Genomic DNA, 63,637 nt, shown 5'->3' with positions numbered 1-63,637 from the left:
AGGGTACAATATGTCCTTTGGACAGTTGTTCTGAGACTAAGTTTTGAAGTGCACGAAGTTTTTCCAAAGGAAGGGGCCATTGATCCACCCAAATAGGAACATCAGTTTTCCAGGTTATTTTCAGGGTGTCACGCACTTCAATGGCCCCATCTAAAAATGTGTACGGATGGACATTCCCCATTGTGACAATACATCACGTCCCCACAAAACCATAGGGACAGGTAGCACAAAAGGTTTAACAGAAGCCACATGTCCCTCTGGTCCTTGAATTCGAATTAGTTCCAAACTCTGACGACTGTTACCGGTCCCCCCTATCCCAGCCAGTGTCTGAGAGACATTAGTCAGTGGCCATTGCGGAGGCCATTTGGCTTGAGAAATTACTGTGACATCAGCTCCAGTGTCAATGATCCCATTTAGTGCTATTTGTTGGTCATTGTAAATAAGGGTACACTGATACATAGGTCGCTGTGGAGAAATAGATTGTACCCACAAAATGTGAGGCAACCCTGTAGAACCAAAACCTCCTCTCCTCTGCAGAGGGTGATCAGTGGTAAGAGAGCTTACCCCTGCCGGGATCAGAATCAATTGCGCTATTCTACTACCTTGAGGTATCGTACAGGGTGGAAATGGAGTCCATGCCATGATTTTGATTTCGTCCACACTGTCAGAGTCAATAACACCTGGTAAAACAAATAGACCAGACAATGTTGTGGAAGATCTACCAATTAACAGAGCTTGTGTATCAGGGGGTAATGATCCTTTGACATTTGTTGATAATAAATGAACCGAGGAATCGAGCAACGTTACTGTGTGTGAGGTTGCCAGGTCCAATCCAGCGCTGCCTGAGGTTGCTGGACAGAGACTTGAGGTGTCGGTGCTTCTCTCCGAGCTTGTTGAAATGTCAGCTGTGGCACTTGTGTCTGCGCGCGTCGCTGCCCCGCGCTCCGCGGTCGGTTTCCCTGTATCGGTTGTCCCTGGAAATCATACTTAGATCGACATCGATTAGCATAATCACGCCCTTTCTGACATGTCGGACAAACTCCAGGACCAGGAGGTTGTTGTTTATTCCCCGCAGCCCGAGCAAGACAATTTCTCTTTAGATGACCAGGCTTACCACAACCATAGCAATTCCCCACACCACACATCGCTGCAAAAGCAGCAGCCATAGCTTCAAACTTGTGGTCAACCGTACCGATTCGGTTACATGCTTCCACCATTTCCACCAGAGTGGGGTTTGGGTTGGGAAGAGACTTCAGTAGCCTTTTACAATCAGCATTAGCATTTTCAACAGCTAGTTTTGTTAGCAATATATCCCGAGCTTCCGCATTATCTACTTGACGTTCCAAAGCCTGTTTTAGTCTATCAATAAACTGCATATAAGGTTCTCGAGACTCCTGAGTGATGTTAGTAAAGGCTTTTTGTGGCTTTTGTACGTCAGGAACCTGGAAAAAAGCCTTTTTCGCCTCTTCTCTAATTGCCTCGAGAGTCGCACGGGGGCAGTGTTGAGCCCGTGTTACCGGATCAACATGTGCACCGGTGCCCGTAAGATGTTCTATTGTCAGTGCAGCTAATACAGGATCATTATGATTAACATACGTGAGCAGGAGTGCTTGCAATCCTCCTTTCCAATGCGACTCCCACAACGTATACTGAGTCGGGGTTAATAGCAATCGTGCTAAAGATTTCAAATCATGAGGAGTCATGATATAAGTATCAAACACAGAAGATAACAGACTTATAAAATAGGGAGAAGAAATACCATGTTCTGTGACTGTGCGGCGCAGTTTTTTAACAACCGAAAAAGAAAGAGGCTCCCATCGTGCTCCCCCTGCCCGACCCTGAGAATACAAGACCGGAGCAACTATAGTTTTAGCCATTTCTAAATCCCCCTCCTTTAAGGCTTGTTTCTTTATTTTTGTCCACACATCACGTAGATCAGGAGGGTATAAATCAGGTTCTTTTTCACAGTCTATCGGTCCTGCGTCAAAAGGATCTTCTTCTGGCGGATACCCCACTGCATTGACACCCAGGGGTCTAGAGCACTGTGACTTAGAGGCTGATAAGGAAAGAGCTATAGGAGCTTGAGATTCCTCCTCCTCTCCTTCCTCTGCTTTCATAGTCTCAAAAATAACTCTCCATGAAGAAAGCAGACGGTGGGACTCAATATTGCCTTTTGTCGCAGAATCCCATAATTTCACCCCTGTGTCGTCCCAAAGTTCCCGCGTAAAAATTGTAGATGCAGTCACTGCGGGCATATTTACTTGCACCCACTTGAGCATTGCTTTAAGGTCTTGCCCAGAGATATTTTTCTTATGTTTATTAAGAAGACCTTTCATAAGCTCGTAAACGTCTCCTTCTGGGGACGAAGCCTGATTCCCCGTTACGGATTTCCCACAGCTCACCTCTCAGCTCCGGAGGGATTTCTGGCCGGCTCCTGCTTCCTTTCAGCAGATCATTCAAAGTTCTGTGGGATTCGCTGCATGTCGCTCAGATAGGCGATTCGAGAGCCCTTCACTATAGATCCTTAAACGGATCACGTCGGGGTCACCAATTTGCGGCGAATGAAGAGACGGGACGCAGCTTGATGCAAGCAAATGTCAGTTTATTGTACAGAAACACGAGTTTATAAACACTTTCAAAAGCTGCGCATTTCAAACTAATTGGTTCTTGAAGCTAAGCACTGCATACCAGGCAATCCCTGATTGGTGGTTAACTACCAGCAATCAACAGCAAGGTGTTACCTTTCCTTGGCGCCATCCTTGGCGCCATCCGTCTCCCACCCCCCTGTGCTCTGCAAACATGCCTCATCATGTTAAATTGTTGTCTAGACAAGCTCGAGCAAATTCCCCTCAGCTAACTGATTGCCGCGCATGGTCCCAGTTTGCAGACCGCTCCTGCAACTGTTGTTCTGGTGTCTTGCAGGCACAGAAGAATAAGGCAGGATGGGTGTCTATGACCCTCAGATGCTGAAGGTTGTGCTCTTTGGAGGTTTGATGCTGGTATCGGCCATTGGGATCTTCCTGGTGTTCACCTTCGTGGAGAAGGTCCTCCGTCCTTCTGAGGAAGCCTTGGCCAAGCAAGGCAAAGGGCTTAAGAAGACTCAGCAGAAGGAAAAAGAGAAAAAGAAGAAAGAGGAAGCTGTTGAGAAAAAAGGAGAAGGAAAGAAAAATCAAGAGAAACCTAATGGACAGGTCCCAGAGGCGCACCAAAGTGCTCCAGTGGTCAGCTCTGTCACCATAAAGAAAAGCAATGTTCTTCCAGCCCATGAGGAGCAGAAGCATAATGGACCTGTCAAGAAGGTGGCTGCATCCAAGAAGAAGAGCGAGCCAGGTAAGGCCAAGTTCCTCTGCATATATCCCCGTCGGGTAAGCCGGCAGAGGGATCGGAGAAGGGCTGGAGTCATCTCGTTCCCTTAGCAAAGAGCTGGAACGAACCTACCTGGTGAAAGGCAGGAGATGACCTTGCTGCTCTGCATCACTGGCACCGCTGCATGGAGCGACAGTCCCCCAGCGAGGCTGTGTCACGATGGAGTCCAGCTTCTGATGCCCACCATGTCTCTGCTCCCTGGCATTAGCAAAGCGTGCCCAGCTCCGTCTGGAATCGCTCAGTGTGATGGAGGGCGGTGGCAGGGCGGCAGGAGCAGTAGCAGAGCCAGGCAGAGGTGGCAGCTGGCTCAGGGAACACTTGTCTGTGGTGGGTGCCGTCCCCAGCACTCGTCACGTTGCTTTCAGTTAGAGAGGTATCAAACTTGGCTGTGGAAATCTGGGCGGTTGCTGGCGTGAAATGGCAGTTATGGGGTTGAAGTCAACTGAGGTGATGCTACTCAGCCCTGCCGTTGGCTCAAGCGCTCCCAACCCCTCCTCTCTCCTCCCCAGCACCTGCGGACTCGGATGGGCCCCTCTACCTGCCCTACAAGACGCTTGTGTCCACAGTCAGCAGCATGGTGTTCAGTGAGGGGGAGGCCCAGCAGCTCATCGAGATCCTGACGGAGAAAGCGGGCATCGTCCAGGACACCTGGCACGCGGTAGGGCTGCCAGCAGCGTCGTGTCCACCAGGGCTGGGCCAAGCCTCCGGGGGTGCGGAGGGGCGAAGGCAGCCCGTTTTCGGGCAGGCTGTCCCCCGAGGGTCAGCCTTAGAGACGGGAGCTGAATTTTCCCCTGGAGCAGAGGGCAGGACCCTGTGCGTGTGGGGTGGAGGGGTTGGATGCGGAGGTGGTGGTCCCCGCTGATGTGCCACCCTGTGCCGGCAGGCCAAGCAGAAGGGTGACCCTGTCACTGTCCTGAAACGCCAGCTGGAGGAGAAGGAGAAGCAGCTCGCCACTAAGCAGGAGGCTGCAGCCGCTGCCAGAAACAAGGTGGAGGAGCTGAGTCAGGTAAGTGCCGCGCAGCCCTCCCGGCACCCCTGGCACAGGCTCTGCGCCTCACGGCTCGCCGTGTGCCTCCCTCTCCCCGCGTCTTACCCGCCCTTGGAGGTGAAGCCCAGGGGTTCTCTGGGCCCTTCATCCATTTGCTGTTTTCTCCCCAAAAAGGGGAGGAGATGCCCACCTGAGCTCCTCTCCTGGGCCTGATCCAGCCCGGGGAGGCACGTGCCCTGTTGGCAGCCGCAGCAGGAGCGGGCTAAAGCCGTGCCCGTAAGAGACTGCAGCTTTCTGCTGCTCTATGGAGGACAGTAAAGCCCTTCTCATCTCTTGCCAGAGCCCCTGAGCTGAGAAGGTGTTGAACAGTCGCTTTTTAAGGAGCCTGATCCTATTTACAGCCGCCTTGCCTGACTCAGCCCCTTGCCTCCACCTCTCGTTGGGTGTTGAAGTTAGAAGGGACCCCCGGCGCGTCGTGCTCAGCACCTCCTGCCCCGCAGCCGCCAGGACCCTGCTGCAGCAGGTCCATCTGCCTGCAGGCAGGAGAGGAGAGGGCGAAGCCACCCTGTGCACTGAGTGCTGCGCTAAACCCCGGCCTGTGCAGGCAGCCCAGGGCAGCGGCACGGCATCACCCAGCCGGCCAAGAGAGCATCCCTGCCTTGGCAGGGGGCGGAGGGGGAGTCTGTGTTTCATTTGTGGGGGTGTTTTCTTTTTTTAGTTTTCCTGCTTTGCCGCAAACTTGATGTGATGATGTTGATCCTGGGGCCGGGGAGGGGAATAAAATTCCAGGCCCTCACTCCTGTCTCTTAGCTGGCCCAATGTGGAACAACAGTGGCATCCAGTGGCCACTGAGCCCAAAGCTTAATGCAGGAGGAAATGTAAGTGCGGACGGTGTAGCTGGGCCTGGGGGCAGCGCCGAAAGGGTTACACTTCTTAAAGTCTTCTGAGCTAGGAGGCCACTTGGTTCGAGTCCCCTTAAAGCAGGGAAGTTCCTACGCTGAAACTGACCGGGTGGCTTCTCTCCTCGAAGGAGCTGGCGGCCGAGCGGGCCAAGGCGACAACCCTGGAGGGCAAGCTGAAGGAGCAGCTGCTGGCCCGCGAGCAGGAGATGGCAGCGGTGCAGGCACGCATGCAGGCCAGCTACCAGGACCATGTCAGCGAAACGCAGCAGCTGCAGGGCAAGGTGAGCCCCACGCGGTGCTCTGCAGCGTCCTCCGCTGGCTGCCGGCTGGCCCTCGGTGGCAGCTGCCTGGTCTTTTGGAGAAGACCGAGGTGGACGAGGGGACCAGAGCCTCGGGGAGGGGCGAGAGCCCCGCAGTGCTCCTGAGCCGTGGTGCTCACGCTAGAAGAGGGATGTGGGAGCATCCTCACGGGATGCAGCAGCCGCAGGGGCTGTCAGCATCAGCAGACACCTCGCTGTGGCTTCCTTGCCAGTCCCTCTTGCCCATGGAGTGGGCTCCTCAGGGGAGAGCTGAGGGGCTGGCAGCGGCGGCATTAACCCCTGTTGGTCTCTCCCTAGATCCGCACCCTGCAGGAGCAGCTGGAGAATGGCCCTGACACGCAGCTGGCTCGCCTGCAGCAGGAGAACTCCATCCTGAGCGATGCCTTCTGCCAGATCAGAAGTCAGATGGAGAGCAAGTAAGACTAGGGGTGGGGGTGGGGGGCAGAGCCTGGGGCCGCCCTCTGGCAAGCCCTGGGGGTGGCTGTCCATCATGATTGGCCACCCCCTTTCTTGAGGGTGCTTCTACAGACGCCCCAGCTAGCTGGAGGTAAAGGAGGGAGTGAGGAAGAGATTGCCAAATGGCTTTTGTGGGCCTGGCAGGGGAAACAAGGATGCTTTTCCCAAGTGGAAGGGCAGGGGAAGCCCTCTCTGCTTTGGAGTCACCTGTGCTGATGCTAGCGGAGGGGGCAGAGGGGACCAGAAGGCGCTGCAGCATTTCTCCACACTTCGGAGAGCTTGTGCTCACCAACTTCAGAAGAAATGTCGCTGGCTCTTTGATGGGAGCGGTGCTGCAGAGAACCGAGACCTGCCTGGTGCATACAGAGCAACCAGGAGCTAGGGGGAAGAATTTGGCACTCTGTTTTTGTAGAAAGTCTGAAATGGCTGGTGATTAACAGTGGTCAATTAATTACAGAGCAGACTCCAGCTGCTTAGAGTGCTTCCTCCTGTGTCTGGGAACACAGATCCTTGCGTCTTCTATTTCATGAGAAAGGAATGTCTCCTGTGATGGAAACGGAGCTTTTGAAATTGATGTGTCAGCTCCTTCCACCCCATCCCTGAAGGACCAGGCGTGTCCGAGAAGCAGGCCAACACAACCGTTGAGATGTTTCAAGCCCTGTTATCAGGCCCACAGGAGGATGTGTTCCCCCTGGGTAACGCCAGGGATGCTTGACTGGCCTGCGGGCTGCAATAACGCTGCTTCTGTTGGTGCAGGCAAAACGCTGAGGTGGCCAGGTTACAGGAGTGGTGCGGCAAGCTGATGAACGAGCTCTCTGAGAAGTCAGAGGTGCTGCAGCATGAGAAGCAGCTGAGGAAGAGCTGGAAGATGAAAGTGGCAGCCTTGGAGAGGCAGATGGAGCAGCTGCAGGTCAGGCAAGCGCCTGCAAACCTGCTCCCCCCGGGTGTGAGGGTGGGGGGGGAAGCCTAGGTGGTGCACCGTGCTGGGTGGTAGCCTCAGGTGAGAGAGGAAACCCAGTGGCCCCTGCCAGCGGGTGCTCACGAGGACGTGGGTGCTCCCTCTTGACTCTGAAGCCCTTGGTGCAGGAGGTAGAGCTTGTGGCTTTGTTGTTGTCACCGGGGTGTGGCTGGATTTGGGTTTTTTAGGGGTGTTTAAAGGACACCTCCCAGGTAGAGCCTCTGAGCACACCGCTGGAGCAGTGGTGCATCGCTGGCTTGTGGCTACCGAGGCAGCTCAGTGGAGACCTGAGGTGACCCGAGATGTTTTGGAGGGGGGAGTGTCACCAGACGGCCAAGGGAGACTCAGGCAGATGCCTTCTTTTGACTCCCATGTAGGAAAAACTAGGAAAAAAAAAAGAGAAAGAACCGGGGCCAGGCAGCAAGCGAACTACAGGAGCGACTGAAGGTTACCCAGGACCAACTGGCCAAAGGGAGAATGAAGAAGTGTAAAGAACAGCTTCAGGAAACAGTACTGGTGGTAGCCACAGCCATCCCTCCCCTTGGTGCTGGTGGAGGGCAGGGGGAAGCGCCTGTCAGGCAGCGGTTGAAAACCGGAGACAAGGTGGCACTTGCTGCCAGAAACCATCTGGGTGGCTTTTGGGAAGCTCTGGGAGCACAGGAAATGGTGGTCATGGTTCTCCCTTCTCAAAAGGCAGGACCTGGCCCATCTGTGAAACGCTTTGATGCTTGTGTTACCGAAATCTCGGAATGAAGAACTTATCGACACCAATGTGATGTAGATAAGCAGACACTTCTTTATTGACGAGTCCTCTCACGATCAACGCACACCAGGTCCCACACTCAGATTCCATATATAGAACTTATTCATACATATTCATACATATACATATTCATTAAATATTCATGCATAATCATAACATTTCCCATAAATCATTTACATACTCTCCTCCTATATCCGATTCTGCGCAGTAAAGCTTAGAAAGGTCTAGAAATGGGTCTGGGGTACGATTTGGGTAGGTGGTATATGAGTCGGTGGTCGCGATCTCCCCCTGCCGGAATTACCTTTTACTAAAGTTCACAGTTTCTTGGCAGGCACCTACAAGCTGTTCCAGTCGACTCTCCCCAGTTCCCATTAATCTCATCCTCTGACATTTCAATGCACCTCTACGTAAAGAAGACTGGTTAAGTACAAAGGAACCTTTCAACCCTAAAGTTATTACCTAAGTTTTTCCACAATAGTTCCAGGCCCTTCTTCTAGCCTTGGTACAGGACGTACAAAAGATGTCATAACTACTTCTACTATATAGCTGTAAATTTTCCATAAAAATTTTCTTATTCCTCTATATTTTAATTCTATTAAATGATTTTATAAAATCAATCAATCAATCTAATATAATCAATCAATCTTAACTTATTAACAAATCGATAACATTTCCCCCCTTTGAAAGTGTTGAAAATCATCATTTCAATACTTTCACATTATTCATATATCTTTTGTTTCAACATATTTTGGTGATGGATCATATCTTGGTGAAATGGTTGGTACTTCTCTCATAATCATACGATTCACTGCAATTCTATTAGTAAACTGTTTCTTCAGACATGCTTATACTAGCATGCTCATCAAAAAGACAACTAGCAACAGAAACAAAGTTTTAATTATAGATTGTATCCAAGAGCTCAAATTCCATCCCAGTTTGTTAAAAATTTTTCCAAACCAATCTTCTGACATATCCTTTTGAATTGTTTCAGTTTCTTTTTCATTTTTTTTTTCCCAATAGGTCTAGATCATGTTCCACATCCTGAGTGACATTTGGAATGTGGACACAACAGTGGTCCAGTTTATCTTTGAGATATCCACACACTCCATGTTCTTTAAGCAGGAGCCTATCTAGTGCCATTCTATTTGTAAAGTCATTCTGGAGGTCGCCTGTAATTATATATTCAATTCCTTAAACCCCTTTTTGTTAACGTTTGCTAATTTTTCCACTTGACCAGCTAACTGATAGAGCCATGCTCTGTTTCTATATGAAGCTGTAGGATTTAAAAGTGATTCAAGTGCCCAACCAGTTTTCACTCCTATAAATGGTTCATTCCAAATATCATCATTTATCTCAGATCTCTTTATTCGTTTAGATTCTAAATTCTCTAAGGATCCTTTAAATGGTGATTTCTTCCAGATTGGACACAATGTTGGCATGCCTAACGTGATTTGTTTCACCTTACCATCTAATGGTAGGTGTGTTGTCCAGGTTCCATCACTTAATGCCCAAACTAAATGTCCTGGACTTCGAATAGTAGATTTTCTACAACTAAACAAAGTTCCTCTTCTGACTGTAAAAGCGCTGGTTAAATTTAGAGTATTCTTAAGACCTCGACAAAAACAACCAAATTTTAAAACAGTGGCCTACAGAGGAATTCTTTGGATTACTAAGTCTGCATTACTGCAATCATACACTTTTTCACATTTCCACCATGGCACTATTTTATTTTCTTTCTCTCCCAATGTAGTTGACCTATCATCTACCCAGGGTAATACTGAAAAAACTTTTCCATCCCATGTAAAACACCAAGGAGTTCTTGATATATATTGAAAATGGGAAAATATGGACATAGACCATATAGAGTCCCACTGGTCTACTAATTGGGTGCTTTGGCCAGTTTCGTTACACTTCCATTCCATAACACTTTTGCTCACATTGGTTTTAAATTGTTCATCATAAGAACACCATCCTACATTCTTAAATCTCCCTATTTTGGTAAAAACATGATTTAACAATTTTTCACAATCTGCCAGACTACCTGGAGTTTTCCATTGTTTTCTAGTGACTTTCACTTGTTCATACCATTGAGTCACTGGCCTCTGTTCACAATAATTGGTCTCATTTTTATGTTCCAGGTTAGTCAAATTCATGGTTAAAATTCCCCATGGAATAGATTCACCTACTGCTCTTGGTATAGGTAAACAAGCAGTGATCTGCGTGATGTTTTGTAAATTGGCAAATTCTTTAATTAATCCTACCATCAAATTTTCCTCAGCCATTTGTTTGGGAATGTCAATCACTTGTTCTGTTTCTATTTGTCTTTTGTTCCTATTCACCAAGTCATCCCATGATCCCACCAACACTATCAACCAAAAGAAAATCCAAAAACCAATCATAACTTGATCTGCAAAATTAGACATGTTCCAAAGTCAATTTTTAAGTCTCTGGGTCACGTTCCACAGTCCTCCACGGAGTAGATGCCTTCTTTATGGTGCTTTCTTCACTCGAGTATAATGTATCCAAGCATCCGATTCTGCAATTTTGATAGCTGTAAAAGTGGTTAGCAGTATCTGGAAAGGTCCTCTCCAGTGCTCCTGCAAAGGTTCAGAGGTCCAAGTGTTCACATAGACATAGTCTCCTGGTTGGAAATCATGCACTGAATTTTCCAGGGATAAAGGTCTATTCCAAATTACTGCACTTCAAATCACAGCCAAAGTTTTCCTTGGAAAAAACAAATAGTTATACACATCTTGTTTTCCTTTTACATATATGTTTGGATTTGGTTCTGGAGACTCATATGGTTTTCCATATAATAATTCATAAGGACTGACTGAGGTTCCACTCTTTGGTTGTACTCTGATTCGTAATAATGCCAATGGAAGTGCCTGAGGCCACTTTAAACTAGTTTCTTGACAAATTTTACTTATTTGTCGTTTTAACGTTTGATTCATCCTTTCCACTTTCCCACTAGATTGTGGCCTCCAAGATGAATGTAAATCCCAATTAATACCCAATGCTTTGCTAACACTTTGGACTACTTCAGCCACAAAGTGTGGACCTCTGTCAGAGGAAATTCCAATAGGAACTCCAAATCTTGGAATTATTTCTTGTAATAACCACTTCACAGCCTCTTTTTGCTTTTGTGGTGCGACAGGGAAGGGCTTCTGGCCATCCTGTAAAAGTATCAACCCTTACCAGGATGTACCGGTACCCATTTTGTCTAGGTAACTCTGAAAAATCTACTTGCCAATAATCTCCAGGTTCTGTACCAGATTTCAGTCTACCCATTTGAACCTTTTTCTTAATCACTGGATTATTTTTCAAACATACTTCACACTTTGCAGTTACCATTTTAGCTATTCCCAACATCTTAACTGATATTATTTGCTTTCGTAAAGATGTTACTAAGGCTTCTGCTCCCCAGTGACATTCTTGATGTCTTGTTTGAATTATCTCTCTCATCCCAAGAGGTGGAATTACTACTTGTCCATTAGGAGTTATCCACCATCCAGCTAAGTTTTTCTTAGCACTTAATAACTGACCCAATTTGTCATCTTCCTCTGAATATCTCGGTTTTTCCCTAGGAAGGGTTACTGTTTTAGAAGGAATTATTGCCATTTGCAATGCTTGTTTCTTTGCTACCTTTTTTTTGCTGTTTTATCAGCTAAATTATTTCCAATTATTATTTTTATATTTCCAATCTGATGTGCCTTACAGTGCATGATTGCTACTTGATCTGGCTTTTGAACTGCTTGTAATAATCGTAATATTTCTGTTTGATGCTTAATGTTTGATCCTTGAGAGGACAATAGCCCCCTCTCTTTCCACAAAGCTCCATGGACGTGCACTACCCCAAAGGCATATTTTGAATCAGTCCAGATATTTACTCTCTTGTCTTTGCTTAATTCTAAGGCTCGAATTAAAGTAATGAGTTCTGCCTTTTGGGCTGATGTGGTACTCGCCAATGCTCCTGCTTCTATAACTGTAGTCTCTGTTGTTACCGCATATCCGGCGTATCGGACTCCTTGTTCCATAAAGCTGCTTCCATCATACAATTCCCAGTCTGGTCGCTCCAATGTCACATCCTTCAGATCTTCACGACTGGAATAAACATACTCGATGGTAGCCAAGCAGTCATGTTCCAGTCGTCCTTCTTCCAATATGGAACTTAAAAACACTGCAAGATTTACCAGGTTAGTTGTCTTTAGAATCACATCATCCTGTTCAGTCAATACCACCTGGTACTTCATCATTCGGCTGGGGGACAGCCAGTGTCCCCCCTTCTGTTCTAGGACAGTTATCACCATGTGTGGAACATAGACTGTTATTGTTCTTCCCAAAGTCAATTTCCGAGCTTCTTGTATGAGCATCACTGTTGCGGCCACTGCTCGAAGGCAGTTTGGCCACCCTTTACTCACTGTGTCCAGTTGTTTAGAGAAATATCTGACTGGTCGTTTCCAGCTTCCTATCCTCTGGGTTAACACGCCCAGTGCAAGGTGTTGTCTTTCATGTACGAACAACTGGAAATCTTTGGTTAGATCCGGCAGTCCCAAGGCAGGTGCAGACATTAAGGCACGTTTCAATTCTACAAAAGCCTTTTGCTGTTGTGGGCCCCAGACAAAGGGAGAGTTCTTTTGGGCCTCGTACAGCGGTTTAGCTATTAGCCCATAGTTCATGATCCAAGGCGACACCACCCAGTCATTCCCAAAAATGCTCTGAGTTCATGAATATTTCTCGGCTCAGGTATACCACAAATAGCTTCTTTGTGATTTTTTTCCTAATTGTCGTTGTCCTTTTAAAATCTCAAAGCCGAGATATATCACAGTCTGGCAGGCTATTTGGGCTTTCTTCCTGGATACCTTATACCCATTTAGTCCCAGGAAATTCAAAAGGTCAATAGTCACCTGTATACAAATAAATCTTTCTTTTGTAACAATCAATATATCATCCACATATTGTAAAAATAAATGTCCAGGTCTTGGTTTGTCCTGTTTCCAGATTTCAAATTCCTTAGCTAAATGATTTCCAAAAATAGTTGGACTGTTTTTAAATCCTTGGGGTAATCTAGTCCATGTCAGCTGCATCTTTTGGTTTGAGGATTTTCCCATTCAAAAGCAAACAGTTTTCTGGTTTCCTTTTCCAAAGGTACACAAAAGAAAGCATCTTTTAAATCAAGCACTGTGAACCACTGATAAGTCTCCCTTAACGCTGTTAACAGTGTATAAGGGTTTGCTACTACAGGATAAATATCCTTAACTATTTGATATACTGCTCTCAAGTCTTTCACCAGCCTATATTCACCCGAGGGTTTGGTTTTTGGTTTTTTTTTTTGGTTTTTTTTGTTTGTTTGTTTTTGGTGGGGTTTTTTTGTTTTTTTTGGGGGGGGCTGGTAAAATAGGAGTATTATACTCAGATTCACATTCTTCCAAAATTGTATACTCCAAAAATTTATCAATCAATTTCTTCAATTCCTGTCTCACTTCTGATTTGATTAGATATTGTTTAATTCTCGCTGTTCCTGTGCCTTCCTTCAAATCTATTTTAACAGGTTCTGCTAGTTTCGATTTACCAGTAATATTTGTTTCCCATACAGTAGGGATCACTGCCAAATCCACCTCCGGTGGAATTTCTTGTTCCTTTACCTTTTTTTGTATCATCAAGATTTCTCCCGTTTTTGACTCAGGTATTTTCAAGAGAAGTTCTCCTTCATCAAAAACAATCTGTGCATTTAATTTGGATAACAAATCTCTTCCTAAGAAGGGTATCGGACATTCTGATACATACAAAAATTCATGTGTAATTATTTTATTTCCAAATTTCAAATCTATGGGTTGTAGGAATGGCCTGTTTTCTTCTTTCCCTGTTGCTCCTTTTATATTGGCTGTCTTTGTTCCAATTTTTCCTTTACAAGTATCTAATACTGAAAGTGTCGCCCCTGTATCTACTAAAAATTTAACTTCTTTATCTCCCAGCTTAATTTTAACCAGAGGTTCAGCTGGGCTCCCCTCCGGTCCCCTTCAGTCATCTAAAACCATTATTTTGGCAAGGTCGTGAAAAGCACTCCTGTTTCTGGGGCAGTCCTTTTTCCAGTGTCCTTCCTCTTTACACAAGGCACACTGATTTATTCCTAAGAGGGTATTAAATTTCCGATCACCACAATTCATATACCCTCCATGCCACTTCCAACATTGCATTTAAACTTCTTGAATTCTCTCCCTCCAGTTTCTGGAGGTTTTTTTTTTGTTTTGTTTTTGTTTTTTTTCTTATATCTGGTGCCGATTGCCCCATAAAAATCAAAGCCAATTGTATCTGTGCTGCCTCTGTTTCCACTCTCAAATCAGTGTATTTTCTAGCAGCTTCCTTTAATCTTTCCAAAAATGCTGAGGGAGATTCATTTTTATCTTGTCTTACTTCATATAATTTAGACCAATTCAAAGATTTAGGCATGGCATGTCTAATCCCATACAAAACCCACTTTTGATACCGCTTCAATCTTTCTCTATGTGCCACATTATTTGGATCCCACTGCGGATCCCCAGATGGAAAATTCTGTTCTATTGTTCCACCTGTTATTCCACTCATCACATCCAACTCTGCCTGTGTTTTGCCAGCTTTTAATACCATTTGTTTCTCTGTATCATCTAACAAATTATCCAAAATCACCTGTAAATCACTCCAGTCTGGATTCTGTGTTCTAATTATATAATCTACCACCTTGCCCACTTTTTCAGGATCTTCTCTATAGTTTCCTGCTGCCTGTTTCCAAGTCATCAAATCCGTAGCTGTAAAAGGTATTTTCACATAGACTGGTCCGTCGCTGCCAATTCCCTGTCGCAGGGGAGCTATTGTATGGGTCTGTTGCCGAGTTCTCCGTGAAACAGGAGTATGAATTACAATCTCCGATAATCTCTCTCCCACATCTCCTGTTCCACTGCTATCTGGTTCAGTCACCGGTTCTTGTATCCTTAATTCTCGACCCTGATTCATTTCTCTCCTAGGAGGGGATATATCTAACTCTGGTCCATCGTCATTCTCAATAACAGTGCTTTTCTTCAAACAACCTTTCCCAATCTCACAAGTTGTACAACACTTTTTCACTTTCTTATTATCAGCGGTTACAGCCATTACTAAATTATCTCCAGTAGTTAACTTACATTCCTCCTGCCAATCCTTTCTTTGTCTCAAGTAAAAGAACAAATCCACATATGGCATTTCACTCCATTTCCCTTCTCTTTTACAATACAACATTAACTGCAAAATAGTGTTATAATTCAGTGTCCCGTTCATGGGCCACTTTTCCTGATCTTCTAGTATATATAGTGGCCACCAATTATTACAATACTCAATCATCTGGCTTTTTGGCAAATCCTCATATAAATCTCCCCAATGCGCTAACAAACATCCCAATGGAGAATTTTTCGGGATTTTATCAGTTAACACAAGATTACCCAAGCTTCTACTTTTAAACGACCGAGTTAACTTAGTTGCCATGGTGTAATTACCCACAGTACAATACATAATTATTCAACTCTGTCACTCCGATCCGCAGATCCACACTCCACACTCGCTTTCGTTTTCAATTATACGTCTCACCCTTACAACCACACTCACACTTTCCCACAGTTGCTTTAAACAAGCATATAACACAATTTTATACCTCTTAATTTTCTTCTTAATACACAGACTCACAAAACAACAGAAAGACAAAAATATAACACAATATTATACCTCTTAATTTTCTTCTTAATACACAGACTCACAAAACAACAAAAAAAAGCACTAAAACTTCTAACTTCTTGTTAGAGGCACTACCTTAGAGAACACTATAGCATATAGTTTCTCTTGTCTACACTTTTGTCCAACCCTGCAATAGCTTTCGTTATGTCTTACGGGCAGACGCCTAGGCTTCCACTTCCACAAGGATCCTTTTAGTCCAACCCTGCAATAGCTTTCGCTTATGTCTTACGGGCAGACTCCTAGTCCTACCCTGCGCAGGTCTTTCACTGCGTCTGACAGGTAGACTTACTCAGTGGGACTCCAACCCACTGGTGGGACTCCATCCCACTCTTTCCCATACACTTATTATAGTGGGACTCCTGCCCACTTCCTCTAGTGCACTTACTTACTACAATTAAAAGAAGAAGTGTCTTACCAAAAAAAATCCAGGGAACGTCGCGAAGAGCCTTACGGATCGGGGATCGATGGGTATCCCCGAGAAATCCTCGGTGCCGGCTGGAACCGATCAGGTCCCCGACTCCTCCGGTCTCCTTCAGCGAGGTCCCATCTGGGTCGCCAAAACTGTTACCGAAATCTCGGAATGAAGAACTTATCGACACCAATGTGGTGTAGATAAGCAGACACTTCTTTATTGACGGCCGGGTGCGTGAGCGAGTCCTCTCACGATCAACGCACACCAGGTCCCAAAAACAGATTCCATATATAGAACTTATTCATACATATTCATTAAATATTCATGCATAATCATAACATTTCCCATAAATCATTTACATACTCTCCTCCTATATCCGATTCTGCGCAGTAAAGCTTAGAAAGGTCTAGAAATGGGTCTGGGGTACGATTTGGGTAGGTGGTATATGAGTCGGTGGTCGCGATCTCCCCCTTCCAGAATTACCTTTTACTAAAGTTCACAGTTTCTTGGCAGGCACCTACAAGCTGTTCCAGTCGACTCTCCCCAGTTCCCATTAATCTCATCCTCTGACATTTCAATGCACCTCTACGTAAAGAAGACTGGTTAAGTACAAAGGAACCTTTCAACCCTAAAGTTATTACCTAAGTTTTTCCACAATAGTTCCAGGCCCTTCTTCTAGCCTTGGTACAGGACGTACAAAAGATGTCATAACTACTTCTACTATATAGCTGTAAATTTTCCATAAAAATTTTCTTATTCCTCTATATTTTAATTCTATTAAATGATTTTATAAAATCAATCAATCAATCTAATATAATCAATCAATCTTAACTTATTAACAAATCGATAACACTTGAGCTGCCATGAGAATAAGGTTGAGACCCAGTTGAGTAACCCACCTCTCTTTTCCTTCTCCAGGGGGAAGAGGACAGTTTGAAGGAAGGGACTTCAGCTTGATGAGTCTGTGACCTAGACCTTACTGTCAGCTTACCAAAATGCCTTACACATTCCTAAAACTAAAACTAAAAATATATGCCTGATTTACTGTAGAAAAAAGTTGCAAGCCATTTGTGACCTAAAACCTAGTTTTGAAACTTAAAAAAAACCCCAAACACAAAAACCCAACCAGTAAACACTGGAGGCATATGTTTGTAAGAAAATCTTCATACTGTTTTGTACAACTACCGTTTGTTCCCAAGGGCACCGCACCGACCACATCGGGGCAGGCAGAACCCACAGATCTGTGAAAAGGGAAGACTCTGTTTGTACATCAACTGGTGAAATTATTTTTTTTCTTTCTTTTTTACTTTTTTTGGTTTGTTTTGGGTTTTTTTGTTTGTTGGAGTGCAAGAAGTGTGAAAGTGAGACCCAGCATGGAAGGAAGCCTCTCTTTGATGGGTGGCTCTTGGCACGTATCTTTTTGTGTATTTCTGGGTGTCGATGCATTTACAATGATGTAGTGAAAAGAGCTTATCCTTGCTTCATTTTCCCGTTATTATTTACTAAATTTTATTAAGTTTGCAAGCCAGCCAGGTGTTTGGGGTCACTGAAGAAGGACCCTGCTGTGGCCGGGAGCAGATCCTTTATTCCCCGCCTTGCTTGCTGTGCTGCAAACAGCCATCCCCTCTGTTTTTTCTCCAAGATACGCAAAGGAGAGAAGCCTTCCCTTCCAGCCACGAGTGTCCTCACACTGGCTGCACCCCGAGGTCCCCTGCCATGGGGTCAGGCTGAGCGTGGGGACAGGGCACAGCAGCACAGCCTCGCCAGCCCAGCGCAGGCTGCTCCTGCTCTCTTAAGCCTCAGCGCACCCCTGAAATTCTGTCCCTGCGGGTGCTGTGTGGTGGAGGTCCTTGGGCACTGCCTTCTCTCTCCCCTTCTTGTGGCTTTCCTTTTGAAACTCCACACAAAACCACCCTTTTTTCCCCAGGTTTTCTTCTTTTTAAATAATTTTTCTTTTTTTTTTTTTTTTTATTTCAAGTTGGTTTATTGGGAAATGGCAGAGACCACGTCACAGCTTGGTGCCTGCCTCCTCACAATAAAGCTGCTGAGCCTGGCGCTGACATCAGTGGGATTTGAGGAGCTGGTGGGGGGAAAAGGCCCCCAGAGTACTTGGTACCTCTGGGGTGTGTGAAGAACCAAGGCCAGGAAGGGGGATGAAGGCCAGACCCGCCTCCATTTTGTTCCCAGAGAAGTCTGCGTGTGCTCAGCCTCTATATTAGACACACCAGAGATTCCACGCAGGCAGGACTGGGTAGACACGTGTCCTGTCCCCCCAGCACTGCAGCTTTGGGGGTCATGATGGAGAAGGGACGTGCAAATCACACTTGGGCTGTGCGGTATGTGCATGACCTGTCTCTGGTCAGGCAAGAAAAAGGGGTCCTGCTGAATTCTGGCTGAGGGAATGGCAAGCTGAGAGCCCACCACCCACCACCACCCCTACTGCCTGGTGATTAACAGTGGTCAATTAATTACGGAGCAGACTCCAGCTGCTTAGAGTGCTTTCTCCTGTGTCTGGGAACACAGATCCTTGCGTCTTCTATTTCATGAGAAAGGAATGTCTCCTGTGATGGAGGAGCTTTTGAAATTGATGTGTCAGCTCCTTCCACCCCATCCCTGAAGGACCAGGCGTGTCCGAGAAGCAGGCCAACACAACCGTTGAGATGTTTCAAGCCCTGTTATCAGGCCCACAGGAGGATGTGTTCCCCCTGGGTAACGCCAGGGATGCTTGACTGGCCTGCGGGCTGCAATAACGCTGCTTCTGTTGGTGCAGGCAAAACGCTGAGGTGGCCAGGTTACAGGAGTGGTGCGGCAAGCTGATGAACGAGCTCTCTGAGAAGTCAGAGGTGCTGCAGCATGAGAAGCAGCTGAGGAAGAGCTGGAAGATGAAAGTGGCAGCCTTGGAGAGGCAGATGGAGCAGCTGCAGGTCAGGCAAGCGCCTGCAAACCTGCTCCCCTCAGGGAGATGGGGCGGGTGGCTGAATTGTGTGGGATCCGTGGGGCTGGCCATGGGGAGAGCTCGGGGGGAGATGAGCGTCCGCATTTGGATAGCGAGCTGCCTGGCGGACCTCTTCATTGCCTCCTGCCCCCTGTCAGTTTGTCACATGCAATGAACTCTATTGCACATCCCCGGCAAAGCCCAGGGGGCACGCTGCCCTGGTGGGAGTGGTTCTCGCTCACCTGTGAAGCTCCCCAGCCGGCTGTGAGGGTGGGGGGGGAAGCCTAGATGGTGCACCGTGCTGGGTGGTAGCCTCAGGTGAGAGAGGAAACCCAGTGGCCCCTGCCAGCGGGTGCTCACGAGGACGTGGGTGCTCCCTCTCGACTCTGAAGCCCTTGGTGCAGGAGGTAGAGCTTGTGGCTTTGTTGTTGTCACCGGGGTGTGGCTGGATTTGGGTTTTTTAGGGGTGTTTAAAGGACACCTCCCAGGTAGAGCCTCTGAGCACGCCGCTGGAGCAGTGGCGCATCGCTGGCTTGTGGCCACCGAGGCTGGTAAGATGCATGGAGACGTCAGGTGAGCAGCGTAGTCCCCAGGAGGAAAAGGTACCTTGGGAAGGGGGTTTGCTGACCAAGGGGTGGTCGCTAGTGATCTTGAGGGCAGATTGAGCAAACCAAGGTTACTGCCAAATCCTATTAAAAGCCCGGAGGCCTCGCGATGGAAAGCGGGGGTCAGGACGGAATAAGGCAGAATCTCACAGTAATAAGTTAAAAAAAGGGGGACCTCATAGCAGAAAGTAAGGGAAACTTTGCGTCGGGAAAAAGGAAAACAGGGGAGTAACAAAATCTTAAATAATTCATTACCAATAATCGTTTTTATTATCTGTTACATATTCTGCACAAGGCACTCCAGAAGCAGCCATGGCCCTCACGGAGCCTCCTGGCCAAAAGGCTTCAGTGTTGAGGGCAAAGGCTGAAGAGTGCATGAAAGTGAGAGAGACACAGGGGCAAGCACTTGTCCCACCTTGTAACATCACTTGTCGGCATCTTCTCATCTGACCCCAGGCTGCAAAGGGTTGCAGCTCCGCTTGTAAATGACTGGGTACCATTACAGCGGTATTATCAATCAAGGAACAACGTTAGAGTAGCAAAAAGACACGGCTTTGCCCTCGGCTGGGGAGGCACACTGGGACAGCCTCCAGCGCCAGACCATTTTTAGCAAAACAATCACAAATACAATTAACTTCTTAGCTGACTTGTCTACAAAGAGGGAAAGGCTCCATACGATAAGCAGCACTCACTATTACTCTGCTGCAGAATTTAGTTCTTCCAGAGGTAATACACTCTGTTTTGCCAGCATCTAACAGCAAACCATGTAACACGAAGATGCAGAGTTAAGGTACCTGTAAATGCACTGGTTTTGTTTCCTGGCTTTTGTGCTTCCCAGGGCTGTCCTGTGTTGTGCAGCTCTGATATTTTCCAATGTTTTTATATTTGGATATAGTAATTGCTAACACAGAGCCTAAGGCTAGCAATCATAACATCTATTTACAACATGCACACTGGCTGTGTGCACCTGTTCCACCAGCCTCCCATTTGCTTCAAACATGTCAGTCTCCCTGAGGACACGTTCAATGAGAAACCACCCCCCTACCCTGCAGAGCCCTGCTTTACTTGCTGCCAAGCCTCCTGCATCCCCCTGGGCAGATTACTTTTGGAAGGCTGGCCAGGGAATATTTACCAGCTATTGAATCAACAGAGTTCAGCCACATGCCAACATTTCATGCTGTTACCTAAACGGTGTCGGAACTCTTAGAACTCCATCAAAACAGAAGTGGTTTGCACTTTGGTATTAAAAGTTATGTCCAGGCCTGAACACCTCGTTGGGAGCTGGGCCACACAGCAGGCTCCTCTGGGCAAAGATTTCTTTTCTAAGCAGCCGTTATGCAAGTACCAATCTGTGAAAAAATTTTGAAACTCAAAGAGAGAGAACCTTGATTTGACATAGTGCTCTTGCTGCACGTTCCGTAGAAGGGAAGTCACCCACATCTCTAGATCTAACGGAAAGTAGGAAAGAGGCACCAAGTGCCAGGTTCTGCGTGTGGGCTGGGGCAATACCAAGCACAGGCACAGGCTGGGCAGAGAATGGATGGAGAGCAGCCCTGAGGAGAAGGACTGTGGGGTGTTGGTGGATGAGAAGCTCAACTTGGCCCAGCAACGTGTGCTTGCAGCACAGAAAGCCAACCATGCCGTGGGCTACATCCCCAGCAGGGCGAGGGAGGGGATTCTCCCCCTCTGCTCTGCTCTGCTCTGCTCTCGTGAGACCCTCCCCGTGCAGTGCTGTGTCTTCTCTGAGGCCCTCAACATAAGAAAGACATGAAGCTGTTGGAGCAAGTCCAGAGGAGACCGTGGAGATGCTCAGAGGGCTGGAGCCCCTCTGCTGTGCAGACAGGCTGAGGGAGTTGGGGTTGTTCAGCCTGGAGAAGAAATGGCTCCAGGGAGACCTTAGAGCAGCTCCCAGTACCTGAAGGGACTGACAGGAAAGCTGGAGGGGTGTAGAGGGATTTTTAAAGGACCGAGGACATATGTTACCGTTGTCCAGGTTGGACAACCAAGGCCTGTTAGTTGAAGCTGCAGAGCAACTTTAAATTGTCCTTGGAACAAGCAGTGTGAGAAATAAAACAAGCTATGCACGAACAAGAAGCCAGGTGCAGAGCAAGTCCTGGGAACCGCAGAATCGACACACTCATTGGCACACTCTGATCAGGTGCCTGCAGCATGTGACACGGGTGCCCGCATGGCCAGAGTCTTTTATCCAATCACCTGTGTGCAAAGTCGGGTGGACGGCCGGTTTAAGTTATAAATACGACCTGTTTGTTTAATAAAGTGAGCACGGCACGTAGCCATATTGGTGTGATTGTCGTGAATTGGCTGACTCTCCACGGGGGACCTTCTTCGCCTGGTGTCACCCGTCTGGAGATGCACCAGGATCCCTGGAGCTCCTGACCCCCCCCAACCCTCCCATCTGTTGCCCTCATCCCCACTCCCAAGCAGTGCAAGTATGTCTCAAAAGGCGTTGCCTCCAGTTAATGGCGAGAGGAGAAAAGAGACCGCTATAAACTTGTAGGATGTGTCAGGGCAGCGACTGTTACAGGCAGGTTTAAAGAAACACGCATGGAGGGGCCCTTGGTACTCTGGAGGCAGAGGGGACTGCACATGCAGGTGGGGAGGCCGGGGGAAAATGCTAATGAGTGAGAGGTGGTTAGCAGCAGTCAGAAGCTGCTGATTATCCCACGCTCCAGCTTGTTCTCAGGAGAGCTGGGAAACTCTCTCTTTGATCCTCCTGCATTTCAGCTGATAATTGGATGGGGGTTCCAGATGTTATTGCTGAGCATTTCAGAGAGCTGATGGAAAGACATATCTTGAATCAAGGGGCCTTGGACAATCCCAGAGGTATTTTCAGTGCTTTGCTAAAGGAGTGGGACACCATTCACCTTCTTGTCCCTGTTGAGTTATTGCTAGGGTTCATTTGTATTGTCCCCTGAATGGCCTTTTCTTTACCATATACATCCATAAGCTTCCACCCTTTTTTACTCAAGTTTCACAGAGAACAGAGCTGAATCTTTATTTCCTTCTGCTTAGAAGAGCTTTGAATTGGATTGAGTTTGTGTGTCATTGCTGCAGCTCTGTATGACTATTTCAATAAATGGATTTACTGATTTAGTGGCATTTAGTGGTAGCGACTGCAGCAGCAAGTCTGAAGATGCCTCCAAGAACATCAATGGAAAGGGAATTTTGAATTTGTCATTGCAAATATGCATGTTGAAAGCCTGATTCTGGCACCTAGATCTTTTCATGAACAGTACATCCAACCAAAGCAAAACACCTTGAAATACAAAGATGTAGGTTTTGTAATAAGTTGCTCATTGATGGGCCACAGATCAAGGTTTTAGCAGAAATCAGCTGGGGAAGATTTTTCCTGTCTATTCCAGGAGGAGACAAATCCAATCCCAAAACGCCTGGTCTCACAGAAGCTCAGATTACAGACTGTCATTGCAGGTTTCTTTGGATTTCCAGAATTTCTCCTGTGGCACAGTACTGGATGAATGGAGAATGACAGAGACTGAGAAAGGTCTGTTGGCTTGAAAAAAAGTTACAACAGTTATCAGCGTAGTTAAAGTACTGTAGGTGTAACAGCATGATCTCTATTATTATTCCAAAGAATAATGCCTTTCCCCAGTTGAGTAACACAAATAAGATCAGAAAAGTGCCTCTTTTGGAAAAGCATCCCGAGTGGGAGTTATGCAGTATGAAATGGCTGTATAATTTTAATGGTAAATTTCTTAGTGCAGACAAGCCCCGCTCTTGTAACAGTCCCGGGGCATGTCACAAAAGAGGGCATTAGTGTTACTAAAGGGCCAACAGTCTTCTAGGGAAATGTTTTCCATAATCAGCTATAATGTGAAATTATACAGTGCCTAGATACCATAGTGACATAGATAGATAGATAGATGGGATGTGTCAGCTACTCCCTGTAACAACGTCTTGAAGATCTCTTTATGGATGAAAACACCCAGTCACACACTTATCGTCAAGGCTTGTAGCTCCAGATGGAAGAAAAAGCTGCATTCACCCAGGCATGCCCATTCTTGTCTGTTTTACTTGGCGGTTGACCACGGGCACTGCATGGAGCCGTGTCCACTTCCAGGACTGCTGATAAGCAGGAGACTGGGACCCATCATCCCTGTGTTCTCATGAGGCAGAACAAGAGCACAGAGGGGAGAGAGTGTCTCTGTCCTCTGTAAAATGTTGTGTTTGCCTCCTGAGATAAAGGTTAAAATGCACAGAAGAATCCTCAGCAAGGGGTACCAAAGGTAACATCTCTGGTGGTGCTGAGACACCCAGGGAACAGGGGTGGGAACCTCTCAGCCCTGAGCCACTCTGGAGTTACAGTTGAGGAGGCAAGTGGTGGAATCTAAAACTGGGTCACACTGCAGAGTCTGTGAACGCACTATGGGTACCACAGTCCTTGACTTCTTGAATACGAGCTCTGCTCTGCAAAGAATGTGACAGGAAGCAAATACTGAGGAATTTTCAGTATGGATGGCTGGAAGTTAAACAGACTTCTGTGCTGATCTCCATAATCAAGGGCAGGCTGTCTTGCTCCTGCAGCTGAGATTTGGGGCTGGTTTTATGCATTTTTTTGGGAATCTTTTTTTCTTAGATGATGTGAATCTTCATGTCTGGGCACTGGAGCACAAGCTGTTTCTAGTAGGTCATGCAGATCTCTTTCCCTGCTTTGTCTTGATACAGGTGTTCCAGCTGCTGAAGCCATTTTGGGGCTTTCATGCAGCAGGGGCTGCCATCAGCTCAAAGTGAAGATAAAACTGCACTGCTGAACGGGTCTAAAATGTGCAAAAAGGTGTGGGGCATGCACAAAACTGTATCTTAGTTTGAACGATGTGCTTGCTTGCTTATTTTCCTGCCACCACAATAAGCAGGATGGGGCCTATGCCTGTGCTTGATGAGACTCCTCCAAAGAAACCCCCTTGGTGATTCATTTAGTTTAAACCCCTTTTTCTCTCAGTAGAATTAAGGATCTGGACAGATGTCAGCCGTTTTGGAAAGGACTCCTGAGTTGCTGTCCCAGAGTTGGCCTTACGACTTCTAGTATCTAGAACCTCCTCCTAGTGTACCACACCAGACATCCTGACAGCAACAGCATAGGGTTTTTCTCTTTTTCTCCTGCTGTGAACAAAATAGTTATTTCTAAGTATTTAACAAAGAGTTTAGATGAACAATTTTAGGCATCAGGCATCAGGGTGTTTCTTCTGTGAGGATGGAAGCAAACGGTAGGGGCATATGCAGACTATGAGCATTAGCCATGGGGACCAGGAAACTAAGGGAGTGAAGGGAGGAGAAAGAATGGAGGCTCAGCCCAGAATAAAGTGGATATAACATCCCTAACCAAGCCCATTTACCTGGATTTGCACTGTGTCCTGGACTTCTCAAGGTTGACGCTAATAGGGTCACATTCATGTTACAGAGAGAAATGAGTGGCCTGGTTTGCATTACTGTATTTCATGAAGCAAACTACAAATCTGATCAGAATGAGGTATAAAATTGCAGATGTATATAGCCTCTGTGTGTGTGTGTGTTTATGTGCACGTGTGTACAAACACACAGATTACTTCCAAGAAGCACAATGTATTTGTGGTAGTCTGAAGGTTAATCCAGACTGGGACTTGATTTCCATATTCATTCACTGAGAACCCATACAATCTTTGTAGTAAACAACAAAACCCCCAAATATATTGGAACAATGAGCATTCCTGCAGTCAAATACAGCAAATTCCCTGATGAGTTATGCTAGGTCTACTCTCTCAGGTATTAGCAGGAGAGAGAGGGAGAATCTTGCACTCAAAAACTTAAAGATCCATAAAGATGTTCTTTTTTTTAGCAAGTAATAATTCTTTGGAAATTAAGGCTAATTAAAAGCAATACCATCCCAATAAATGCATTCAGTTACTTTGTCAAGACAATTTTATATTTGTTTCCTATGATGTTGCCATGTGCATCCTAATCAGTGTTTTGCTGTAATTGTAATTAGAGACCATACCTCAGAGGCAGACTCCTTAAAAACTGAATGAAAGTAACAAGCAGTGGGTGGTAACAGAACTGAGTGTCTTCTGCATATTTACAATGGATTAGGCTTTTTTATTTGAGGGTCAGTGCAGCCTTAACCTATATGCAGTGGTTTATGGCTAATGCCAGCATTGCTTCTGGGTGCAAAGCATGTGTGAGAAATTTCTGCATGCTTGATGTACTTAAAAGGGAAGACAGGAACTTAAGAAGATCTCTTTCCTGCCCTACTCATTTTCCATAATTGGCCCCAACTTCCTCCTAAGTCTTTTCCAGGTAGTGAAAAATGAAATGTGTGTTGGAATCCAGCTTTTTGCTCCTTCAGCTGTTGGCACATCTGTTCATCTGCTGAGGATGAGATGCACGTTACCATATGGCTGAAATGTTAGCGACTGAATTTCTGATGACTGCTTCCATAAAGCCAAACTAATGTTTCAGCAGCATGTCTCTTACCAATTGATATGCACAGAACCTCAGGTTTGATATTTTAGCTCTTCCTCTCTTTTTCAGGGCACAAAAAAAGAGAAAAATTAGCCTTCTTGTTTACCCAGAATCTATTGTCTGAGTGCACATGCCCGTGCGTCTCTGTGTGTCTGTGTCTAACACGGGATGGCCCTTGGTGCCAGGCTGTCACTACTACTGCGTGTGTCAAGTGCTACAGGACTGTAGCTGTTCCCCTCATTTTATCCGCAGCTATGGCTAACTCTGTGCTACAGACAACAGACGAAAGGAATAGTTTTTGCAAACAGCACAATGTTCAAAATGCCTTTTTATCCTTTTCTTTTGGTGCAAAACTTTAAAGTTTTTGACTATGTACAGAGTAGTTTTCTAAGTGTGTGCTGACAACGTATTTATTTGCATGTGTGCCTGTTGAGTGTGAAGAGTGAGTGAAAATGCTTTGTGCCATGTCTGGATGCAGATTAGTTTTGGCTAAGAAAAGGAAGATGTATGACAAACAAAATCTTTGTCTCCTGCTGTGAACAAAATAGTTATTTCTAAGTATTTTCCAAAGAGTTTAGATGAACAATTTTAGGCATCAGGCATGAAAATTATGCGCAAACTGCATGCTCTGACATTTCTGCATTTGCTGCTTGTGGTGCATTGTGGCTCATAATTACTTGGTTTTGCTCAGTGACTGAGCTATTGAACTTGAGAGAAACAGAGCTATAGAAATCTATAGTATGAGATGGAGATGAATGAAGAGTGTGAGCACCTGAAGAGCAGTACTTCCGCGCTCTGCTTTACAGAGATGTTTTCTCTCTGTTTCATGAGTGAAGAACCTGAGTCTGGAGTCACTAGGTGAATTGCTGCCGTCACACAGTGATGCAAAATAGGCAGAAATAGAAATGGGAATGCCTGACTCCACATGTAGAAAAGTTCAGGTTTGGAAGTCTGACAAACAAATAAAAGTTGGTGCTAACTAGTTGCAGCAGGCAGCTTCTCTTGTCCACAAGCATGCTGCATTTGCTATGAAGCAATGCAAAGGAAGGAGCAGGAAAGTTGCTCATCTTCCAAGGAACTCAAATCCCCATGAGAAGATTCAAACGTGTAAATGCCTGCTTACATATTTTTTTTGAAATTCCCTTTACTTAGTTTTTGTTATTCTTTTCTTAATCTCATCTAAGTTTTTGTTTGATTTAAGCACTCTGTTGCAGTGTAGTCACAGCAACAAGTTTACTTCATTGAGTCTCTTTTTTAGGAATGTAAGATTTAAAAGAAAAGAAAAACAAATTCAGACAAGATAAGCCTTCATGTGGTCCTGACCCAGCATTTATTCATAGTCATGGAGGAGGTGTGAGTGAGGAGTGAGCGCAAAGTTGTTCATGTGCATTTGTCTCCTTGAGTTCACTGGAGGCTCTGCTTGTGCCTGTGACTGTTTGTAGGTATGCCTTTGAGTATGTTGTGTCCAAATACGATGTACATGGTAGAAGAGACCATGTAAGAGTTCTGGTCACAGTGACGCTGAAGTTACAGTTGCCTGCCTGTACCGGCGTTGATCTAGGTAGTCCATGAAACAATCACAGAGAAAGCACAGCAGCACAAACTTCAGTGAGAATTCCCTACACAAACGTAGGTCCGCGTTGATGGAGCTCCTATGTGATGTCTTCTCAGAGTACCAGTGTTAATTTAGGAACATTGAACTATGGCAGACGGGCACTTGCAGTCATATCTGAAACTGCAGTATAGACACAGCTCTGACTAGGGCCTATCTGTACACAGTTTCACATTGCTGTAACAGTAATTGTTCAGAAACATTCCTAGCGGCATTTGCACAGCTCTCTCCTGGGGTGCAGTTTTACTAGTGAAGAGGTGATGCATGCTCATCCCACCATTAGTAGGGCAGTGACTACACTACATCAGTTTCTAGAAGAGAATAAGAACAATACAAAACCTGTCTGCAGAGATGCCCAGTGAACGATTTAAAGACTTTTGAACGTGTCAGCTCTAATTAATGTGTTTGACAGCTGTAAGCCAGCTCAGGTGGTGTGTACTTTAGCACCCCCTAAATTGGTCAAGGCATGTTCCACCTAGTGTTTAATTTGATCTTTCTAGCATGTATTAAAAGCACTCACACCTTGATTGCACTAGACTCTTCTGAAACACTACTTCCAAAGGAGTAGCTAACAAGGTTCACCTGCCTATCCTAAAAAAAGTGCTGTTTGTCCACATTTGTATATGCATGTGAATTCATCTTTCCAACAGTCACAATTTTTTAATTGTTTTAACCCAGCAACAGATTCCAACCATACCCAGATTCTTGGATAACCAGTTTTTCAGTGTATCTTTTTGTTACTGTGATTGTAGGAGGGAAGGCAGGCGGGAAGTTAGGGAAGTGGAGTAGCACAGAGTATATACACAAGTGTTGGGACACAGCCAAGCTTTAGATTAATACGTGACTGTCGTTTCACCATCTTTTGATACACGGAGTTTTTCTGAGCAGTGGTGCAGAGTGGAGTAGCACAAACAAAGGCTTTAAGGGAAAGAGAGAATCTGATGGAGGCTTTCTTCTGCATTACATCTCTGGTATCTCAAGTCTTTCACAACAGTTATGAATTAGCAATAAATAACCTCTGAGGACAGAGGAATAGAGAAGGATGCATTTTTAATTGCAGGATGCACAAAGAAGTATAGTAAATAAGTACAGGGAAGCTGTCCAGCAACTGGGACTCCAAAGGTGGCAGCTCTTGCCTTACAATGGTCAGAGAGAACAGTTACTATAACAGCAGCTTTGATACTTAAAGCCTTATTCCATTAGTGATTTCTGTAAATGTGTTTTTTACATCATAGAGACATCACTTGAGTGTAGCTAAACTTGTTGTTTCCCAAAACCTTTGCAGAGAAGGGCAATCTCTTGCTCTGTTGTGGAGGACTAGAACACTGGAGTGTCACGTCAGTAAAAACTTGCTGTTGGTTTTAAGAGAAATCGGATTGTGCCCTTTAAACTTCTTGTACAGATCTCAAGGTTGATTCTGATCTACATAACCCCAAGACAGCTGAACTTCAACCAGTAAGGAAGAGCGGTGCATCAGTCCTCCTACCATCTCATAGGTTTTCCAGTGCCATGTCCTTTGACAGCACATCACAAAGCAAAATGGTCACTTGGTGCACAGCCAGCCTCCCAGGGCAGTTGCAGGGTGATTCTTGCTGTGCAGTATGTGCAGCAGCGTACAAAGGTCTCTGAGCTGTGGGCCAGGTGACTGTTTACAGTGTAACCAGTATACCAAGTCAGAGAGAGAACAGAAAACGCGTTCCCTGCATGTGAAGTTATTCATGATTTAGAAGAATGGAGCAGCTAGTTTAGAGTTAGTCCTTGTCTCCCAGATAAAACTTCCTTCACTTCTCCCCGACATTTAATTCCTCTAGGGTTAGAGTACTGATCTACTGAGACTGGTCACACAGCTATACAGGGCACTTGTAGGGAAGGTGGTTTGGAGAAGACATTTTGTGAAAATAGTTTGATGAGGAGAGAGTTCCTTAAAGCACCATTGACCACCCCCAACCCTGACCACGCCCAACGTCTGACCCTAAACCCGACCCCGACGTCTAACCCTAACCGGCGCCTAACCCTAACCAAGCGCTCCAAGCGCGCGGCTGCAGTACCCAATTCCTGGCCGCCAAGTGGCAGCAGCGCCCCACCAGCTCCGTGCTGAGCAGGGGCCGCGCGAGCACTGGGCGGGGTCTCAGCCCAGTTTACGCCACCGGAGCCCGGGAGTGCCCGCTGCGGCTGCGGGGTGCCCTGCGCTCTGCCCTTCGCCCGCTCGCAGCCCAGCCGCTATTACCCCTTGCCTCCGTACTAAAAAGCACCCGCGTGGTTCGAGTGGCTAAATCCTTTGCATCTGACAGCTTTACAGTTGGGTGGCTCTTTCTGCCCGTGCCCCCGGCCCACCAGGAGGGAGCAGCAGCAGCATGGGGAACCCCTGGCACAAGGTGCAGGGGGGGCGGTGCATGGTGGGGTCCTACGGATAAGCCCCGGCGATTGCTGTTGTTCCAGGAGAAATTTAAACAGATGCGGGTACCACTGGGCTTGCTTTAGTCACAACTCAGAGCCGGGCTGCCACCCCAGCAAGTGGCAGGAGCAAAGGGATACAGCACGGCTTAGATATGCTTCTCAAACCGTTGGGATACAGCACGGCTTAGATATGCTTCTCAAACCGTTGGGATACAGCACGGCTTAGATATGCTTCTCAAACCATTGGTCAACGTCTGAAGTTTTTAGGAGTTTCCTTTGGTCCTGTCAGTTCTGCAAATCCATCACCTGACTGTCCCAGGTGATTCATCTCCTCAGTTCCAGGCTGCTCCTCAGATCTTGATCTTCTTTCTGCCTGCTTTAACTCACACACTCCTTCGAGTACACTTAAGTCTTTGAACAAGCAATTACTATTCCAGTAGACAAATTTTTCCAAAAACACCTGAATTTGAGAACACCTGTGTACACAACTTGATCATCTGTTGTTTCTCTGCTCTCCCACTGATTAACTGGACTGGGCTTTAAACCAGCCTTGGATTAGGGCTACACTAGGGACAAGGCGTGGTTCTGCCACTTAGCTGCTTCAGCACTTCACATTTCCTAATTCAAAATACTTTTTCTCTAACAGACAACACAGAACAAAATGCTAAGACTCCAGGTGTTACAACAAACAAAAAAGCCCCAAACCCTAAACAGTGCCTCTGAACTGTTTCCCTTTCCATCCAACGAGTGGAAACTTCCTCAGTAAATGACAAGTGTCCATGACCACCCAAGTGACCTGTGCTTACTGAGCAGGAAAGCAAACAATACCTTTTCAGCTGGCACATGTATCCAAATATATACCCAAAGAAACTCCGTCAGCGTAACTTGCAAAGAGCCCTGCGATCTTACAGCCTTACCTGTAGTGAGTGCCCCTCTAGGGAACTGCAGAGCTGTGGACTCTCAGACGTACTGGAGCACATCTCTTGCCTGCCTGAAACGTTCAGGAGGCTCTCGGATATCCAGGCAGCAGCAGAAAGCATTCTGATTTTACAGCAAGGCTGACCACACTGGCGAGTTTTCTTTTGCATGCTCACGCCTGGAAGCCAAACCAGAACAGCTGCACACACAGCAGAGCAATTACTCAGCACACCTACACCAACAGAGCTCTCCTAAAGCACACCTGGAGCCATTCATACCCCAAGTCAACATCTACAGCGGAACTTGGCCACAAGCTTTGACACAATGTCATTTTGCGGTCAAACTGGTGCACATCAAAAAATTAGTAAAACGCACCTCCTTCTCTGCCACGTCAGGTATCGTGCTCCTTCAGTTCAGCTGTAACTGTTACATTATTTCCCAAACGCAAAGCCAAACAGAGAAAATATAACCACAGCATGCTCCTTAAAAAGCAACTCTGCGCAGGCAACTGTTCATTGCGTGTGACCAAGGGATGATGTGACCACGGCCCTTCAAACTTTCGGGAAGCCTAGGCAGGACTAAACGGTGCTTGCAAACAAAGAACATGCCTGCTCGTTAAGACAGGCTGGTCAAGTTTACCACCAAAACTCTACATCAGCATTTGCCACCCCTGTCCAGCTTTGGGTAGCCAGAGCTGCACTCGGATCACTTGAAAGCGTCTCCCAGTAGCGGCCAGTACTAAGCTCAGAACTGTACCTCCCTGACACCTGCATGGAGGAAAACTCAGACTGTGCCCCCTTCTCCTTAAGGTGCCTTAGAGCTTGTGACAGGAATTTCATCCACTGCTTGGAAAAGCTCCAAGGTTGCAGCTTAAGGGAACCAGAGTTCCCTGGGTCTCAGAGTAATTCCAGAGCTAAAGCGGTGACAGACATCAGCTCTAGGTCAGATGATACATGCCAGCACTCACCACTGACCCAGGGTGGCAACCTGCTCCCATCCGCTACCTCCTGACCTAGGAAGCCCCTTAGGGAATTACAGCAGCAGTTTGCCAATGGAAAAACCACAACAGCACGACACGGTGACTCAAAGATCTAAAATAGACCCCTTGCGCCTACAGAAGCTGGTGCTAAAAACACAACAGGTGAACGAGAGAACATTAACTGCCATGACTGATACTAGAGCAAACCTCACTGGGCACTTAAGGAGAACAGCAAAACCAGAATAGTAGCAAAAGCCTGCGTGCCCAGGACTGTAATAAAAGAAAAAACCCTGCCTGGAGATTGTTATGAGCACAAATAATACACATCCTCTTCAGTTGCGATCTGAGTTAAGACAGAAAACAAATATCACAACACACCCATATTGATTAGTTGCAACAGCTCGCCTCTCACCGTGTCTGTTATGGGTCACAGGTTCTCCCGCTTGTCTCAGCTACGTTGGGCACCAGTTGCTGTGGCTGGAGCCCAACTCAGGCAGCCTCACACAGGGCACCCACTGCTGCAGCACAAGCAAGCTATCAGGCTGCAATAAGGCTTTTACCATCAGTCAGATTCTACTGTCTGTGCTGTTTCTCCTTCCTCCAGGGATGGGATGGGATGGGATGGGATGGGATGGGATGGGATGGGATCAGATCCCCTCTCCCACACTCCTCAGGGCTATTTAACTACTTAGCGGGAACGAGCTACAGCTGCTCATCATCCATGTCCCTCAACACACTGCCTTGGAGGCAAGGTCACAGCTGCATGTTATCAATACTCATCAACCCTCTGCCTTCACTCCTCTGCACTCCAAGAAATTGCAGGGAAGACAGTGACAGAAACCTGTGTTGGAACTAAGTGCCTGGTCAATGCCTCCAAGTAACAGCAGCTGTGACATCCAGACAGACTGTGAAGGGACAGATGGATCCAAGAATTAAATTAGGGAATGAGGTAAGTAAAAGGCACAGAGAAACAGAGACCTCTGAGTTCTGGAGAGTATATTTTGATGTACCCAATTTCTGGTTTTGTGGCTCAGAAAGAACAGAGCCCAGGTTTTGTCGCAGCAGTTATATGGCTGCAAAGGGAAGGCGAGAGCCAGCAACAGAACTCCTTCCTGGCACCTTCTGTGTAGGAGCAGCGGCCAGACGTTTTCGGTTTCGGAGCAGGGCTCCGTGGGAGTGACAAAGTGAGGGGACTGTTTTGTGGCCGAGAAGGAAAACCATGACACCACCATACAGGAAGCAATTCCATTTTAATAGTCTCCAAAGTGTCACGGTTCGAAAGGAAGAACAATAGGGTAAGAGCACGAATATGCAGCCAATACCGACAGAAGCAGCGTTGGTAAGCTTCTCAATATTGCTTTTTGGTATTTCACAGGGAAAAACATTGAGCCTAATATTTCTCATCTGTAGAGTTCTTGGGGGCTTTGGGGAGAAGGAAACTGACACTCTTACTAGGTTGTCTGAGAATCACAGTTTACGGTTACTCAATGTCTTCTGGTCTCACAGGATGAGGCAGAGGTATAATTGATTTCTTCTCTGTAACTCTGCAAAGAGCTTTCCTCGTACCTATGGCAAAAGAAAATAATGCTATTATGAAAGACAGTCATTGCACAAAGCCACGTTAAATGACTTCTCTATTACGTTAAGATCATTTTTCAAGAAGATTTCCTAGAATATCTTGAGTTGCAAGTGACCCATAAGGATTCATCAAGTCCAACTCCATGCTCCTTGCGGGACTACCTGAAACTAAACCATATGACTAAAAACATCATCCAGATGCTCCCTAAGCTCTTGACAGGTTTGGTGCCCTGACTGAACGCCCTTTCAGTGGATAAGATTTTCCTAATGTCCAACCTGAACTTCCCTGACGCAGCTTCATTCCGTTTCCTGCAATCAAGTTTCCTAACTGATGTACTCTTCAGTAGGAAAAGCTATCTAAAGCAGAATACAGAATCCCATTCATCAACGACTATCTGAACTTGTACAGGCCCAGGAACCCTCAACACAAGAACCTTTCCATTCAACTTAAGGCACAACAACCACTTACCGTAAGCATCTTCATCTGGCTCTCCACTGCTAGCAGAGTAGCGCTCCGATAGTGTCCGGTGCTGCGGGCATTCTGGGCGAGCGGGAGTCAGATTCAAATACTCATGGAGTTCAAGATCTGATCCGTTTATTGTACAAACCAGGTACACTTTTGTAAGGCACTCTATAAGCGTGTGATAATATGATTGGCTATTTTACAAGCGTATAATAATATGATTGGTTAACAATTGTTTATTGGCAAGATTTCTGTTTCTACTTTTTCAGGCACGTAGGCTCTTTTCTGTTGTTTCCCAGCTCCTCTTATCGCGTCCTGCTGGCCCTGTTTTTGTGCAAGCACCTGCAATTTGTTCCTCCCTCTTCATTCCACTGTTCTGACCGTGCCCTCGTCTTATTTCTTCAGTATTTTTCCACTTGCTTCAAAGTTCAGTATAATCATTCAATACAGCAAAAGCCCCAACACCTCCCCCTTTCTTTTTAAATACAGCATTAATACAGCTTTGGAAACATTGTAAAAGACAAGGCACTAAAAGTAACAAAAGAATAACAAACAACAATATATTATGCAAAGCAGAAGCAAAAGCAATATTCATTAGGCCTATTCCTAAAAATAATGCCATCGTTCACATTTACAATAATGTTGTATTATATGAGATTCAAAACTTTTTCTGATAATGCGAACCCAGAAGATGAGTTCGTTTCGATGTTCTGCTAAAAATATCTGTCCGAAGGCTTCATAAGATTGTAAGGCCTCATTTATACCTGAAAAGTAGGGGCATGTGTCCCAGTAAGAAGGGAAAAACCGCCGGAACTGAAACGTAGGAAAACCTTCCGCCTATATGCTCCAACCCTTTTACAATATCCACAATATAGAGTAACTGTTGAATTACAAGAAGTAGCACATATAGGACAAGAATTTTCTGTTTCTATCGGTCCTTGCCCAAAAAGATCCTGCAACGCACGCACGATACGGTCACAGTGTAACAAAGACAATTCACCGGAGGGTAATTGACATTGTATCTCCCGAGGTGACTGCTGCAAGATGGGCAGAATAATGTATGTTAACTTATCTACAAGCCGCTTTTCTTCATTTGGTCGTGGCGGTCGGAATAACCTTTCTCGATGCTGTGCCCACTGAGCCCACTGATCCCTCCTGTTCATTTAGGAGTCAATCCTGTCGTAGTCACCCTGCTTTTTCTTTTCAGTGGGTCGGTTTTCAATCCACGGGCGAACCCATTTTGCCGGAATCCACTTGGTCACTGCCCCTGTGGAGATACATGCATAACCCCGACCCCACGTTAATAAATTATGAGGTCCTGGCCAACAATTTGAGACAGGGTCAAATACCTGGACAGCTATGTCACAATTCGAAAAATCGTTGGGATTGTTAGAAAAGTGATAGAAAATCGGCTGTTCAGTACATTCCGTTCTGGGATTCAACCAGTTCAGTACATAGCATGCTTTTGCCACTATTACATGAGGACTCCTCTCCCCCTCTTTTCGAAAAACAGACAGGTAATGTTTCAATGATTGATGGGCACGTTCAATAATTGCCTGACCACCAGAATTATTCGGAATTCCGGTAACGTGCTTCACCTGCCATTGCAGCAAAAAGGTCTTTATTCTGGCACTAAGATATGCAGGGGCATTATCTGTTTTTACCATATCTGGGCGGCCCAGCACAGCCATGGCTGACGTCCAATGCTGAATACAGGCAACAGCATTGGTAGATTTATGAGCAGTCGCCCAGATAGCTTTCGAGCAGGTATCAATTGTGACATGGACATATTTAAGTACTCCAAATGGGGTGAATTCTGTAACATCAGTTTGCCAGATTTGTCGAGGTTGTAACCCTCTAGGATTTGTACCTTCCTGTTGAAGAGGTGTTAACCTGGCACAATCAGGACAGGCCGCTATGACAGTCCTAGCGTCTTGACGACACAGACCAAACTGTTTTTGGAGAGACCGGGCAGATTGGTGAAAAAAGGCATGTGACTCTGTTGCTTGTTTTAGAGGAGAATTTTGTAATACTGGGGATGCCACCTGAGTGTCTATATAAGCATTACCTTCTGATAAGACACCAGGTAAATCCAGATGACTTCTGATATGCGTAATCCACCAAGGGAATTGTCTAAAATTTATTTCATTCCACATCTGAATAACTAGGGCCATAAGTCTGTCATTCGTAAAAGACCCTAAAAGGGAACGCGAAAGACGCGAAACTATTCCAACAACATATTTAGAATCACTCACAACATTAAGAGGGACATTGCGAAATTCCTGAAACACCATTAACACTGCTCTTAATTCCAAAACTTGAACTGAACCTTCCATTTGTTCTATATGAGAAATCCAATTGTTCCTGTCATCCCTATAGGCATAGCCACACTTTTGAGTTTTGCTACTAGCGTCGGTAAAAACCGTAAGTGCATTTTTTATAGGATTTTGTTGCTGTAAAGATTTTTCCTCCAATACTAAGGAAGTTTTAAATAAGGGATGATTGGGATAATGATTATCTAATTGAATACCTAGGGTTGCCACTGCAAAACACTCAGAAATCTGAATCCACCAGTCAGCCAAGGACAAATTTTTCACAGGTAAAATAATTTTTTCAGGGTCGCAGCCTGCGAGAGTACGCAAACGTTCTCGTGCCTTCAGCAATAACTGTCCTACTGCATCCACTCTAGTAGTAACTGTGGCTTTTAAGGTGTTACTGTGGAAAACCCATTCTAACAGAATCATAGATCGATCAACGGACAATTGTGCTATTATAGCCACAATTTCTGTGTCTCGGTTATACACGAGTAGGGTAAATGGACAATTCAATAGTCGCCTGTCCACTCCAACATTTTGAATTTTCTGTGTAATTTTCTCTAGGGCTTTTTCAGCTTCAGGTGAAAGAGATCTGGGATCAGCGGGTGACGAGCCACCCTTCAATAATGCCAATAAAGGAGCCAAATCCATATTGGTAATTCCACAGAAAGTTCTTAACCATTGAATGTCTCCGACTAGTTTCTGGACATCGTTGACGTTTTTTATATTTGGGACACTAATAATTTTTTGTGGCTGGATTCTTGTTTCTGAGATGCGCAGACCAAGATAATTCCAGGGCGCTAGTTTTTGTACCTTTTCTTTTGCTATAACCAATCCAAAGGTCTGCAGACTCTGTATAAGTTCCTGTTCTTTTTCAGGGGCTAGTGTGTGAGGGCTGGCTATTAAGAGATCATCCATATAATGATAGGTAATAAGGTTAGGATTATTCTCTCTCCAAGATTGTAGAGCTAAATCCACAAACCACTGACATATTGTTGGGGAGTTTTTCATACCCTGAGGTAGTACTACCCACTCATACCTTTTTGCTGGAGCGGCACGGTTTATAGCTGGTACTGTAAATGCAAATTTTTCACAATCATCCTCATGCAGAGGAATAGTGAAAAAACAATCTTTTAAATCAATAATTAATAGGTCCCAATTTTGTGGTAACATAGTGGGAGAAGGCAGTCCAGGCTGAAGGGCACCCATGTCAACCATTTTTTCATTTATTGCTCTTAAATCATGTAATAATCTCCATTTTCCTGATTTCTTTTGAATTGTAAAAATGGGTGTATTCCATGGGCTAACAGAAGGTCTGATGTGGCCTAAATCCAATTGTTCTTGGACTAATTCTTGAATGTGTTGCAGCTTCTCTTGAGGTAAGGGCCATTGATCAACCCATACGGGAGTTTCTGATTTCCATTTTAATTTTAAGGTTGGGCGAGAGCTGCTATCAATGGCCCCAATCAAAAATCTGTAGAGATTCTCATTCCCCATTGGGAAAGTACATCTCTACCTAACAAGGACAAGGATGTGTGTAGGACATAAGGTTTTACCCATGCTTGATGTCCTTCTTGATCCATGAAAAGAATGAAGTTTTTACTGACCTGTGTCAGACGACTTCCCCCAATGCCTGAAATGGTTGAACCCGCACTATCTAATTCCCACATGGTAGGCCAAACTGAAAAAGGAAGAACAGTAACATCAGCACCAGTATCAATCATCATTGAAACATTAGGAAGATTTAGACCTTGTGGACCAGATATCTTAACATTACATTTTGGCCGCTCGGCACCAATAAGTTGACAAAAGGCAATGTTAGGCATACCCGTTGAGCCAAATGCACCTTGACCCCTGTCCTTTTCTCCTTTTTGAGGGACAGTAGCTTGGAATGGAATGAGCTGTGCAATAGTGCTTCCTGCTGGAATATGAACAGGTGGAGAAAAAACTTTTACCATAATTCCAATAGGTCCGGTATAATCGGCATCAATACAACCAGGAAGAACAAAAATCCCCTTTTTTGACGCAGAAGAGCGTCCTATAAGGAGTGCAGATAAACCATAACCCAAAGGACCACTAACTGTAGAAGGAAGTACATGTACCTTTTCATCAGTGATATTTACAGGTTCTGCCACGGCCAAATCGACTCCTGCGCTTCCTCTGGTGGCTGAATACAGCTCGCCGAGGCAGCCATGAATTTTGTTGGGTTCTGGGGATATTTCTTGGCCGCGTCCCTCAGAACGCGGCTGTTCCCGTTTCCCGGAACAAAGAGGGGTGTACCATCTTTTCTAAATTTTGAGCGACAATCGGCCGCTTTATGACCAAATTTTTGACAATGCAAACAATTTCCATTCAACAGAGACTTTCCTCCTAGATTCTTTTTGCAGTCACGTTTAAAGTGACCTTCCTGTCCACATTGATAACATTTTGGCTTAGGACCCTGGTCCCCTCGGCCTTGTACCTTGTTGTTGTTTAGAGCTACTGCTAGAGCATTGGCATGTATTTTTGCCTTTTCCTCTTCCTCAACCAAAGGAGCCCTTGCGCATGCCTCTATCATTTGAGCGATGGATGCCCCAGGGGGTAAGGATGCTATAAGTTGCTTACAAGGGACATTTGCATTTTGTACAGCGATCTCTTTAGTCAACATAATCTTGAGATCTGGAGTGACGTTAGGAGCATTATCAATGGCGTCTCTTAACCTGTCAACAAAACTAAAAAAAGATTCATTAGGTTTCTGCAAGATTTTGGTATATGGTAAGGTTGGTGTATGCAATTGAGGTAACGCCAAGAAAGCTGCTAACCCAGCTTGTTTCGATTGTTGTAACACCCTGGTATGTAACGCTGCTTGTGCAGGTCCATCACGATAAGGACCTGTACCCATTAAGGCATCTAACGGCGCTACTCGTAAGGGATCTCCTTGTGGCAATTGAATGTTTTCTATAAGTTTCACCTCTAGATACTCCTGCCACTTTGCTAACCAAAGCATGAATGTTGTTGGAGACAGGATAAGCTCCATAACTGCTCTTAGGTCGGCCGGCACCAACTCAGTATACTTAATTAAGGCTGTTACTTGATTTCTCACTAATTTATTATTATGGCCATACTGCATTATGGCTTTTTGAATGCCCTGCACCAATTTCCAATCCAGGGGTTCCCATGTCGGCTGACCCTGTCGCAACACTACAGGAGCAGCTAATGGGGTAAACGAAAAATCCCCTTCTATGGTACAATTCTCTACCAGGCCCCTGTATCGCCTTCGAGGGTCAAAATTAGGGTCTATAGGTACCGCGCGCGCATCTTGTTCAATTTTATCCCCCAGAGCCTCTAACCCCTCAATTATAGCCTTATGGGCACTTTTATACGCCTTTTTAACATCTTTCTTTTTAGAGTCCTTGTCGAGCCTCTCCATATGATGTAGTAGGTCGGACATCTTCTTTTCCTGCTGTCGCAGCTCTCTCCGTAGTGCCGAATAAGGCGTCGGTGCTGCCTCTTCATCACTACTGCAAAGACTGCCACTTTCGGGAGGTAAAGGAGGCAGATTGCCAAACAGTTCAGGCTCAGTCTCCATTTCCTCCCCTGGTGGAGCTGTGGGCTGTGTTATTCCCATCCCAGCAGTCTTACATCCAGTACTCGTAACTGCCGGTATTAATGTCTGTCTGCCGCTTGCCGTTTGTTCCTTTTCAGGACACCAGGGTGGCAATTCATCATCTAATCCCCACGCTATTCGTTCAGCAGTAGTCATTACTGGATAAGCTTTAGATGTATGATCGGGGGGGGTTTTGCACGGAGGCTGCCCCTCTGGCTCTTCCTCCGACTGAGCGGTAGGATCGCCGGGAGACCGCACTGCAGCTTTAACAGCTGCAGCGACTTGTGCCTCGCCGTGTAACTGCGCGACCATACCCCGTACAGCCCGATACGTGCGAGCCAAAGTCTTTACCCCCTTAGTCCCGACTTGCACAGATTCCCATAAGTCCTCTCCCACTTTCTTCCATGTTTCAGTACTATATACATCTTGCGTAGAAGCAAGGTAACCACGGCGGCGACTCCAACATAGCAGATCAATTACTGCCTGCCGTGAGACTGGCGTTTCAGTTTTCTCTGCCAGTTTCATCAAACTGTCTACGATTGCTTTTTCCACCACTGATGCAGTGATTCCCATCCTGCATAAATTTCCTGACTCACCGGTCAGCCGTGCACGTTCCGCCTTTCTTCGGGCGCCCAGCTCTCTCTCCGCTGGCAGCAGGATCCTCGCCGGCTCCGCAGCTTGTAACACGATCCTTAACGAATCCTCCTGACTTTTCGACCGATCCACACGTCGGGGTCACCAGATGCTGCGGGCATTCTGGGCGAGCGGGAGTCAGATTCAAATACTCATGGAGTTCAAGATCTGATCCGTTTATTGTACAAACCAGGTACACTTTTATAAGGCACTCTATAAGCGTGTGATAATATGATTGGCTATTTTACAAGCGTATAATAATATGATTGGTTAACAATTGTTTATTGGCAAGATTTCTGTTTCTGCTCATTCTGGCACGTAGGCTCTTTTCTGCCGTTTCCCAGCTCCTCTTATCGCGTCCTGCTGGCCCTGTTTTTGTGCAAGCACCTGCAATTTGTTCCTCCCTCTTCATTCCACTGTTCTGATTGTGCCCTCGTCTTATTTCTTCAGTATTTTTCCACTTGCTTCAAAGTTCAGTATAATCATTCAATACAGCAAAAGCCCCAACAGTCCGGTACACACGGTAGCCGAGCTGCTTATACATATTTACTGCAACCCGATTTGATACTCTCACAAAGAGATCGACGAAAAATCCACCCTTTCTTTGGAAACATAAAACCAAAGAAAAACCACAGTAAGGAACAGCAGGTGAATGTATTGCTAAATAACCCATAACTTGTAATCTGACCAAGAGCAGGTCTGACAATGTCATATGCTAATCAAACACCTTTCACACTGCAGTAACAGATGCACTCCTTTCCCAAGGGACAAATCCGGTATAAGTTCAGATTTTATTCTATTTTTGTCATATAACCATTCTTTTATACCAGCCTGTAGATTCAAAGTTATGAACAGAAAGAACAGGGCAAGCTAAGCACTTGCACAGGTCTCATACACATAAGAAATCTTTCATTTTAAAAAAAAATAATCTAAAAATCCACATTTTCAATTGCATTGGCTTAGGGACTGCCTCCTTCAATGTGTGTGGCAGGGGGCAGTGGCGGAACGGGTCACAAAGTTCAGTCACCTAACACAAGGCAGCCCTTCTCCTCACAAGGCAGATTCCTCAGTGTGCAATTTTCCCATTTTACCGATTACAATGGGGTTGCCCTACCACCATGAGTTCAGGACATTTCCCTGTGGGTTCATTTGATGCTCAATTAAATCTTCAGCAAGTACAAGCAGCCAAGCATGACAAAAAGTAAGCTAAGGTACTGTCTGCCATACAGAATTGGTTCCAAGGCTGCCTGCAGGAACTGCCAAAATCTCACGATCACTGAACAAGCACGCTGGAGACCCTACGGGAAAGTGTTGACCCTCCATGAAACTCTCTTGCTGTCAAGACAAGGACCTTTTTCTATACAGTATCTCTATTAGAATTCAGGCTACACCCTACTCATTCTGGCAAGTTAGCTTTCATAGAAACCCTGAGATCTTACACCGCCACATGACAGTTTTAGTCTTGTTCTCTAATTACAGGGAATCCTCAGCGAATCAGAACACTACTTAAAGCAAAATTCCGGGTCTCTTTCATGCAAGTCAAATACCTAAGCCATGTCAGTTGAGAGGTTACTTTTAGAAGATTAAAGATAAGCATGGTACTCACACTTCTGAAATTTCTCCCAGTAGTTCCATCAATTTAGCAGCCAAACCCAGCTGTTGAAATTCCGGTGCGACAGAGAGAGCAGTAACATGTCCGTGCCACTCTTCCCCAGCCCCAAAGCCTTCCGCTTTACCCAGTACTGCGAATGTACAGAGCATCAGAGCAGTAAGGAGCACCTTGGGAATAATGCACCACACGCAGCCACACGACTTTACAAAAAACCAAGCAGTCTACAAACAAACATTGCGATGATTGTGGTAAAGGCTTAAGCAGCGATTCTATGCTATTACTCAGTGATTCAGCAGCCACTAAGTTTCATTTTGATGCAGTATTACAGTTTTTTCTTTGTTAGTGTAAATAAATAAATGGATCTCCACAAATTCATTGTTTGAGGCGTGACTTCCAAATGCAAGTTTTAAGCAATTCTCTTGAGTCTTTAACTGAGCGGAATTCACGACTGAAGGAACGGAGGGCTAGAAGCCCAAAACTCACTCACCATCCCAGCAATTACTGAAGACTTTTTTTGACTATGGGGCAATAGAGCTTGGGACGCTTTGCCAATGTGGCAAGAGAAAGCAAAGGCCCTGGAAACACTGGACGTTTAAGGAAAAATAAAAAATAAAAGCAGGGATGGGTGTGTGTTCTTCATAGTTCCTCTCCTTTCTACACAGAGCCAAGCTCCTGTTAGCTCGTTAATGAATATGCAGACTTCCACAGGGCACTGCTAAATAAGCAACTGATGTGGTGGGTACAGAGAAACCTTCCGTACAGCAAACGCTTTAAGCTTTACTGTTAAACACTTCATTTCCTGGGTCCCTACAAAGACTCCCATTCTGTGCCCACCTTCTCAAACCCCCCAAAAGAAGGGGAATAAAAACAACTGGAAGGAACAAATACATATATATATATACACACACACGTAAAAACACGGCGAATCTCTGTAATTAAAAAAATTAGGAAAGGATGCAATCATCCAAGTAATGAGGAGTTAACTGATGTGCTGCATCGGACAGTCTTGTCAAACTCATGCTGGTGAAACTAAGCTCATACCAGTTGGTTTACTGAAACACTTGTCATTTTGATTCAAGTATATGTATGCTAAGACATTCGGCTATAGAGTGAGTGCAAGAAAATACATTTTTGCACACTACAGCAAGAGACCTGCAAAGGGCCATGGTATAATATGCTTCAAAAGAGTCTGTGGTACAAGAAATTCAGCCTCATGGGCTGCTGGCTCAAACACACTGGTGGAACACTGTATAACTGGCCATACGCACGGTTTACACGGAGTGTTGTATGCAATGCACATGTTTAACTAGGTATTTATGGTTTAAGACCTTTTTTAGCTCCTAAGGCAGGCAGCCAGCAAAGATGTTTTCAAGAGTTAACAAGGAACAGAAATTAAAGGAGTTGCTGGTTTTAAGAAGCTGACTCATCATTGTTTTGAAAAATGGCACCATATGGATCACTGTTAATGCGCTTGTAGACAAAGCAAAAGACCTTGGGTTGCGGGCGGCTGTGCAGCTCTGTCTTAATCTTCTGAGGGTAGGTATCTTCTGCCAGTTGCTGCCGGGTGTCATCAACAAAAAGAAACAGGCTATAGTCTTCTGGATTCTCCACTCTAAACTTTTCAGCACAAAGCTGACATACATCTGCGGTAGTGATGTAGGGTCTTACTAGTAAGGTCTTTCCTGTACACGCACTGTTAACTTCCTGGAATGCAACACGAAGGTAGTTCTGTAGAATGAGAAAACAGACATCAGAAACAAAACCTCCAAACCTCATCCTCTGAAAACAGGAAGCTCAGCAACAAACAGCAATCCTCTCTATGTTCTAGTTGTGAAACGCACACCAGTGATTCCTGTACATTACAGCCACCTTGTGAATTGACGTTGGTGATAAGACTGTGGCAGGCATAACAAATTCATAAGTTGACATCCTCCTTTCCTTGGCTCACATTCTAACCCTGCAATTACAAACGAACAGATAGCAGTCTTAAAGCCCCATTGAAAACATCAGTGGTTTTAACGGGACTGGGTGTTTGGCCTTACTAGGAAACTAAATGCTGTGAAGCAAAATAAACATCAGAGGCTGTAGGACAAGGCCTCAAGAACAAGAGTCCAAGTACTGTTAGCTTGATGAATAAGACTTGTAGGGCACAAGCCCTGGGAACCAAGGAACAAGCTAACTGCAGACCCCTGAGCCGTTACAGCTGAGGAGGCAGCCAGGCGGACAGAGAAACAAGTAGCCGGATAAGGGAACGGATGGCGCCGATATGTAACTTTGTTAATCAAGAAAGCCGCCTAGAAAGAAACTCCCTAACTTTGGAATAGAAATTGTTGCTATGATAAGGTAAACTTCCTATTGTTTAAACGGTGTGTCTTAAATGTCAACCAATTGGTGTGTAATATGTAGAAGGTAGAAACGTATATAATTGTAAGAAAATCACTAATAAACTGACATCTTGCTTGCATCAAGCTGTGTCCCGTCTCCTCATTCGCCACAAATTGGTGACCCTGACATGATCCAGTGAAGGATCCGACGTGGAGGGGCTCTTGAATCGCCTGAGCGACTTGCAGCAAATCCCACAGAACTCTGAATGAACCGCTGAAGTGGGAGCCGGCCGGCCTGAAATCCCTCCGGAGTTGAGAGGTGAGCTGTGGGAAATGCGTAATGGCGAATCAGGCTTCGTCCCCAGAAAGAGACGTTTATGAGCTTATGAAAAGTCTCCCTAACAAACATGAGAAAAGTATTTCTGGGCATGACCTTAAAGCAATGCTCAAGTGGGTGCAAGTAGATATGCCCGCAGTGACTGCATCTACAATTTTTGCACGGGAACTTCAGAACAACACAGGGGTGAAATTGTGGGATTCTGTGACAAAAGGCAATACTGAGTCCCACCATCTGCTCTCTTCATGGAGAGTTATTTTTGAAACTATGAAAGCACAAGAAGAAAAGGCAGAGGAAGGAGAGGAAGAGGAGTCGCATGCTCTTTACCAGCCTCTAAGTCACAGTGCTCTAAACCCCTGGGTGTCAATGCAGTTGAGTATCCGTCAGAGGAAGATCCCTTTGACCCAGGACTGGCAGACCCTGAAAAAGGACCTGATTTATACTCTCCTGATCCACGCGATCTGTGGGCAAAAATAAAGAAACAAGCTTTAAGGGAGGTGGATTTAGAAATGGCTAAGACTATAGTTGCTCCGGTCTTGTACACTCAGGGTCGGGCAGGGGGACCACCTCTTTCTTTTTCGGTTGTTAGGGAACTGCGCCGCAAGAGGCAGCATGCCCAAGAGATGATGCTGCAACTGCTGGTCAATACTATTGAAGAGAAGCTTCACACAATATGTTCATCATAAGGAAAAAGAAAAAAACCCAACCCTCTGCCAGCAACACACAAGGGTGTTGATCCACAGGTTGCTGCACGATAAACCATTCACACTCTTTATGCTGCAGCATGCAAAAGGCAATCCATTTTCATGCAGGACATTTTCATCACATTAACCAATGGCAACTTAGTGTCTGAGCCTGATGTAACCAAATTTCATCTAACAGGCTTAGAGGGAGGCAGAAAGAAAATTTACTCTGCAACATTAAAGTAAAACCGTATGATCACGAGGCAAAAGCTGGATCTTTTTTCTCTGCTGAAATTCACACATGTGCACAACTGATAACATAGATTAATTCTAAACAAGTCCTACAAGGAAACGCAGTTCTACCTTTCAAAAAGTATTTAAAAAGTAAAATAAAAAGCAACTGGAAAAAAACACACCCAACCACAAAACACTTTTGGACACATGAGCAAAGCAGCCTGCCATCACGTGCTTTTTTGCAAAAAACTAACTGCAATTAGAAACTAAAAGCAGTAAAATGAAAGGAGATGGGAAAAATGACAGTAAGAAAGACCTGTTTATTTACTGAGCTGATACTTACGTTTGTACGCTGAATAAATAAAGCATGCTAAATCACAATAGCAAAAATTCACGTTTCCTAAGAACAAGCTGTTAAAAGCTAAGACTGAGAAGAATGCTCATATGACTTCAGTTCCAAAGAGCACTCTGGGTTTTTAATAAACTTTTGATAGCTTGCAGACTGAAACACTGGAACTTTGCAACAGCTTTTAAACCATTAGGACTGAGCAGAACTAATCCATTTTTGTTAGCCGGTGTGAAGAAAAAAATAAATAAAAAAAATCAAATCAGCTCTAAATAAGGCAAAGCACACTACAGTTTCAATTTCTAACGTAGCTAACACACAGAAGACCTGTTTTTCGATGCTTCTAGATGGACAGGATTGCTTCAAGGAGAGGCTGAGGTTTGTGCAAATGCCTGTAACTCATATAGTAAGTATCAAAATTCTTTATGCAGTATCAGCAAGTTGTATTTCATCATCATCAAAATACCGGATTTTTTGCTTTTCCATCCTTTTGAGGGAGGGAGGATGAAGGCCTTTCCAGGACCCAAAAGCTGGTGGTAAGGCTGTGAGACAGCACCACAGACATGTAGTGACCACATCCTGGTTCAATGTGGGAAAGATGAGTTGAGCTGAAGCTGTGTTACACATACCTTGTAGGGAAGGTGCTTCATGTCAGGACTGCAGATGTGGAGAAGGGAGATGGAAAACTGGCATTCTGGGCAGGCAGCAAAGTGCTTGAATTTGTGCCAAGCATAGCCTGGAAGCGGAGCGACCTTACTGATTTGAGGCTCTCTTTCAAAGAGTCAAAGGAGCAGCCCTGGACACAGCTGGTGCCAGCTCTTCCTGCGCTCCCCTGCATCTTCCAGCATCCAGCACGGCGTCCAGCTGTACAGGTAGCTTGGCTGAAATTCAGTTGCTGAGGAAGAGAAGGTGAAACTGAATACAAGATCCTGCTGAAAAAAATCTTCTGTCATTTAGTCATCCAGCAGAAATACAAAGTTGATTAATTTTCCTATTAAGCGTAATATTTTGCTAGAAAGAACAAAGACTCAAGGTACTTGAATGTGACACCTAACTACAGGTAAGCAGAATATAAAATGGATCCCAGTAAGATGTACTAGCTTTGTGCACTTGCCACTGTGGATAACTGGCTAGCTGAAAAGGGTCACATAGCCATAGTCCAGCTGGCTGGACAAAAATGCACATGGCTCTCAGCTTATCTGAAGTAAAGCAAAATACACTGTCTTTGGCTGTTTTTGTTACACAATAACAGGAAGATTTCGGTGGGAAAAGAATGTTGCAGGTGGGAACAGATAACTACAGAAGAGAAACTAGGGGCGGACTTGGTATTTAGGCAACTAACCAATAATGAGCTTAACTTTTGTAATATGTATGAGCTAATTATAACAAGGCATAAAAGGTGACTGTAAGAGACAATAAACGAAGTCTGCTGATCACTCATATTGAGTGACTGTGTCTTCCCTCTGTCGCGACATGCCACAGTTTGGAATTTCTGTTTGTCAGTTCTCCTCTTCCTAAGAGAGGCATATTGTGGGAGACTGCTGCTTTTCCCAGCTCCTTCCTGTTCAGTGATGTGCTGTGGTTGTTTGCATGGACACTGATAAAGCAGAAGGAGCCGCAAGTGAAAGGTTTAATTACTTCCTGTTGACCCCATACCTTCATTTATCAAGCTCTTAGCTACATCATAACTCATTGACGGTTGTTGTTAGCCTCTCCAGCAGCTTTGCACTGTGGTATGGGCTGTAAACAACCAGACACAAAGGAGTAAATCCCTTCTTCTCGATTCCAACATCCTCCTTGCTTCAGTTCGCAAACTGATGCATCTGGACAGACAGCAGCACGCCTATCTACGTAACAATCTTTTCCTATATGAAAGGCATGCAGACTTGGTTTTAAAAGATAAAGTAATCCCGACTGTTTTGTTATTCTTCAGTTGGAGTTACTGCCCTACTCTGAAAGAGCAGTAAGAAATGGGAGGGGGGAGAAAAAAAACCCACAAAACAAACTACAAACATGAAGACATCCACAATACAGAACTCTACTCCTTGCTTAAACTTTCAAATTGTAGGCAAGCTTTTCTGCCAAGTCTCCTCTCTATTACCCACGGTAAGCCACCAATCGCTACTGGGGAGTTGTGATGATTTATACCACTGGAAATCTGGGTTTGTTCTTTTTAACAGCAAAGCGTACAAAGAAGCTGAATCGAAAATACAATTTGGTCTGTCCTCGCTCTGCACGACTTAAATACAAAGGACAGTGGGAAAGCTCCATTATTTAGTGTTTCCTTTATACCATCATAACCACACTCTGTTATGAAGTGGAAAGACTTTGAAACAGAGGCAAATTTGCCAGCCATCTTCTCAGCACTGCTTCACACCACTTGTGGCCCCAAGGAAATCATTATGAATCGTACTTCTCAAATGGAGATTTCCAACAAAACAACCATCCCCTGGGCTTTTTTTCTCTTCAGCCTAAAGCTCTACCTGAAAATCATCAACTGAAGGCATTGTTCTGTTAGTTGTCCTCCTCTTGTGCCATTGCCGGAGAGTATCTCTAGCTTCTGGGCAGCCTGGTCTTCCTGGAAGTTCTTGATCAGCAAAAGTGCTCCATAAGCATATGCCAAGGAATATCCTCCTGTGAAGGACAGCAGGGGAAGAACAATTCAGAGTGGTCGCAAACACCACGCCAGTTCCAACGGGTCACAGGCAAAAGTACAAACGATTTCTGTTTTTTTTTTTTTAATAAACAGACGCACACATACACGAAAGTCACTGCATTCTATGGCCAAAATATTTATACGTAAAGAAAAACAGCTTACTTGCCTGCAAAATACTGGACAGTGTGTTCTCAGCTGCTAAGAGCCGTGCAGTGGTTGCCTGGGCTCCATATTATCAAAGTGGTGCAACAGTATCCATCTCTGGGTCCACTAGCGCTGGGGGTGGCCGGTTATTTAAATGACCAGTGTCGCTCCTTTACTCCTGAGTGTTTTTACAAAGGTGGAACATGAGTTTTCTTCTAAACAGTTTCCAAACAGCGATTTTTTTTCTTCCTGAGCTTCAAGTGGGGATCAAACAAACACAGCTGTTTAAATGACATAAAAGACCATCTACCACTGTTCAGGAACTTAAAAGTGACCCCCTTAGTGGCAACAAAGCAATGACCGAGCGTGTGATTTGTACCTGGAAGCATCCCAAAGGTTTTGCTTTTGTTTTTAAAAGGCAGGCTGTGTTTGTTCACCTATGTCCAACACTACATCCAACTAGTTCAGGAGGCAGCGTGTACAGCTCTCCAGACTTCACCTTTATTACATGAGTGGAGAACAAAGTACAGCCACAACAGAGTTGCCGATGTACAAAAGGAGCTGCAGGTCACAAAGGAAAAGGACTCTCAGCAGGAGGCAACAGTCCTCAGCAACCAGGAGAAACAGAAGACAGGCTATCATATATTTCTCTTGCTCTTTAAGTAAACTATTTGAGTGGGAGCGTTCAATTAAGAGGCAGCGCGGTCTATTTGTGGAGTCATTCAGAGATGCAGTGTATGCTCACAGTAGTGCTTTCTGTATTACCGACAGCATCCTCTCGCTTTCAGCTCTGTGACGAGTTCAATACGTGGAAGACACGCAAGACCCACCAGACAAACTGGAAAATACATTTACATTTGTACCGCACAACCCCAAAGCACTAAACAATTTTTCCTGCACCGTACAGTTTAACTAGTGCACAGACAGGGCCAGCCAATAGATGAATGACTTTTGCTACATTAAAAACGACACGACTTAACAGCCCAGTAAATATTTCTGCCTTTCAAGCATGTTAATGATCTCCAGCTTCACATCTCAAGTATTTTCTGTCCTAAGATTCCTGAACAATGCACCCTGCACACAAAGCAGGGAACAGACTAGTACTGAACCGGAGGAAACCCGACACAGTTCTGTCATGCATATCGGCATGTAAAAGGATACAGCAATTTCAGCAACCCAAGAGACAGCAGAAATGGGACGTATACACATATACTTAACTCACAGCTGAGCTTGGTCACAAGAACCTTTGAAACTTCCTCATAAACTGATAGATTCTGGGGCCTACCAAGGGCTGGCAGAATACCTCTTTGTTAAAACCACCACCGTGAAAACAAAGGAGGGAGATTTCCTTGCCTCTAGCAGACTTCAGCCATTGTTCAAGAGTGCCTTAAGAAACATATTCCTAGGCCTCATAAAAATACTCTGTGAGAAGCAAGTATCGGGCATAAACCAGGATCATTAAGGGGGGCAACATTCTCAAAAGCACTCTCCCCAGAGGGGCAGAGAATTCCCCCAAAGATTTTACAAAGCACCTAACCCGGGTCCCATTCCAGGTCTCACAACTCAATTGAATGCTGCAGACCCAGACATACTCTCGGGACATTTTCAGGCACAGAAGGATAACCACAGTTGGCACCCGCACAGCCTATGTTTGCTTGCTAAGTCAGGGCGCCTCCTCCTTCTTGGCAGAAAACAACATACTCCCTCCTAAGACGTCGGTAGATTCCCAGGTCACTTGGGGCTGTAACTCTGCAAGCTAACCAGCCTTCTCTTATTTTAAGGTGGAAATAATTACGAGGTTCTCTTGTTACACTACCGCCATCACCGACTACATGACTCCGTCAAAAGGGTTTCTACTCAAACGAGGTGAGGAAGAATCCCCCTTCCCCAGACCTCCACTCAGTTCTAATAGCAGTTGATTACCTTCTCCATGCAGCAAAGATGGGTCCAGCAATTCCACCATGTATTCAGTTTCAGTATCCAGCTCCAGCGTATCACCCTGGGCCAGCACATATGCCAACACAGGCAAGAAGTCATCAGCTCCAAACAGCCTCCCTGGGTCAAAGAGAACACAGGCAGCGATAGACAAATCACACCCTTTTACCAGTTTCGGTGTTTGAAAGGAAAGTGTTATTTTGCTGCCTTTACTGACCGGGTTTGTATTACTCTAGAGCCTCTCGTTACGGATGTGCAGCAAAGAGAACATCATCGGACACTTGGTGGGCAGCGTCCAGCTTCATCTTGTACTTCTAACGAGCACAAACTGGATGACGCAGACCTTGAAGCACGCAAGGGAATTTAAAGACTGGGCTCACCTTGGTGTCAGCTCAACCGGTGAACTCACAAGAGGTAGCCATGCCAGTCTGGCCTGACCTCCACCCGCACTTCTGTCAGTGGCTAAAAGAAAATCAATGGGCATTTTCTTTATACGTGCACGGACGACGTCCCCTTTCTGGAAGGATCCAGCCACAAGTATCAGTTCCTGAGTCCGAAACCCAGCAGAGAAGCCTGTATATAAAAGCCTATTAGATTTTACATGAAAACTCTGCACATTTCCTTGATGGATCATGGTTAAAAACACCAGTGAGCAAAGCCTCACGTAACTCCCAACTAGCTGGTGAAGCATCATCAGTAACAACAGCACGCAACACACAGAGGCTCTGCTGTACCTAGGTCTGTATGTGTTCCTCTTACCGCATTTAAACTTTCTCTTTAGAAAACGCTATGTGGCTAGATCTCTGGGTCTGGCCAAACTGTGCTCATTGCAGAAGCGGTGTGATGGTCACTTGAAACATCAAGATCGGGAGCCAGTTTAAACTATGGCGAAACTCCAGAGGACTGAAGGGCTGATATTGAAAGTCAGACCAGCTAAGACATACCCTCCAGGTATTACACTATTATATGGCTGAGATTACAGGACAAAGCAGGTACTGGAAACAGGTGCTGGCTCGATGCCACATTTTAAAACTTTACATGACAAAGCAAGACAACCCCAAGGAGCATTTGCTGCATCTTAGCCCAAGCCCCTCAGTACAATGGTTCACCAGAAGCCTCTCAGTACTTTTCTTTTGCATGTTGGGAATACCTTACTCAATGTGATAATACAGTATGGAGAAAAAACCAAAGTTTACATCACTTTGGGCAAAGATTCCTATATACATTTTAAAATGCAGGATTTTGCACAGAAATAAGCCAGGTCTAAGCTCCTGCCCAAATCTTGCCAAAGTGCCTGGGGGTCTTTTACAGCCTCAAGCTTTCACCATTCACCTCAAGTCTCAAAAGAAAGCAAGCATCCTGATCGGCACAGAGCCCAGCTGCAGATTCAGCGCTCGAAAGAAAACTGCCAACCACCTGCAGCAGCTTATACTTTCTTAAGAGAAAAAAATCTTCCACTACCACCAGCATTGCTTCACCTTAGCTCGTGACCTACCACGGCAGCGTATGATAAGATGTCAGGCAATAGAGCTGCACCTATGAATTCATGCTGTCCAGCACAGCGTTTTAACTGTGCCACTGACTAATCAAGCGGGTCTTAACTGGTCTGTGGTTCCATTTCACCATCTAGGTTTCAAGTCACTTTGGGACTCCTGCTACAGCGTAAAAATAGATGTTATTTCTCTTGCAAAAACACAAAGAAATTGTCCAAATGAGAACATTCAGAGGCACAGCAAACCCAAAACACTGGATCAGGGGCTGCTTTCCTCCAGCCATTAACACAGAGCCCTTGTAATTGTCATATTGCATACACACTGCTGAATTACTACAGCTAGATACTGGGTGCATCCTTTATTACGATTTCCAGGAAAATACTAATTTAGAACCAGTGTCAAATTCTAGGCTTACAGGACAGCCTTTCTGACAGCCAAATTCAAATGCCTACAGTCAAGCAAAGCTGGTGGTTGGGTTTTTTTTTGAAGCTGCTTCACAACTCTGCTTCACACTGAATTTGTAAGAATTGCTGCCAGATGCAGAGAGATCAGGAAGGAAGCAGAGAGGAAGAATCCCTCTCAAAAGGGCAAGGAGATGCTACAAGAGCTCCAGGAGGAGGAGACAAAGCTGCAGAATCAGGTGGTCTCATCTCCTCCACCAAAACACAACCCCAGGTTTAGAAAAACAATGACCTTGAACCACAAGAAGCACCATACCTGAGTTATTCTCCATAACAGTATAAATCAATTTGCAAACTCTCAGCAGCAGCATGACTTTCTTTTCAGGTGAATGCATCTTCTGCGTGGTCACAGACTTTCAACATCCACATAGTCTGGTGTTGGAACAAACACGCCCAGTTCCTGAGGATTCCTCTGCCGCACCACCTGAAAGTTTTCCTTCAGTTGTTTCCAAAAACCATCTGCAGTATGAAACACTTTCAACATTGCTTCATTATGGCTCTTCAACGGCTTCAGAATGCGCTTATGCATGGCCTTCTCCAGGACAACATCTGCAACGGGAAAACACAAGTTGAGCTGTCTTCCTCCTCTAGAGCAGAGCCAGTAGTAACAACCACTCCCAAGAGACACTGTAGAGCAAGACCTACTTGCTAAGGCTTAGTTATTACAGAAGCTGAGTCTCCAGATGTTTGTCAACAAGAAAATAAAAGGCAGAACAGAATCTGTATTCCATTTTCATTTCTGACAACGTGGGAAGTACAAAAAAAACCACAAAGGCAGACTACAGATTGTCACAACAACAAAAAAAAAAAAAAAACCAACAAAAAAAGAAATAAACCCCAAAACAAAGCAGCAAGCAAGCAGCAGCTCCAGTTAACTTTTTCTTTTGTTGGCCAGAAGTGTCCCGGTTTTATTTTACTTTGAGCTTAGACTTTAATTCTGAAACTTGAAGCATAACACAGTCAAAACCCTAACTTTTGTCTGCTTTGGCATGAAAGCCCATCTTTCTTTGAATGGTTTCCATCAGAAACTATAACTCACCCAGGGTCTCCTAAAACTTGGCTCAGCTTTAAGATCTTTATGATGCTGGACAGATGACGGGCACTAAACTATAAATGAAAACCAAGCTGCGTTTATCCAGCTTCAGATTTCATCATGCAAGCTTATATACAGCTTTGTCATCAAGTCTGAAGTTCTTTGTTTGGCAATAGTGTGCACATGGCACAGTAACCTCTCAGTTATTTTTCTTTTATTCTTGTTTTACTCAAGGTTTTCTTTAACAGTCAGTCTCCATTTCCAAGGTACAGAACACATCAACAGAGAAAGCTCTTTGGTAAATATTTTCTTTGAAAACCTTTACTTTGTAAGTGAATTTTCTCTCCCACTCAGCCTCCCGATGACAACATAGCTTACATTAATAATTAGCTTATATCCATTATTTGTACTATAGTGAACCGCCACAAGCACAATAGAAACTAAGGACCCTTCAGCCTGGCCACAGCACAAACACCCTGGCGATGGGGCAGGACCAGAGCCCAGACTAGGCAGATGTATTAGGGGAGCACAGGGACCGAGAAGAGAAAGAGGAGAGGCCGTGTCACCACTAGATCACACATTTATACAGGCTAACAGTGGACATCCCTGCTGCTAGTGGCAACTCAAATGTTTCGTTAAACCTCATGCCCTTTCCAGGTTCTTTCCCTGTTCTTACATGTTTCTCCTAGACCAGTCTCTTTTTTTCTCCCCCCGGCCTGCCCTTTTTGGGGGTGGGTTTTTTTTTAGAAATTGCAGGCTATTCCTAAGGCTTGGGATTTACACACACACACACTCCCCTCCAAATAAACATTACCTACTACTTTCGTTTTCTTGCTTTTGCTTTATGTTTTCATTTATTTTATCTTTGTGTTCAACCAATTTTCCTTTTGTGCCTTCAGACTGCTCTTTCTCATACAAACACACCCTTCACACACTCCTCACCTTACGGTGTCTTTGCTTCACATGTAGCATTTATTCTGTACTTGTCTGGCACACAATTCCCAAATGTCCAACCCTACTGGGAGCTCCCATCTCCCCTGTCCCAATTCTGCTGGGGCTTTGGTAGCTTCTCTTACTATTTTCCCCTTCCGAGATCCTGATGGAGGTGGCAAAGCCATGTCTGCTTCATTCCCAGACGCTTCAAACACATCTAGGTGCTCTCTCACGGAGCCTGCAAAAAGGCGGAAAGAGTGAATGTGAGGAGCAGCACTTGCCCTCTGATTTTCTATAGCCACCAGTAAAGGCATAACCAGTCTGACACATGGTCTTGATGGCCTGTCACACAGCGTGAAGGGCAGATCTAGCTTCCCACCAGACCAAAGCCACCAATTATACATAACAAGCGGCAACATTTCAAATGACTGATCTGGTAGAGCCACACAATCACCATTGACAGCACTACCAAACCCAGCCAGGAAAGCAGAAGCATCACCCTTCTGCACAGTGATAGAAACTGCCTCTCCCTGCTATCAGAGCCATCCTCAGGGCTCACAGGGCAGAAATATTTTTCCACCAAGAAAAATGCACAAATCTCACCCACTGGTATGTTAGCTAGCTGAATTTCTAGAGCAGGAGTCCTCAAACTACGGCCCGCAGGCCAGATACAGCCCCCCAGGGTCCTCAATCCGGCCCCCAGTATCTACAGACCCCCCCTGCCCCTGCCATGGGTTGGGGGGGGAGGGGGCGGGGAAGGGAACCAAGCAACTGCAGTTGACTGCCTGCCACTTCATCTGCACGCCGCCCCCCTGTTTAAAAAGTTTCAGGACCCCTGTTCTAGAGGGTACACATAGTTCCTTGATAGCTTCACTGATTTTTATTTTATTTTTTTTACAGTTCAGCTTGCTTCCTTTATTTATACTGCCTGTTCAGTTTTCTAAAAAAAGTGAAACGGTCAAATGCTTTGCTTGTAAGTGGAACATCTCTGCAGTTTTCATTCCAAGTGCCTATCTTATTTAAGTCAAAATTAAAGCAGTCTGTGCCACCAAGCACTGGATTAAAGAACTCTCTATGCCCACGTTAACTCCCACAGGCTTCCACTGGACATGACTAGTTAACATCAGACATCCTTCCCCTCAACAAAGCGGGGTCATCACCACATCTGGTCACAGGAGGCTCAATAAACTGTAAAGAGTTCAGCACAGATCCCCAGAGCCCTTGGTCCAAAAACAAGGGAGCACCTAGCTTAGGATGGGACATCGGAAAACTCAGTACACTTCTCCGATCCTCTTTATAGGCTCCAGCCCGGCTGGTTCAGCTGCTGCCTGCAGCATCAGCACAGAGGGAGCTGCAGAAACCGTCCCTCCCCAGAGGCTACGGGAACTGGACGTGGCAGGCAGGGAAAACTCCTCCATAGAGCCCCAGTCCCTGGTCGGGGCCAGGCTCGTTACCTGTAGGCAAGAAGTAGAAGCCTCAAGCCTTCTGCCCTCAACCCTCGCTTAGTGCTGCTCCCACAGCTTCCCGTGCAGATGAGCGTCGCAGGAGGCGTTATTTCACATTGGCAGTTTGTCACGGGCTCCAAAAGCAGTGCCTGCAAATTGCTCCGAAATGTACTTGATCACACTCCACATTTACTCTAAAAACTTAAATCTGAAGCAGCACAGAGAAACAGAGCAGATAACTCACATGGCTGTGCTCAAAGCTCTGAACAGGGTCTAAATACTTATTGCTGAAGGCTGTTCCTAATGGTTTCTGTGCCGTTAAGGCAATCGGGTAAACAAAAACAGGACAGAACATTGAGTAAAGCATCCTTCAGTGCTGTCCAGTGACTCTGTTACAGCTAATAGGAATCAAATGAAATAAAGGACATAGCCTCTCTTTGGAATCGCAGCCGTAACTGCCTTGGCTCCGTAAGGGCAGACCGAGAGAGACTGTCATTTTAATGCAGCACGTTTGCACAGAACTAGAAAATGAGGAGGTGACTAAGACATGGCAGTGTGTCTGAGGCGGTTGTTGTTCTAAAAAACAAAACAAAAAATCACAACCAAAAAAGCCCACCAAACCAAACAAAAAACCCCACCCCAAAACAACACACAGCCTTTTATTCTCCCTCGTGAATTCTTGGAATAGGCATAAGAACCACAGAGTTCTGCCCTCAAATTAAAAGTGGCAAATTCCAGCAAGTTGAAGCGGCCAACAACACAGCAAGATTGATAAACACTGGAATTATTTCTCAATGGTCAGTAAACACCCCTACGTATCCTAATTAATAGAAAACCTATAGAAACGTTTAGATTATTACTAAAGCCTGGAAGGACAGCATTTCTAGTAATCTGGGTCCTAGACCAATATTCAGTGTCAGAAGACACCTATAAGCTGTTTATCCTTTCTACTGAACTGCTGTTACTGCTGCCTTTCAGAGAAAGGTGTTTCTGGATCCGATCCCCCAAATCAATTCCCAGCTAGCAGTTTTCACTGATTAAATAAAAAAAAGTATAGGAGGGTCATCCCCCCCCAGGCAAATGAGCATCTAAGTTCTGAACTGGGGACTGATTCGTTGCATATGAACATCTCTGTATACTCCCCAAATCCAAACTGGCAACAAAAATTCTTGTTTGCTTCGGCATATGCAAAGTGTTTTCAGCTGTCCTCCCAGGTTGCTTAATACTCTTCAAGCCAAAACAGACACTCTTCGGGTTTTGTGGGGGTGGGGTTTTTTTGTTTGTTTTGCTTTTTAACTGAACATCATTTGAGCTGAGCACCATGTAGTGTTCCTGAAGTGATACTTATCAATCATTAGCCTCTAGCCTCAAAATGGGAACAGGAAGTGATCTGATAAATGAATTGTAAAGGCAAACCAGCTCGTTTCGTCATGACTTGTGGATGCATCTGTATCCTGTGCTGACGTGCTATTTTGTTTTGCCACAAACCCCACAAGTCTGCATCTGGAAAGGACAACGTATTAGTCATCACCACTGTCCTTACACAGCCTCTTTACAGCCTCACTGCCTGAAACTGCAGGCGTGCTCTTGCCTTTTCCTGGCTTCAGTTTACCTGTTACCCACTACTGTTGCTCCACGGAGATTACCTGTCAAACTTCAGATTTACATACAAGCCCTGATCATCACCTACGACAGAAAAACCATCCATCCATAAAAGAAGGCTCAGTAAGAGACTGAACGAGCCTGGGAACCACCACAAAAAGGCACAGTCCTGTAAAGTAACGTTGCCTGGGAGGCTGAAAGCAGAAGGCTGCTTTAGAACACCACGGTGTGTGGTGTGTATGTGCAGAATACACGACTACGCTGCATTTGCTTTCTTATAGCTCTTCCTAATGTCTTGCACATGTATAGACTGGCATGACTGATACAGATCTATTTCAAGACACCTCATGTCAGGATGGCCAGGTGTCCAGCTCTTGGTGGACATCTACAGTGACACATGCCTCACCCCTTGTGCAGACAAGGGCATCTCCTCCAAAGAAGCAAGGCTCGAAAATCAAGACCTCACACAACCTATATGCCTTGATAATCTGCACAACCCTGAAAAGAAAGGTAGGACTGAGGCAGGTGATGGATAGGTGGTGGTGCCAGGAGCTAAACAACTAGGGAAGACAGGTCTCCGGGTAAACCTCCTCCCATTTTACCCGCCTAAAGCATGCCAATGAATGACAGAACTATCTGTGCTAGGTCTGGTTTGCTTTGTTCAGCTGTGGGTTAATTAAAACTCACGTTATGGCAGTGTGGTAAATACCTATCTTTTCTTAAAGAAGAGGTAATAAAGGACCATGGAATAAGTCACAAAGCAAATCAAAGGGATGCCTGGGAAAGGGAGAACCAAATCCTCTGCTCGGCACTTTTACCGCTTGTTTCTTACTTGCCCTATCTGCCTGCTCCTATAGCGAAAGGAGCAGTGGTGAGGGACACAGTGGTTGGCCTCGACTCAATATGAAAAGATACTAGGATGAACCACAGGGTAAGGGAATGGGACACCAAAACAAATGTACAAGCACCTAAAAAGTAACGCAGCACTAGAAAACAGTCACAATTTTTTTTTCCCCAAGAGCCAGTAGTGTCATACCATTCTAATTCCTTTAAGAGGATAACTGGATCAGCGAAGTAGAGGGAAGTAGGGGATGGGCTGTATCCTAACCTTTTTAAAGCCTAAAACCCTATTCCATGCAAATCTCCTATAAGCAAACAAGGGAAATCCTGTCATGCTGTAATTACCATAAGGTGGGTGGCTTGAACGGGTGTATAAAATACTGCACTTGGAGCCCAAGACAGGTATTTGCACAGGGGTCAGCCATGATGTCAGAGCAGAGACTTTACATACAAAATCTGCACATGACATCACAGCACGGGTGGAAGAAGGGCAGCCCCAGTCCTTCGCAGACCAGGTTTAATTAATAAGTGAGAAACGGGCCTAAAGCTAACGTGATAAAATCTCATGAGAACAAAAGTAAAACATTGCCTCTCAGCAAGAGGAATACAAAAGCAAAAGCGCTGCTCAAAGCAGCCTCCCCGGAGCAGCTGGCAGAGTGACTCAGCGGGGGACGGGCTGCGCCCCTGCACACCGCAGCTCTGCCCGCCCGCAGACCCCAGCCCCTGCCACAGGGCATGGCCTGCCAGCCAGGGACCAGCACAGCCTCTCCAAGCCTCCTGCAACACCCAGCGTTTAAGAATCCATTACAGATGAGACATACCAAAGCAAAGAACAGACAGTATTGTTTAGGCACCTTCCCACACAACCAGTTAATACCTTATGGCCAAATTATTGAAGCAGCCAGTCGTTTCTTGGGCTGGGCCCAGGCTTGGGCATTGAGACCGAAGCTGTTCAGGTGTCCACCCTGCCTGGTAGAACAGCGACAGTCGGCTTGATTCCCTTCTCTTCACAGACAAGATGATGCAGTATTACCGTTAGATTGCAACACTACCAGAATCATTCCCGGTTTGTGTTGAAGTACAACAGTAAGTGTTATGACACACAACATGTTAAAAAAGCAGAGGAGAGGTTTACGTATAGCCAAGGACCACTTACTCCAACTTGTAACTAAACTGATAAATCAACTGAAATATATTTATCAGGTAAGCATTAACACACACAAAGTAAACGCAGTAAGGTGATAGTTTAGGCTTAAAGTTCAAGTCAGTGGAGCTTTCCTTGGAAAGAGGCTCATTCCTCTAACCAGCTTGTCCCATTTGTCAGCCTACCAGGATTTAAAGATTGGGCAGCAAACTCAAAAACAGATAAGCCAGCATTGTAGCCAATTACAATTAATTTAATACAATGACTACTGCAAACAATTTAATCTAACACAGTCTGTTGCCTTCACAGGCACGCGGTGACCTGGCTCAGGAACAGCACGGCGGCCAACCCCTGGCCGCGCGGTCCATCAGCTCACAGACACCAATGTGGTGGATGGCAAATGGTGTTTATTGCTGAACGACGCGACACTATATAGCCTAGGTTTACAATGTCACTTCCGTCTGCTTACATCATAAACTAAAAGCTGTTGGCTACCTGGAGGGGGGCCCTGTGTTTCCATACAGCACGAGATCTTCCGGCCGCCAGGCCCTACCTAGCAACATTTCCCCCCCCCCCCCCCCCCCGCTTAACCCAACAGGCTAAAATAGTAAAAATATTTCTAAAAAAGAGTACAAAGATAAGGCACACTGAGCAATTGGCACTTGGGAAGCGACTGGGGGTAATGGAGTGTAGCTTGGGATATTTGGGGAGAGCCAGGGAGAATCGGGGGAAATACTGATCAAGTACATTTTTAAAGCAGTTGTTGGTGTTCTACAAACATGATGTTGACCCTTTCTAGCCGGCTCTGGACAAAGGACACAAGCCTGTTTAATATACAGGGTCCGAAGATCAGTGTCAGCAGGATTATTGCAATCGGACCTACCAAGGTGGATATCAGGGTGGCTAGCCACAGAGATTGGTTAAACCATGATTCAAACCACCCTTGTTGGGCTCCCCTGTCTCTTTTTCTTTGAGCCAATCTCTCTCTCAATTTGGCCACCGAGTCCCTAACTACTCCGGTGTGGTCCGCATAGAAGCAACATTCCTCTTTCAAGGCGGCACAGTGGCCTCCTTGTTGCATAAACAGGAGGTCTAATCCCCGTCTATTCTGCAAAACAACCTCTGATAGCGAGGAGAGGGATTACTCCAAAAAGGTAATGGATTTCTCGATTTTTTGTAGGTCTTCATCGATGGCAGCTTGCAGTTGAGGCAGGCCTCGTCACTGGGTCACTAGGGAGGTCACTCCCGTGGCCGTGCCAGCTGCTCCCAAACCAAGCAGCTTTGCTATTGTTACAGCTGTCAGTACTTCTCTTTTTTGAAGCCTGCTATTGGCTTCTCCCCAGTAGCGGTACATTTCTTCTTCTGGATGGTATAGGATCCTAGGAACAATCAGAATTTGTACACAAAAGTCAGCAGAATCGTCAAAAATTTTGAGGGACACACGGGGAGTTACTCCTGATCGATGGCAGATCCACATTCCGGGTGCGGATGGGATCACCCATTTACGGGTCTTGTCAACCGCAATGGTTCTTGCGCAGACAGCATTATCCCAGCTTGCTAGGGCGACATTACCAATACATACGCCCAGGCCCCTGACTTGGTTCAAGGTAACTCCTTTCCATGGTGTATCCCACCTACACTGGGTTGGATTGCTGTCTGATGAATAATCAAAGGAAGCATCAAGGGCAATGCCCTCATAGAAGGGGGGATACACGTCATAACAAAACCAACAGGAATTCATGAGATCCGGGTTTGACTGATTCAGCGACCGAAAGGTGGCATCTAACACGCTAAAAAATGGCTTGTCGGGTAAATGGTGAAGGTTCATGTTAGGTTGGCTTGAGGGAACTATCTGCTTGGTTAGTAAGGGATCGGCTGGGGCGGGCATGGCAGTCTGCAAGTTTTCTTTTCTTTGCTGGTTATCACTTTTGATCACGACGTTGGGGCCAATCGCTGTTCTGCTTTTTACTTCCTGTTTTTTAATAAAAAACAGTCCCCCCCTATCTGTGCCGGGTTGCCAGTATCTAACGCCCCAAGTTTTGCCGATGGTCCATCCTAGGTCGTTTTCATTGGTTACGTTTAAGAAAATATGTTGGCAGTCACATTTCCCTCGGCATACTGTCCTTCCCATCCCACTTGGTCTCCTAGGGGTGCAGCCTATTGGTCCCCAACTGGTTTTAAGAAACGGGTCTGGTTTCGCTACCTTCCAGCCAGATGCGATGGTTTCACAGCCCCAGCGAGAACAGTAATACTGATTAGGGACGTTACAGTAAGATTTGCCGGGGTTAGAGCTGGGACACATATAATACATTATAGTGTTCGAACAGGGGGTTGAGAGGATTAGATCACAGAGATATACTTGAAAACTAGGGGATCCCGGGGTAACTATCCTTTGCAGTATCTTTTGGTCCTCCCATCTTGCCAGTACCCATTCCCACGGCTGATGTTCATACAAGCCGCTAGACGGCGTTATGAACCCCAAAATTGAGATCACACAAAAACATCGCAGCCCCGCCTTGCGGGAGCTGTTTCGCCGTTGTCTGGACTCCGCCGGTGCAGAGCTCTCAGATGCGGACAGGCCGCTTGCCGACTCGTCGTCTTCTCTTGTCACCAGGGTATACTGGTTACGGGGGTGTCCGATGATCTGGTCCTGCAGATAAAAACTCACAGTTTTCATTAGTTTTATTTTGATGGTCTGGCTTGATAGACTTAAGTGGACACCATTTGATTCTGCTATCTTTTCTGACCGCAGCATACCCTTGCCCTGTCAGAACTAATTTCCACCCTTGTTCCCACTCTCCTAGCTCATTTCTGATCATGACGTACAGACCTTCTTCTAGCGCTCGAGTGGCCCAGTGCTTCTGGGCAGGGCTATTCACCTCGTCTCCCCTGGGGAACTGGTTTAAAGCTAACAGGGCTGTTGCTAATAAGTGTGCCTGGTCCCTTGAGGGAATGACGTTGGTAAAACCTTCTGTTTTTGCTAATACCTCTAATTTAGATTTCAGAGTTTGATTTGCCCATTCGACTATGGCTTGTCCTGTACTATTATATGGGATACCGTGTATCAGAGTAATACCCCATTTCAGAGCGAACGCCTGGACTGATTTAGACACAAAATTTGGGCTGTTGTCCATTTTGATCTGATTAAGGATGCCAAGCCACGCCATGGCTGTTAGCCAATGTTGGATGGTTGCCTTTGCGTCGGTCTTAAGGTGTTGTGTCGCTACGATCACCCCGCTATATGTGTCTACAGTTACTGCTAGCCATGCTCAAGGTTTTAGCAATTGGCAGAGCGTAAAATCTGTCTGCCACACCTCAGAGGCTTTAAGACCTCTGGGGTTGACTCTGCTAGACCACAATGGTGCTTTTTGACAGTGGGGACATGTAGCTACTATATGTTTCGCGTCAGTGGCCGAGATCCCACATCTCTTTGCTAACACTTTAGCTCCAGTGTGGAGGGACTCATGTAATTGGCGGGCATCTTTCAGTGTCCACAACCCTTTTGCAGCGGCATCTGCTTTGTCGTTGCCGATTTGGAAGAACCCTTTGATTGGGTTATGGCTGTTGACATGGATAACCGATATAGTGCCCTTTCGGGAAAAAAGTGCTTCTTCTAGCATCAGAGCTATTGTGGATGTTGACACGCCGGGCCCTGACATGGCTAAGCAAAGCTTGGCCACAAACATTGAATCAGTTACTATGTTGAGATGTTCTGTTGGGAACAGACCGCATGCCAGCACTACAGCTGCTGCTTCCAGCTGTTGGACGGAGATCGCACGATCGGTCATTTTGACACAGTGCCATTCTCCTCCCGACTGCCATACTGCTGCCGCAGTTGAGGTCGCTGAGGATGCGTCTGTGAAGACCATTGGTCCCTGTTGGGGCCGGTCCATGATTTTCCGCGGGAGGTCGACGTCGACAATAGCTAGCATTTGAGTCCAGGGGGGCTTTGTGGCATACCGGACTTCCCCCCCAAATCCGGCGAGGGCTATAGCTAGATATTCTGACATTGCCA

At 45.5% G+C, this 63,637-nt stretch overlaps 2 protein-coding genes and 1 long non-coding RNA gene across 6 annotated transcripts; 1 reads left to right on the top strand and 2 right to left on the bottom strand.

The window, feature by feature from the left end:
- Nucleotides 1-2,942: 2,942 nt before the first annotated feature.
- On the top strand, nt 2,943-6,120 carry LOC308057878 (ribosome-binding protein 1-like; the record flags this gene model as incomplete). Its single annotated transcript, XM_080411900.1, has 5 exons — nt 2,943-3,330; nt 3,876-4,024; nt 4,250-4,372; nt 5,385-5,537; nt 5,874-6,120. 5 exons carry the CDS (start codon nt 2,943-2,945, stop codon nt 5,994-5,996), a joined length of 936 nt encoding a protein of 311 aa, XP_080268026.1. The 3' UTR covers nt 5,997-6,120.
- Nucleotides 6,121-33,056: 26,936 nt separating this feature from the next.
- Nucleotides 33,057-33,926, bottom strand: LOC308057889. Its single transcript, XR_013925508.1, has 2 exons — nt 33,873-33,926; nt 33,057-33,391 (listed from the first exon to the last, which is right to left on the bottom strand). It is a non-coding gene; the product is annotated as an uncharacterized lncRNA (long non-coding RNA).
- A 605-nt stretch (nt 33,927-34,531) lies between these two features.
- On the bottom strand, nt 34,532-40,357 carry LOC308057884 (uncharacterized protein). 4 transcript variants are annotated; one of them, XM_080411904.1, is made up of 3 exons: nt 37,959-40,357; nt 37,789-37,862; nt 34,532-35,133 (listed from the first exon to the last, which is right to left on the bottom strand). In XM_080411904.1, the coding sequence occupies exon 1, from the start codon at nt 40,338-40,340 to the stop codon at nt 38,301-38,303; it is 2,040 nt and encodes a 679-aa protein (XP_080268030.1). In that variant the 5' UTR covers nt 40,341-40,357; the 3' UTR covers nt 34,532-35,133; nt 37,789-37,862; nt 37,959-38,300. The 4 variants fall into 4 exon arrangements, with proteins under 4 accessions (XP_080268030.1, XP_080268031.1, XP_080268028.1 ...); XM_080411905.1 differs by having other exon boundaries at nt 38,010-40,357; XM_080411902.1 differs by having other exon boundaries at nt 34,532-35,520; nt 37,171-40,357.
- Nucleotides 40,358-63,637: the final 23,280 nt, after the last annotated feature.

This window comes from Falco punctatus, assembly GCF_963210335.1.
Source record: "Falco punctatus genome assembly, contig: scaffold_31, whole genome shotgun sequence".
NCBI classification, from domain to species: domain Eukaryota; kingdom Metazoa; phylum Chordata; class Aves; order Falconiformes; family Falconidae; genus Falco; species Falco punctatus.
Note: the sequence above shows the minus strand (reverse complement) of the source record. Positions and strands in the feature narration are given on the sequence as shown.

Coding starts and splice junctions, on each gene's coding strand:
- LOC308057884 (XM_080411902.1), bottom strand. CDS start 40,340: ATGGGAATCACTGCATCAGTGGTGGAAAAAGCAATCGTAGACAGTTTG.